This window comes from Pelobates fuscus, chromosome 6 (assembly GCF_036172605.1).
Source record: "Pelobates fuscus isolate aPelFus1 chromosome 6, aPelFus1.pri, whole genome shotgun sequence".
NCBI lineage: Eukaryota > Metazoa > Chordata > Amphibia > Anura > Pelobatidae > Pelobates > Pelobates fuscus.
The window spans coordinates 157416802-157488890 of record NC_086322.1 but is presented as its reverse complement, the minus strand read 5'-3'; positions in this window follow the sequence as shown (position 1 = coordinate 157488890).

The window sequence follows — 72089 nt, the reverse complement described above, 5'->3', positions numbered from 1 at the left end:
AAGAATTTATCTTACATAGGAGAGGCCAAGAGAGTATCCGCCAGACAGGCTCGTTGGTCCTTGTTTCTTACCCATTTTAATTACGTACTTACCTACAGACAAGGTTCCAAGAATACTAAAGCAGATGCTCTGTCACACCAACATGAACCTGTTCCATCGTTCCCAAGCAGAATATTATAGCCAACACAAGTGTGAAAGTCCACTCACCTTTGCTCTCCAATATTGAAAGAATAATGCCTAGCTCCAGAGCAAACACCAGAGGGAAAGTATTATGTTCCTCCCAATCTCCAAGGAGAATTACTTTTATGCTTTCATAACAGTAAGGTTGCCGGACTTCCCGGCATACACAAGATTTATTCTCTGATTTTCCCAAAACTTCTGGTGGTCTACCTTACGCAGGGATATAAGAGACTATGTCATGGCATGTGAAATATGTGCCAAAAATAAACAACCACATACTCTTTATTTACTTCAACCTTTAGACATACCAAAGAAACCATGGTCCCATTTAGCTATGGACTTTATTGTTAATTTACCAGTATCCAATAAACAAACAGTTATCCTCACAGTTATTGACAGATTTACCAAAACGGCTCATTTTATCCCCTTGCCTAAACTACCTTCTGCACCCGAATTGGCTGAAATATTTTCAAAGGACATTTTTCACTTACACGGGATTCCTACGGATATTGTCTCAGACAGAGGTTCCCAATTTGTATCTCGTTTTTGGAAAGCTTTCTGTTCCCAGTTGGGTATCACAGCTGAATCACTAGCAGACAGACAGACACAGACAGTCCATACACACTGCTGAGTCCATACACACATACACACAGCTGAGTCCATACACACTGCTGAGTCCATACACACATACAGACTGCTGAGTTCATACATACATACAGACTGTTGAGTCCATACACACACACACACTGCTGAGTCCATACACACACACAGACTGCCGAGTCCATACACACACACAGACTGCCGAGTCCATACACACACACAGACTGCCGAGTCCATACACACACACAGACTGCCGAGTCCATACACACACACAGACTGCTGAGTCCAACACACATACAGACTGCTGAGTCCATACACACACACTGCTGAGTCCATACACACACAAAGACTGCTGAATCCATACACACACACAAGCTTCCTCACTAGCAGACAGACAGACACACACACAAGCACATTAAGCCTACCTGTCACTGGAGCCTGTTGCCTGGAGCATGGGCTGCTGCTTAATGGCTGGGTGGGGCATACACACATACAGACTGCTGAGTTCATACACACATACAGACTGCTGAGTCCATACACACACAGAGACACAGGCTGCTGACCCTACACCAGGGCCGTCTTTAACGCGGGGCAAACGGGGCAGCTGCCCCGGGCCCAGTTACTCAGGGGGGCCCGAAGCAGCTGCCCCGTGGGCCCTGCTGCCCTCTACTATTTTTCTTCCTCCCCCAGTACACTAAGAAGGCTCACCGGGTGGCCCATGCACTGACGGACACCCAGTGGGGCTTTGTAAGCAGGAGTCCGGTCGCACGCTGTGTCCATTTAACAGCGCGACCTGCCCCATGCTTTTCGGCAGCACTAGAAGGAAGTGACGGTCGTGCGTCACTTCCTCCCAGTGAAAACATAGAGCCGCGCGGGAGAGATCAAGGAGGCAGTGAGGAGGAGGGTGGCTGGGCTGGGAAAGCCAGCCCCTAACTCACAACAGCTTCAGCCACCACTCTGGACACCATGGAAGGCACCATTCAAGGTTGGAAACAGAAGGTAGGTTAAAAGTGTATTTTGTGCATGTTTGATTGTATGTGAATGTGTGTCTGTATGTCTGTCAGTGTGTGTGTGTGTTAGTATTTGTCAGTGTGTGTGTGTTAGTATTTGTCAATGTGTGTGTGTTAGTATTTGTCAATGTGTGTGTGTTAGTATTTGTCAGTGTATCTGTGTATGTCAGTGTGTCTGTCAGTGTGTGTGTGTGTATTAGTATTTGTCAGTGTGTGTGTGTCAGTATGCCTGTCAGTGTGTGTATTAGTGTTTGTCAGTGTGTGTGTCAGTATGTCTGTCAGTGTTTCTGTGTTAGTATTTGTCAGTGTGTGTGTGTGTCAGTATGTCTGTCAGTGTGTGTTAGTATTTGTCAGTGTGTGTGTGTGTGTGTGTGATATTATTTGTCAGTGTGTGCGTGTGTCAGTATGTCTGTCAGTGTGTGTGTGTTAGTATTTGTCAGTGTGTACATGTCAGTATGTCTGTCAGTGTGTGTGTGTGTGTTAGTATTTGTCAGCGTGTGTCAGTATGTCTGTCAGTTTGTGTGTATGTCCATCACTAACACAGTCAGTGGATGTTACTGTGTGTGTCAGCATGTCTGTCAGTATGTGTGTGTGTGTGTCAGTATGTCTGTCTGTGTCAGTATGTGTGTGTCAATATATCTGTCAGTGAATATATGTATGTTTGTGTGTATGTATCAGTATGTCTGTCAGTGTATATGTTTGTGTAAGTATGTCTTGTACCTCTCTACTTTAGTTCCCCTATTGTGTCATGGTAAAATGTGTGATTGCCCGCCAGGGAGTGGGGGGGGAAGGGGTGTAGGGTACAGGGGGTCCAAGAAAATTATTTGCCCAGGGTGCAATTAATATTATAGACGGCTCTGCCCTACACACACACACACACACAGACACACAGACTGCTGAGTCCATACACACACACACACACACATGCAGACTGCTGAGTCCATACACACACACACACAGACTGCTGAGTCCATACACACACACACACACACACATACTGCTGAGTCCATACACACACACAAACACAGACTGCTGAGTCCATACACACAAACACAGACTGCTCAGTCCATACACACATACAGACTGCTGAGTCCATACACACACACACACACACACACTGCTGAGTCCATACACACACACACACACACACTGCTGAGTCCATACACACACACTGCTGAGTCCATACACACACACTGCTGAGTCCATACACACACACAGACTGCTGAGTTCATACACACACACAGACTGCCGAGTCCATACACACACACACAGACTGCCAAGTCCATACACACTGCTGAGTTCATACACACACAGCTGAATCACTAGCAGACAGACAGACACAGACAGTCCATACACACATACACACAGCTGAGTCCATGCACACTGCTGAGTCCATACACACATACAGACTGCTAAGTTCATACATGCATACAGACTGTTGAGTCCATACACACACACACTGCTGAGTCCATACACACACACAGACTGCCGAGTCCATACACACACACAGACTGCCGAGTCCATACACACACACAGACTGCCGTGTCCATACACACATGCAGACTGCCGAGTCCATACACACATACAGACTGCTGAGTCCATACACACATACAGACTGCTGAGTCCATACACACACACTGCTGAGTCCATACACACACAAAGACTGCTGAGTCCATACATACACACTGCTGTGTATGGAACACACATACAGACTGCTGAGTCCATACACACACACTGCTGAATCCATACACACACACAAGCTTCCTCACTAGCAGACAGACAGACACACACACAAGCACATTAAGCCTACCTGTCACTGGAGCCTGTTGCCTGGAGCATGGGCTGCTGCTTAATGGCTGGGTGGGGCATACACACATACAGACTGCTGAGTTCATACACACATACAGACTGCTGAGTCCATACACACAAACTGCTGAGTCCATACACACACACACACACACACACACACTGCTGAGTCCATACACACATACAGACTGCTGAGTCCATACACACACAGGCTGCTGAGTCCATACACACACACACAGACTGCTGAGTCCATACTCACTGCTGAGTCCATACACACATACAGACTTCTGAGTCCATACAAACACACTGCTGAGTCCATACACACATACAGACTGCTGAGTCCATACATACACACACACACACACACAGAGACTGCTGAGTCCATACACACATACATACTGCTGAGTCCATACACACTGCTGAGTCCATACACACTGCTGAGTCCATGCACACACACTGCTGAGTCCATACACACATACAGACTTCTGAGTCCATACATACACACACACACACACACAGACTGCTGAGTCCATACACACACACAGACTGCCGAGTCCATATACACTGCTGAGTCCATACACACACAGAGACTGCTGAGTACATACACACACACTGCTGAGTCCATACACACACACTGCTGAATCCATACACACACAGAGACTGCTGAATCCATACACACAGCAGACAGACAGACACACACACAGACACACACACACACAAGCACATCAAGTCTTTCTGTCACTGGAGCCTGTTGCTGGGGGTCAGGCAGCCATCTTCCATCCTTTCCAGAAGCAGCATGGGCTGCTGCTTAACGGAGGGGTGGGGCTTATGTGCGGAGGCGGGGCTTCATTTGGGGGCGGGGCCTGTGCCGGGGAAGCTGCTGGATGCTGAAAACACCCAGCATTGTTCCAGCTGTTCTGCCCTGCATTCCCTCGGGCTAACACACTGTTACAGCCCGAGGGAACAGAATTTAAACACATGGCCAGCAAGTAGCTGGCCTTTGGGGGGGCCAAAGGGGGGGCACAGCCCCCTCTGCCCCCCCCCCCCCCTTAGTGACGCCACTGGTTAGCGGTAATCATGGCTTTGAAGGAATGGAGGCATCTGTTAGAGCGGACTTTACAACCAATTACTATTTTGACAGACCATAAGAATTTATCTTACATAGGAGAGGCCAAGAGAGTATCCGCCAGACAGGCTCGTTGGTCCTTGTTTCTTACCCATTTTAATTACGTACTTACCTACAGACAAGGTTCCAAGAATACTAAAGCAGATGCTCTGTCACACCAACATGAACCTGTTACATTCACTGAAACTCCTATGTCTTCCATCGTTCCCAAGCAGAATATTATAGCCAACACAAGTGTGAAAGTCCACTCACCTTTGCTCTCCAATATTGAAAGAATAATGCCTAGCTCCAGAGCAAACACCAGAGGGAAAGTATTATGTTCCTCCCAATCTCCAAGGAGAATTACTTTTATGCTTTCATAACAGTAAGGTTGCCGGACTTCCCGGCATACACAAGATTTATTCTCTGATTTTCCCAAAACTTCTGGTGGTCTACCTTACGCAGGGATATAAGAGACTATGTCATGGCATGTGAAATATGTGCCAAAAATAAACAACCACATACTCTTTATTTACTTCAACTTTTAGACATACCAAAGAAACCATGGTCCCATTTAGCTATGGACTTTATTGTTAATTTACCAGTATCCAATAAACAAACAGTTATCCTCACAGTTATTGACAGATTTACCAAAACGGCTCATTTTATCCCCTTGCCTAAACTACCTTCTGCACCCGAATTGGCTGAAATATTTTCAAAGGACATTTTTCACTTACACGGGATTCCTACGGATATTGTCTCAGACAGAGGTTCCCAATTTGTATCTCGTTTTTGGAAAGCTTTCTGTTCCCAGTTGGGTATCAAGTAAAAATTTCTCATCAGCCTACCATCCCCAATCTAACGGGGCAGCCAAGCGTACTAACCAAAAGATTGAACAATATTTACGATATTTTATTTCTGAACACCAAGATTTAATGGGTTGGTCTGATTCCTTGGGCGGAGTTTGCACACAACAATCTTGTTTGTGATTCTACTCGTAATAGCCCATTCTTCATGAATTATGGCTTTCATCCTACCATTCTTCCATCTGTATCACCCTCACAGGGTATACCGATGGTTGATGAGCATGTCCCCAATCTGAGGAAGTTGTGGGATCAGATTCATCAAGTTCTTATTCAAAATTCCACTTCATTTAAATGGCAAGCAGGTAAACGCAGAAGGCCTGCTCCTGTTTTTCACCCGGGTGAAAAGGTATGGTTGAGTACCAGACACATCTGCTTAAGGGTTCCATCCATGAAGTTCACACCTCGTTACATAGGACCTTACAAGGTCTTACTGAGGATCAACCTGGTTGCTTATCAACTTGCTCTTCCTCCTGCTCTACGCATTCCTAATTATTTTCCTGTTTCACTGTTGAAACCTCTAATTTCAGGTTAAAGTCAGGAAGAATATGAAGTCAAATGTGTTCTCGATTCTCGTATTTCTCGGTAGAAATTACAGTATCTTGTTGACTGGAAAGGTTCTGGTCCTAAAGAAAGGTCCTGCATGGCTCATGAGGATATCCATGCCCCTCGTCTTCTCCGGGCATTTGATGCTCGCTTCCCTTCTCTTCCTGGCCCCTTCCGCCCGGTGAGCGTTCCCAAGAGGGGGGGTACTGTCCTGATACCTGTTGTATCTGCATTAGAAGAGGTCGGGCATCTGGACATCTATTCCCAGGAAGGGACACGTGCACCCATCTCTTTCAGCCATTTTGTCCGTTTAGACGGCGGCCGCGATAGCCCCGGCCCCTTTTATGACGCAGCGTAACTTCGCAGACGTCATGACGTCACGGCCCGCCAAAAAGTTCGAATCAGGACGTTTTGGTGGCGTGGACATCATTTAAAGATCCAAGGTATAAAAGGTATTGTCGTGGTTCCAGCTTGTCTGTTCCCTCAGTGCTATTTCTGTTGTTGATTTTTGGTTCTTGACTTGGCTTTGTATCTTGACTTTGCTTCATTCTCCTTCCATTGTACTCGGCTTGGCTTTTGCTTACCTGTCTTCTCGTTCCCTCAACCTCGGCTTCTTCCTGACCATTCTTTATCCATGTGACGTTAGTCTGGCCACTCTAAGGTCCGGTATACGCCTTTCTAGTTGTTAGTACTCTGCGTGTTGGATCCCTGTCTCGATCCTGCCAAATGATGCCTGGTGCTGAACTGCTTGCTGCTGCTGGGGAGAGAGGGTGATGTGCTACTCTCCCTGTAATACAATCTGCCGCTGGAGAGGGAGACCGACCGTCTCCACTCCTAATAACTTGTCCTGCCACTGGGGAGGGAGACCGACTGTCTCAACTCCCAGTAAAGTTGTCTGGTGCTTAACTGCTTGCGAGAAACTGACAATATCATCTCCCTGTAATACTGTCTGCCGCTGGGGAGAGAGACCAACTGTCTCTTCTCCCAATAACGCACTCTGCCGCTGGGGAGAGAGACCGGTTGTCTCCACTCCCTGGAAGGTAAGCTGCCATTGGGGAGTAAGACCAACTGTCTCCAGTCCCTGTAACTCACCCTGCCACTGAGGAGAGAGACCAGTTGTCTCCTCTCCTTGTGAGATGAAGTGCCGCAGGGGAGAGAGACTGACCATCTTCTCTCCCGGTAGCTCCAGCTTTAGCTGGGGATCTGGGCGAGCTGCTCAGCATCCCTGTAGGGCCGATGGAGAGACCTCGATCTCATCCCACCTGCCGTCTGGAGATTTTCCCAGCTGAAGGGTAGTAGATCTGGTTCTGCCTGTCAGGTAGATTGGAGCCAAATTGAGATGAGCAGGTGTTGGTAGTTCTGCTCCCGCTTCCACTCCATTGTTACCAGGTGAGTCATGTCTCGTCTCACCTTGCTGGCAGCCCAAATATGCATGCCCATCCTGTAGTCATAGATGTTTCAGAATCTAGACTCCTCCGTGCTGCCGAAATCAATGTCTTCCTCCAGGGCATCCCAAAGTAGACCAGGGCCATCGAAATTGTCACCTTTGGGCCAGTCGTGCTCAGCCATCCAGGGGGTCTGCTGAACCATATACCACCATAGGGCTTGGTAGGCACCATCTAGCCAAAGCTCCTGCCATACCCGGTGCTCAAGCTCCTTCACCCACTCCTCCCGGGGCTGCTCTCCCAAGAGACACATTCGCATCGCCACACGCTTCTGTAGCCACTGCTCATCACTGGGGAGACTCTTACCGCTCCTCTTATATGTCCTCCAGGGCCTCTTACCACATTTCCTTTCGAGTGGCATCTCTCCAGTCCAGTATGCCCTCCTCTGATACAGGCCCATCCTGTTGGGTCAAGTGTTGCTGCAACCTCCCGAGAAACTCCTCCGCACATGGGGATGCTGCACAGGATGCTCGCTCCATTCTCCCGAGTTCCTCCTCCTCCTCCTCATCATGGAACGCTGTCCGGAAACTTGCCAATTCCATACTGCTGTAGCCAGGGGTGCTGTATGGATACTTGCGTTGCCCTCATTTAGAGTTTATACGATACCAGTGTCTCCGAGCACAAGGACGCCATCCCACTTCTGCCACCACTGTGACGGATCACATGGCACCCCGACTGGGTACCTCCGTTGACGGATGCTCCTAGTACTTTCCGAGGGCTCCAAGCACTCCACTAGACACCATAACCACCGCCGACCCCCCTTGGTTGGGGCCTCACCGTCTTCCACCCACTCTGGACCCAAGACCAGGATCCAGCTACCAGTAGGTAGACCTCTCTTAATCCAGAGAGCAGGAACATGAACAAGCTCTTGCAAGAGCTTAGTGATTATACTCTGGGGAGTATAATGATTATAGCAAACCCCAGAGTGGAGGTAGTTCTCCAATCCCCCAAACATGAGCCGAAACTTCATGAAGGGTAGAACAAGTCTGAAGCTTTATTGGTACAGGTTGGCTTATATACAATGAAACAGAAAAGTGGGAACCACATACAGTAAGCATACAACATTAAGATACAACCTAGAGAATAAAAAACAGAGCTGAAGTATTATATACAAGAATAATATTGAATCTAGAATATTAAGAAAATACAAATCATAGAAATCATAGAAATCAGGCCTCTCACCCCCTTGGGGTATATGTAATAATGTGAACTCAATCAGTATGGATGTCTTCAAAGGAATGGGTAAAAAGAACCATACATGGTGAAGTATGTAGAAAAAATACAAAATATATTTATTTGATTGCACTTACAAACATATAGATGTTTACAGGCATATCTCCACTCCAATTGGAACTAAACAGCAGCGTGGTGGAAACTGATCAACTGGAGAGAATTCCAACTTAAAATAATGTGAAACACAAAAGAAAATGGTATGTCTACATCTCCTTAGGATCTCTTTAGGGTGATCCAAAACCTCTTTGGTGGCTTCCTCAGTTGGCGTGGATAATCATTATCCACGCCAACTGAGGAAGCCACCAAAGAGGTTTTGGATCACCCTAAAGAGATCCTAAGGAGATTCATACCAGAGCCAGGTCTAGTATATGGCTCTTTCCTTGTGTGTTTGAAAGAGATTATATTTTACATATTATGTATAGAGATATCTGCACTATTATTTCTAATGTCCAAAATTTTGCCAAAACGTGTTTCGCCGATTGTGGCTTCCTCAGTTGGCGTGGATAATCATTATCCACGCCAACTGAGGAAGCCACATATCGGCGAAACGCGTTTTGGCAACATTTTGGACATTAGAAATTTTATTTATATTATTTTTATCCAGTATTATATTTTATTCAATAAATGTACCTTTGGAATTAACCCTATCTCTGCTGCCTATCCTTGGGAAAGGAGTACCAATCATCTTACAAACATCACCAAAGAGGTTTTGGATCACCCTAAAGAGATCCTAAGGAGATTAATACCAGAATTCCAACTTAGGCCGCAGAAAAAAAGAAATACATAAAATAGAAAAAAAAATAAAAATAAAGAGTCCATTTGTTTTATTTATTTTTTATTTATGTTTTATTTATTTTTTAATATTTTATGTATTTCTTTTTTTCTGCAGCCTAAGTTGGAATTCTCTCCAGTTGATCAGTTTCCACCACAATGCTGTTTAGTTCCACTTGGAGTGGAGCTATGCCTGTTAACATCTCTATGTTTGTAAGTGCAATCAAATAAATATATTTTGTATTTTTCCTACATACTTCACCATGTATGGTTCTTTTTACCCATTCCTTTGAAGACATCCATACTGCTTGAATCTACTATCAAGTTTACATTATTACATATACCCCAGGGGGATGAGAGGCCTGATTTCTACTTTTGTTTGTGAGTTTGCTACTAGCACCACATTTCTCACTATTATCATACTGTGTTATTATTCTAGATTCTCTGGTTTTTATTCTCCAGGTTGTATCCTAATGTTGTATGCTTACTGGATGTGGTTCCCACTTTTCTGTTTCACTGTTTACTATTTTGGGTGTTAGTTAGGTACAACTGGGACCCTTTCAATCTAGCAGATTTATTATTCTGGTTTTAGTGTGTATACTACTGTTTTATCACTTTGGCTTATATACAATTCCTCAGGCCAGAGGCACACCCTCTGGACCTGATGAAGCACCACATTACAAACTGTAAAGACCAATAAGAATAGTATAGCAATGCCCGACACTCCCACATACATTAAACAATCCCTCCCCTCTGCCTGTGATATAATTAAGGTAGTTAATGCATAAACCTAATTATCCACAGGCAGAAAAAATACACATTTATACAAAGTCTAGAAAACACCCAAAAACACCACATATCCCCATAATTCTTACATCCCCTGATCAGGGTGAACAACATATCCAAACATCACCCACATCAGATCTGGGGTTCAGAAATTTTATGGAAGTCATATTTTTGCCCAAGCGAACCCAGGATTTCATGCCCAAAACAGTTCCATAGATTTGTGGCCAAGTGCCGCTGGAGGACCAACCGGGAACCGCAAGGTTTTCATGCCGAAAATAGTTCCAGGGCATTCACAGCTATGTCCCCCTTGAGTCTATTCGTGGTTTTAGTCCATGCGAACAAGATGGCCACCACGTGTTCGAATGTCGAATGGCGGCCACTTCGACTGTTCGGGAGGTCGAATAACCAATGTTTAAAGTGCCAATAGGCACAATTAGGTTCACTCAGCTAAAATAAATTAAAGAGGCCATAGTCACAAAGTAAAAGGCTGGCCAGTAGTCTCCTCCAAGACACAGTGGCGAAGTTGCTTTCGTCACAACACACATGATACAATAATTGCACCTTCCATTTCCAAATATGGTCTACCCTGGATGTGGTCCGCCAACCCCAATATGGCGGCACATGCGGTATAGATGGAGTATCCCTCATAGTTCCCTTACAGTCACAAGATGTCTGACGATCTTCTTATTGTTCCTCCTAAACTTGTTTAAAAGAGACGGCCAATATGTCATATCTTGTAGCGTTTGTGACTTGCGCCGTCATGTGGTCATCTTCTTAGTGATTGGGCGGTGCATCACTTCCTCTGATGTATTTCCGGCTTGGCGAACAGTCACATGATCGGCATTAAGAGGAATAGTCGGTCTTAGGAAATCTCCGGCTCCATTTCAAAACAGGGCAAGAGCCCATAGCTTGCATTTAAATAAAGGGATATAGTAAAATACAAAAATGGAGATTAAAGATGAAGAAGAAAAAGCATTGTTATAATGTTTGAAATAGTAAATAACAAAGATAAAGTATAACATTAAGATAATCATATAAAATTGATTGTAAAATTGCATAAAAATGTAATAAAAATGTAAATTAATCAAAACACTTGGTTCCTTATCAATATTTAGACTATTTGGGGACAATGTATCCAAGTCAAAAATCTATTTAATCTCGCTTTTGCTGAGATTGGATAATACACTACTCCCCCCCGCCCCTTTCAAAACCTCTTTAACTCTATATTGCCTATAACACTATGTGAGATTATTGGTTTACATAGTTTTTATTTAGTTGGTAACAGTCTAACTAGCATATATCAAGGGTGCAAGTTGTTGCACTGTAGCCTACGCAGAGGCTTATCACTGCAATTTTATGGTGAGCTTGCATGTGCCTTTGCAGAGGCCAGGTATTGCATCTCCATATAGCAGTAATCATCAATACAACATATGCATATAGGTACAGATATACGTATGTATAGTATACGTTTTCTTTTTCTTTTTTAGTATGACTTTCCTAAATTGTTTGTTACACGAGGTACAGGCTTCTGGCTCATTGGTGTGTGTAGTGTGTGGTCATCGCTGGTGCGGCATAGGTTGTGTATAGGGTTATTATGGTATATAGCGCGAGACGTGCCGTTGTCTAAATAGCAACCTGGTGTGAGCTTTTCATAACGTGGCCATCGTCTGCACATGTGTATGTGGCCGTGCCTGTGAATCGTTAACATAATTGCTTACTGCTATGTGGGTGGCTCTGCTTTATATTATTGGGTCATGTCAGATGTGATTATCGTTTTCTTGCCGTCTTTAGGTTACGCGTGATAAAGTAGTCAGAGGGCTACTTGTCTATGTGGTCTGCTCACGTGTCGTATTGTGCACCCACCATCTGGTGGGTCATGGGTGAAGCCGTCTGAGATGTCTGTCTCGGGGCCTTGTGTTGTGGTGTGTAGGTGTGAGTGCTTGTCACATTTGTGTGGTCAGTAATTGCCAGGGATCCCTTTCCATATTTGTATGTCTGGGTGTCTATGTGGGTCCCTTGTGAGGTATACAGTAAAGAAAAAAAGGTTGCGCCACAAATAAAATGGATAAAAATAAAAGTAAAAACAACAATACAATTTGAAAATGAATAAAAATATAAATAGGTATAGTCCAGAATGGTTGGTCAGTTCCAATAGATGTCTTGAGGTAAAGTAGGTATAGTCACTAATTCCGCTGTGGGGGTAGGTTCTCTTGTTGTAGTATTTTCTACCGTCTTGTAGTATGGAAGACACAAGGTGAAAAGGACTAATCGTGCGGAGTGTATACACTTAGTGTGATAGTAAAAAAATGATATATGTTACACTCACATTTAGTTGAGCTATAGCCAGCTCAGGGTTTGTAGGCATACAGCGGTATAATCCCCGCTTATGGGATATATTGTTGCTTGTCCTCCAAGGGGTACGTCCAACTCTCAGGAGAAGAGGGAAAATAAAAACAGCAGATAGTGCTCTCCGATTAATTAAAAGGTGGTGAGTAAAATAAGATAAAATATACTCACAGGTAAAGTGCAGATCACACTGCACTTTAGTAATAGCGTTAGTGGTATAATCCCCACTTCAGGATATGTAGAATAAAAATGCCAGGAAAAAATAAAATAATAGTAATAATTGTGTATATAAAATGATAGTGGTACACTAATTTGACCAAAAAATCATTTATTATAAAATAACACAATATAAATAACCATTTAACGCGTTTCACCACTGGGGCTTTATCAAAAATGGAATAACATATTACCTGGCACATAAAGAATTTATATAGGTACTGGTACTTTAAAAAATGGCGCCAAGATGACATCATTGTTCGGCAGCCAGTTAAAATCATGCAATTTACATTTCACATAAAATAAATAAAAGCTTTAAATAAGAATATGCATCATATTCCTTAGTGAACCTTATCTTTGTGGGTTAAATTCTATTCAAAAACGAGGTCTTAAAACAAAGATTTGAGTCACATTTAAAAATTGCGCGTCACGTGACTCGCACAGCATCTTGGGAAATGTAGTGTGCGAGTCACGTGATCGGCGGTTGAGATAGTGCAGCCGTCCTATTGGTGGGCGGCATGCACTCCTCTGAAGGTGGGGCAAAGATCGTCACGTGACCCGCGGCCAATGGGAAAGTAGTGTGCGGGTCACGTGGTCGGCAAATCGGCGAAAGGGCGCTTGGGAAATGTAGTTTAAAGCGCCCTTTCGTCTAAAAATCGGGTTGAATGAAAAGGATTCTTTACTTCTATATATATAAATAGATTTAAGAATAGACATGATATTTATATTATTTGGAACACTCTGGTTGGACATAATTTGTATTCATGTAAAAGTTAAATTGATTGTGTTGGTATAAATTGGGGGGGGAATTAATTAGAGGCATGTGTATGGGAAATATATAACAAATATTAATAATATAGTTATTAAAATACATAAAACAATTTTAAATCTGATAACACATTATATGAACCATTTTAAAAGAAGTATTTTAAATAAATATTTTTTTTAAATTAACTTTGGTATAATAAAACATATTGAGAACCATTATAAAATAAAATGGGGATAGGTAAAAACATAGGAATGCCACATAAAAAAGTGATTATAGTGGGGATCATATGTACATACTGCAACTGTAATGCATACATTGAATGTGTTTTGACATATATATATATATGCTGCAAATAGCAGTGAGGAATGCTGTCAGGCTGGGGGTATCCTAGACCATAATGCCGTAGTTGACAACTATGAATAGGATAGCCCCAAACTGACAGCAAAGACATAAAAATGATAATATAATTTAATAACATCATAAAAAATTAAATAAATCAAAATCAACATTTAAACCTTGGGGGGTTAAGGTTTGTAAATTGAACACCCACTCCATTTCTGATCTCCCTAGAATATTTTTCATATTTCCACCTCTCCATGGCATTTTGCATTTCTTGATTCCTATACATTTGAGGAATTTAGGATCTCGGTTATGTTTGACAAAATGCTTTGATACAGAGTGGTTGGGATATCCGTTCTTTATATTTCTGCAATGTTCTGCTAATCTAACCTTAAGACATCTGGTGGTCATGCCCACATATTGGAGGCCACAAGGGCACTCCAATAAATAGATGACGTTGGTGGTATTGCAGCCTATAAAGTCTTTTATAGTATAGTTCTTCTTAGTATTGTTAGATCTGAAGCTAGTAATTTTGGACTGTGTGGAGGGGTCGGTACTCTTACATACAATGCATCTTTTGCACTTGTAAAAACCTTTAGCTCCATTTAAAAAGGTGTGTTGGATATTTTTAATTTCTTTAGTGTAATTATTAGTCAGAATGGATCTAAAATTGGGAGCACCTCTAAAAACAATTTTCGGTTGTGTTGGTAAAATGTCTTTCAAGATATCGTCTTGTTTTAGGAGATGCCAATGCTTTTTGATTGTTTTCTTAATAAAACCACTTTTGTTGTTATAGTTAAAAATAATCGGGAGGGTGGGGGCTTCTGTGTTATTCTTATCCTTATAGGTAAGAAGACTCTCTCTTGATTTCTCTTTCACTGTTTGTATAGTGTTATCCAATTTTGTGGGGGAATAGTTTTTTTCTTTAAATTGTTTCTTTAAAAACTGTGATTGTTCACTGAAATCATCGATATGGGAACAATTACGTCGTATTCGTAAAAACTGACTTTTCGGTGCACTTTCAAGCCATGGTTTATAATGGCAGCTGGTGTGGTCAATTGCAGTGCTGGTGCATACTTTTTTAAAATGTGTTTTAGTGTGAATTGTACCTTCTTTGATAAAAATACATAAATCTAAAAAATTAATTGTTTCTTTACTATATTCACATGTTAAAACGATCCCTCTATTATTAGAGTTAAGATGGGATATAAAAGAATTAAGTGAGTCCTCTGAGCCTTTCCATATAAAAAACAAATCATCAATATACCTAAAATAGGAGACCAGGTTTTGCTCCCAGGCATGTCGTCCCCAAATGGCGCTGGATTCCCAGTCTGCCATAAAGAGATTGGCATAGCTGGGAGCAAACCTGGTCCCCATAGCTGTCCCCCTCTTTTGGAGATAAAAAGAATCATAAAACCAGAAATAATTATTGGTTAAAATGATATTAATACCTTCTACAATAAAATCAATCTGAGTATCCGGAATTCTTTTTTCATTGGATAATATAGTTTTGACAGCATCGCATCCAAGTTGGTGAGGGATAATGGTATATAATGAAGTAACATCACATGTGACAAGTATAAGATCTGGTTCCCAATTAAAACTGTTTAAAAATCTCAGCAGTGACATTGAATCTTTCAAATAAGATTTTGTAAGTTTTACTGCTGGTTGTAGCAAGATATCAATATACTGAGATAGATTACACAGTGGAGAGTTAATCCCGGATACAATTGGTCTGCCTGGGGGATTTTTAGCATCTTTATGTATTTTTGGTAAAAAATAAATTACCGGAATCCGAGGGTACTTTAAAAGCAAATAATCAAATTCTTTTTTGTTTATGATATTGTTATCTAGTCCTTTTTGTAAAAAGGTGATTGCTTTTTGCTGTATAGAAGATGTAGGGTCACTAGATAGTTTTTCATATACAGCAACATCATTTAGTTGTTTGTAAGCTTCTTTTATATACATTGTGCTGGATTGGATAACTAGGCCTCCACCTTTGTCGGCAGGTTTGATCACAATGTCTTTATCTTCTTGTAATTGTTTAGTTGCTTGTTTTTCTAGTGTATTTAGATTTTGGGCGTCATATTTATTGTATTTAATTTTGTTAAAATCTCTTAGTACAGACTTCTCAAACATCACAAGTGGGGCTGTTTTAAAATGATAGGGATAAAAGGTGGATCATGCATCCACAACCTCATACCACCGACCAACCACATTTAAACCACGGAGAGTTCCCTACCACACCTCTATGCACCAAGAATCCCGTTCTAATTACTACAATGCACGTAGCCCTGAAACCCAAAGACCTAGCCACTACTACAAAAATCACAGTGAAACCCCCATTTCACCAAATATTCAAAGACCTAGCCACTACTACAAAAATCACAGTGAAACCCCCATTGCACATACCAACAGGTACCAACTATTATCTGTAGACTCCGAAATCGAAAATGAAGATCATTTTTTAGAGATTCAGACACACCCCAACACCTTCATAAATACACCATACCCAACAAGAGCAAAGAAAAGAACTCTAAGCCCAGAGGCAAACGGAGCGGCAGAAGAGAGCAAAAAAGAGAGATTAGAAAGACAATGATTGCACCAAACGAGTCCAATGCCGGTATTTTTAACTTATCACAGAAAGTTTTAAATGCAGCACAGATTTCAGTTTTAAGTAAAGGACTAAAATATGCTCCAACCAACTCTTTTAAACCCTTTGAAGCATTTTTAGATGTAAATAAATTTGTACGTAAAGCCACACTCAAAAGATTTTTTAATGCACATAACTCAGAGGCCAATCCCCCCAACCCCTCATCCCCACCCCCCTTGACCTCCACTGTCAACCCTTTTCATATCAACACTGACCTCAAACCAAAATCCACCTTTTATCCCTATCATTTTAAAACAGCCCCACTTGTGATGTTTGAGAAGTCTGTACTAAGAGATTTTAACAAAATTAAATACAATAAATATGACGCCCAAAATCTAAATACACTAGAAAAACAAGCAATTAAACAATTACAAGAAGATAAAGACATTGTGATCAAACCTGCCGACAAAGGTGGAGGCCTAGTTATCCAATCCAGCACAATGTATATAAAAGAAGCTTACAAACAACTAAATGATGTTGCTGTATATGAAAAACTATCTAGTGACCCTACATCTTCTATACAGCAAAAAGCAATCACCTTTTTACAAAAAGGACTAGATAACAATATCATAAACAGAAAAGAATTTGATTATTTGCTTTTAAAGTACCCTCGGATTCCGGTAATTTATTTTTTACCAAAAATACATAAAGATGCTAAAAATCCCCCAGGCAGACCAATTGTATCCGGGATTAACTCTCCACTGTGTAATCTATCTCAGTATATTGATATCTTGCTACAACCAGCAGTAAAACTTACAAAATCTTATTTGAAAGATTCAATGTCACTGCTGAGATTTTTAAACAGTTTTAATTGGGAACCAGATCTTATACTTGTCACATGTGATGTTACTTCATTATATACCATTATCCCTCACCAACTTGGATGCGATGCTGTCAAAACTATATTATCCAATGAAAAAAGAATTCCGGATACTCAGATTGATTTTATTGTAGAAGGTATTAATATCATTTTAACCAATAATTATTTCTGGTTTTATGATTCTTTTTATCTCCAAAAGAGGGGGACAGCTATGGGGACCAGGTTTGCTCCCAGCTATGCCAATCTCTTTATGGCAGACTGGGAATCCAGCGCCATTTGGGGACGACATGCCTGGGAGCAAAACCTGGTCTCCTATTTTAGGTATATTGATGATTTGTTTTTTATATGGAAAGGCTCAGAGGACTCACTTAATTCTTTTATATCCCATCTTAACTCTAATAATAGAGGGATCGTTTTAACATGTGAATATAGTAAAGAAACAATTAATTTTTTAGATTTATGTATTTTTATCAAAGAAGGTACAATTCACACTAAAACACATTTTAAAAAAGTATGCACCAACACTGCAATTGACCACACCAGCTGCCATTATAAACCATGGCTTGAAAGTGCACCGAAAAGTCAGTTTTTACGAATACGACGTAATTGTTCCCATATCGATGATTTCAGTGAACAATCACAGTTTTTAAAGAAACAATTTAAAGAAAAAAACTATTCCCCCACAAAATTGGATAACACTATACAAACAGTGAAAGAGAAATCAAGAGAGAGTCTTCTTACCTATAAGGATAAGAATAACACAGAAGCCCCCACCCTCCCGATTATTTTTAACTATAACAACAAAAGTGGTTTTATTAAGAAAACAATCAAAAAGCATTGGCATCTCCTAAAACAAGACGATATCTTGAAAGACATTTTACCAACACAACCGAAAATTGTTTTTAGAGGTGCTCCCAATTTTAGATCCATTCTGACTAATAATTACACTAAAGAAATTAAAAATATCCAACACACCTTTTTAAATGGAGCTAAAGGTTTTTACAAGTGCAAAAGATGCATTGTATGTAAGAGTACCGACCCCTCCACACAGTCCAAAATTACTAGCTTCAGATCTAACAATACTAAGAAGAACTATACTATAAAAGACTTTATAGGCTGCAATACCACCAACGTCATCTATTTATTGGAGTGCCCTTGTGGCCTCCAATATGTGGGCATGACCACCAGATGTCTTAAGGTTAGATTAGCAGAACATTGCAGAAATATAAAGAACGGATATCCCAACCACTCTGTATCAAAGCATTTTGTCAAACATAACCGAGATCCTAAATTCCTCAAATGTATAGGAATCAAGAAATGCAAAATGCCATGGAGAGGTGGAAATATGAAAAATATTCTAGGGAGATCAGAAATGGAGTGGGTGTTCAATTTACAAACCTTAACCCCCCAAGGTTTAAATGTTGATTTTGATTTATTTAATTTTTTATGATGTTATTAAATTATATTATCATTTTTATGTCTTTGCTGTCAGTTTGGGGCTATCCTATTCATAGTTGTCAACTACGGCATTATGGTCTAGGATACCCCCAGCCTGACAGCATTCCTCACTGCTATTTGCAGCATATATATATATATATGTCAAAACACATTCAATGTATGCATTACAGTTGCAGTATGTACATATGATCCCCACTATAATCACTTTTTTATGTGGCATTCATATGTTTTTACCTATCCCCATTTTATTTTATAATGGTTCTCAATATGTTTTATTATACCAAAGTTAATTTAAAAAAAATATTTATTTAAAATACTTCTTTTAAAATGGTTCATATAATGTGTTATCAGATTTAAAATTGTTTTATGTATTTTAATAACTATATTATTAATATTTGTTATATATTTCCCATACACATGCCTCTAATTAATTCCCCCCCCCCAATTTATACCAACACAATCAATTTAACTTTTACATGAATACAAATTATGTCCAACCAGAGTGTTCCAAATAATATAAATATCATGTCTATTCTTAAATCTATTTATATATATAGAAGTAAAGAATCCTTTTCATTCAACCCGATTTTTAGACGAAAGGGCGCTTTAAACTACATTTCCCAAGCGCCCTTTCGCCGATTTGCCGACCACGTGACCCGCACACTACTTTCCCATTGGCCGCGGGTCACGTGACGATCTTTGCCCCACCTTCAGAGGAGTGCATGCCGCCCACCAATAGGACGGCTGCACTATCTCAACCGCCGATCACGTGACTCGCACACTACATTTCCCAAGATGCTGTGCGAGTCACGTGACGCGCAATTTTTAAATGTGACTCAAATCTTTGTTTTAAGACCTCGTTTTTGAATAGAATTTAACCCACAAAGATAAGGTTCACTAAGGAATATGATGCATATTCTTATTTAAAGCTTTTATTTATTTTATGTGAAATGTAAATTGCATGATTTTAACTGGCTGCCGAACAATGATGTCATCTTGGCGCCATTTTTTAAAGTACCAGTACCTATATAAATTCTTTATGTGCCAGGTAATATGTTATTCCATTTTTGATAAAGCCCCAGCGGTGAAACGCGTTAAATGGTTATTTATATTGTGTTATTTTATAATAAATGATTTTTTGGTCAAATTAGTGTACCACTATCATTTTATATACACAATTATTACTATTATTTTATTTTTTCCTGGCATTTTTATTCTACATATCCTGAAGTGGGGATTATACCACTAACGCTATTACTAAAGTGCAGTGTGATCTGCACTTTACCTGTGAGTATATTTTATCTTATTTTACTCACCACCTTTTAATTAATCGGAGAGCACTATCTGCTGTTTTTATTTTCCCTCTTCTCCTGAGAGTTGGACGTACCCCTTGGAGGACAAGCAACAATATATCCCATAAGCGGGGATTATACCGCTGTATGCCTACAAACCCTGAGCTGGCTATAGCTCAACTAAATGTGAGTGTAACATATATCATTTTTTTACTATCACACTAAGTGTATACACTCCGCACGATTAGTCCTTTTCACCTTGTGTCTTCCATACTACAAGACGGTAGAAAATACTACAACAAGAGAACCTACCCCCACAGCGGAATTAGTGACTATACCTACTTTACCTCAAGACATCTATTGGAACTGACCAACCATTCTGGACTATACCTATTTATATTTTTATTCATTTTCAAATTGTATTGTTGTTTTTACTTTTATTTTTATCCATTTTATTTGTGGCGCAACCTTTTTTTCTTTACTGTATATTTCTTATATAGAGGGTTAGAGGGTTACCCTCTAAAGGTCGCTGCCTGTTTTATATATTATTAGCGCTAACCTCACCCCCCCTTTTTTTTACCCTTGTGAGGTATGTTCATGTGGGGTAAGAGAGGTGAGGAGAGGGGGGGTAGGAGTGGAGGGGGGAGGTAGTTGGAGAGAGAAAGGAATGCGGGTGGATATCTCCGCTATATGAAATTATTGAAAGAAAAAGGAAAAGGAAGATGGAAGATTATGATAATGACAGAGTTTTCAATTGGCACCCATACTCTGCTAGATCAAAAGTTAAGAAGAAAGAAAAAAAAAAAAGAACTAGATCCATTTTGAAGAAAGCAGAACAGAACATCAAATGGAAAGTTTCCTTCTCTACTACTGAGACTCTGGATGATCCTATTATGAATTTTGACTCCTCAGTCACTTCAATAACCACAGGAGCTTCCAGTAATTCAGTTGAATTCAGAAGAAGCAGAACAATGTCATCTCATTATAAGAACAATGATAGTGATGAAGAGTACAAAAGTGACAGTTAAAAAATGAAAGAAGAAAAAACAAGGAGAGGAAGGAGGCACCAGAGATTACAACCTCACATGGGAGAAGTTAAGAAGAACATATCCCTCCAGGGGAACTTGGATAATGGTATAAATATTTCATCTAGAGACTTAATTGAAACTGAGACAACCGTCCTTTCATGAGGTCTATCGTTTCTTCCAAGAACTAATTTGGATCTAGTTAAAAAGTTTTTTTGAAAAATCGTCTAGGAAAGGGGAGAATATAAGTCAAAATCAAGAAGAAGAAGGAGTCAATAATGAGAAATCAGTGATTGGAGAAGTGTTGTTGGTTTATACTGAGGAGTGTAATTTAGATTTTAAGGATCTATGTCTCATCACAGATCTAGAGGATTTACAAAGGGAAAGCGACTTAGAGTTCCTTTTTGAAGTAAATCAAGGAGGATGCTGCCTTAAACCACAATCTAACTTTAGCCCCATTTCAAGTAGGTTTATAGAGAAAGTAGAGAATGATTTTATGGATCTTAGTCAGGAAAATTTAAATCTATAAGAGAGAATCGCCTTGGAATATCTGAAAAAGGACAAGGCAGTGGCCATTAAGCAGTCTTACAAAGGTGGTGATGGATGCTGACGCTGTAAAATATAAGGTGGAGGTCTTGATCCTCTCACATATGTCAGGCTGTTTGGTGACCCCATTGCTCAATTCAAGGAAAGTTTGACACAGCTAATCCTTTATATGGAGAATCGAAGGGTATAATTTTGAGATCTAAAAAAGAATATATACTGACACAGCTCAAGGTCTGGGCCCCCCTTCAAGCCCGCCCACAGGGCCTGCCTCCAAATCCCGCCCACAGGAATACACACACACTAACAGATACAAATACTGAAACAGACATACACACATGCATAGGGAGATTCTGATACACACACACACACACACACACAAACACATATACATGCAGACATACATACTGACAAACATATATATATACATACACATACTGCATACTGATATATACATACATACATACATACACTGGCATACATACATACAGACACACACTGGCATACATACATACAGACACACACTGGCATACATACATACATACATACAGACACACACTGGCATACATACATACAGACACACACTGGTATACATACATACATACAGACACACACTGGCATACACTGGCATACATACATACACTGGCATACACTGGCATGCATACATATATACACTGGCATACATACACTGGCATACACACATACACTGGCATACATACACTGGCATACATACATTCATACACTGGCATACATACATATATACACTTGCATACATACACTGGCACACATAACATAAAATATCTAAAAATTAAAAAAAAATGAAACAGCTGAGCCATAAAATAGCACTAGGTGGAATCTTTAATTTTAGCTTTGGAAGAACATAAATCAAAATCTAAAGCATGGCTGTCAGGAGGATCACCAGAATTATCCATTTGAGAGAGGGTTGGAGTGCAGGGTATTCTCTAGGCATGTGAATGGGGAAAATTTTCGGTTAGGTTCGGCAATCCGAAATTCTGGATTCTCGCAATTCGGGACTTCGGCAATTCGGCACTTCAACACTTCGGAACTTCAGCAACTTCGGCACTTCAGCATTTCAGAACTTCGGCACTTCGGCACTTCGACACTTCGGAAATTCGGCAACTTCGGCACTTCAGCAACTTCGGCAACTTCAGAACTTCGGAATTTCGGGACTTCGGCAGTTCGGGACTTCTATTGCAGCCACTTAGTAGATAACTTCCTAATTCCCCCGGTATTAGGGAGTTATCTACCGAAAGGCTAAATTGGTCTTTCAGACCCTGAGCGGCGGGTGGGGGCCTTAAATACTAAAAAGGGGGGGACTAAGGTCCTCCCTCTGGCCCCCACCCCTGAGCGGCGGGTGGGGGCCCTAAATACTAAAAAGGGGGGGACCTAAGGTCCTCCCCCCTAGCCCCCACCCCTGAGCAGCAGGTGGGGGCCATAAATACTAATAAAAGGGGGGGACCTAATGTCCTCCCCACTGCCCCCCCCCCGAGTGGCGGGTGGGGGCCCGAAATACCAATGGGGGGACCTATTGTCCTCCCCCCCCGGCCCCCACCCCTGAGCGGCAGGTGGGGGCCCTAAAAAAATGTTGTCCCCCCCAGGTGACAAGGGGTCCTCAAACCCCTAGTCACCCCCTCCCCCCAAAAAAAATTATCCCCCTACTTACCCCCCTCACCCTAAAAATAATGAGGGGGGACCTTTAACTAAGAACCTGTAAGAAAAAAAAAATATAAACTTACCATTCGATGTTTTCTTTCTTCTAAAATCTTCTTTTTTCAGCCCCAAAAAAGGCCAAATAAAAAAACCAGAATAACCAACGCAATAAAAAAATAAATAAAACTAAAAAATTAAATTAAAAAAATAATCCTTCTTCACCCATGGAGGGCTCCGCGCAGACTGAGCTCTGTAGGGCGGGGGAAGGCTTATAAAGCCGTGCCCTGCCCTGCAGTTAGGCGCAGAGCACTCTGATTGGTGGGTTTAAGCCATCCAATCAGAGTGCTCTGACAGGTAAATGAAGAGACTGACAGGTAAGTCTCTACATTTGCCTGTCACCGCACTCTGATTGGTTGGTTTGTAATCCACCAATCAGAGTGCTCTGTGTCATTTTACACAGCGTGGGAAAGTTCTTTGGAATTTTACCACGCTGTGTAATTTGACTCATAACTCTCTGATTGGTGGATTAAGTAACCAATCAGAGAGTTATGACTTGAGTCAAATTACACAGCGTGGGGAAAAAGTGCGTCGGTTATTATGGCTTTTTATTTGGCCTTTTTTAGGGCTGAAAAAAGAAGATTTTAGAAGAAAGAAAACATTGAATGGTAAGTTTTATTTATTTTTTTACAGGTACTTAGTTAAAGGTCCCCCCTCATTATTTTTAGGGTGAGGGGAGTAGGTAGTGGGTTAATTTTTTTTGGGGAGGGAGGCGGTGACTAGGGGTTTGGAGACCCCTAGTCACCTGGGAGGGGGGGTAACATTTTTTTATGCCCCCCCACCCGCTGCTCAGGGGTGGGGGCCGGGGGTAGGACAATAGGTCCCCCCTCTTGGTATTTAGGGCCCCCACCCACCGCTCAGGGGTGGGGGCCAGGGGGGAGGACATTAGATCCTCTCCATTAGTATTGAGGGCCCCCACCCACCGCTCAGGGTTGGGGGTCAGGGGGAGGACATTAGGTCTCCCCCCTTATTTTACTGTAGGGCCCCCACTCACTGCTCAGGGGTGGGGGCCAGGGGGGAGGACATTAGGTCCCCCCCCCCCCTTATTATTATTTAGGGCCCCCACCCACCGCTAAGGGGTGGGGGCCAGGAGGGAGGACATTAGGTCCCCCCCCTTATTATAATTTAGGGCCCCTACCCACCGCTCAGGGGTGGGGGCCAGGGTGGAGGACATTAGGTCCCCCCTATTCTGATTTAGGGCCCCCACCCACCGCTGGGCCGGTGGGGGCAATTGGTCCCCCCTTTAGTTTAAAAGCATGGGTGGGGGCTCGGGAAGGGGACCTTTGGGGGGTTTTTTTTGTTTTTTTTAACAGTGAGCAGCCACAGGCTGCTCACTGTTTAATAGACATGCCCCTATTCGCGGTATAGCGAGTAGGGGCATAATTTACTAATACTAAGTCATCTTTATTTAGTATTAGTAAATTTTAGCTGAAAGACCAATTTAGGTCTTTCAGACTTTTAGTAGATAGCTCCCTAATACCGTGGGAATTAGGGAGTTATCTACTTTTTCATTCCTGTCATTACACTGATGCCTGGTCATGCAGGTTGTGCTCAGGTTTAGCACGTTTATGCCTCGCTTCAGGCTCTGATTGCACAGCGTGCAAACCACTATTGTCATGTCGTCAGCACATTATTATTATTATTATTATTATTATTATTGCAATTTATATAGCGCCAACAGATTCCGTAGCGCTTGTCTGAAGAACTGCTCCTTGGAGCTGGCTTTGGTGTGCTCGGTCCCTGGGTGCGGTGGGCAGTAGCAGGTGCACTGTCTATGTGATGGACACTCCGCTTTTGCACCCTGCTCCCTCTTATGCTGTGCTGTGCCTCTTCCTCCAAACTGAACATGTCACTCACGTGACCTTGATTCCATGTGGGGTCTAGGACCTCATCATCTTCCACATCATCTTCCACCCACTCCTCAACCCTGCCCTCCTTGCCGTTCTGCACACTGCAGGAAGCCACAGCAGTTGGCACCTGTGTTTCGTCATCATCAAAAACATGCTGCGGTGGTTCTCTCATGTCCACATCCTGACACATAAGTGGTTGTGCATCAGTACACTCAATCACTTCCACTTCTGGGGCAGGGCTAGGTGGATGGCCCACAGAAACCCCGCCAGCAGAGTCATCAAAAAGCATAAGAGACTGCTGCATGACTTGTGGCTCAGAGGGTAGTGGAGGGTAGTGGATGCATGGAATAGCCTGCCAGCTGAAGTGGTAGAGGATAACACAGTAAAGGAGTTTAAGCATGCGTGGCATAGGCATAAGGCTATCCTAACTATAAGATAAGACTAGGGACTAATGAAAGTATTTAGAAAATTGGGCAGACTAGATGGGCCGAATGGTTCTTATCTGCCGTCACATTCTATGTTTCTGTGGGCTGCAGGTGCCAACTCTGAGCTTCTAGCAGGGGACTGGGTGGGAGACAATGTGAAGGAACTGGAGACACTGTCAGCCATCCAATTTACTATCGCCTGTACTTGTTCTGGCCTCACCATTCGTAGAGCAGCATTCTGGCCTACCAAATAACGCTGAAGGTTCTGTTGCGTGCTCGCACCCAGGAAGGTGTTTCACTTGTGCGTGTAGCTGGCACAGATCGACCACGTCCTCTCCCTGCAACAGGAGCTCCACCAACACCAGCAGCACCACGACCAGGGCCACGTCCCTTATTTGACGCTCTCCTCATTCTTTGCGTTCACCCACCAAACTAACAGATGGTTTATGTCAGGCGACAATGTAACCGCCAATAGTCAACAATTTTATTTTTTTTAAGTTATTGGACTGCAAGAAATGCACCGCAGGCCGCATATGTACTATTTAGCACCAAAGAAATGTGAATTAGTCAAACAGCAATGTCACAGCAGTATTCAACGGTTTTATTTGACTCTCGGCTATGAAGTGCACAAACCAAATGTACTATTTAGCACCTAAAAAATTGGAATTTTTAAAACTGTGCTGTAACCACAGTATTTGACATTTCTATTTGACTCTCAGATATGAAGTGCACGCCATTAATGTACTTTTTAGCACCCAAAAAATGTGACTTAGTCAAACTGCAATGTCACAGCACTATTTGACGGTTCTATTTGACTCTCAGATATGAAGTGCACGCCACAAATGTACTATTTAGCACAAAAAAGTGTGATGTTTTAAACCAACAATGTAACAGTAGTATTTAAGGGTTTTATTAGACTGCAAGAAATGCAGTACGCAAATGTACTATTGAGCACCAAATAAAAATTGCAGTATTTAAAAAAATGCTTAGATGTTGCCCACTGAGCTACCAGAACAGGATTAAAGTAATGCGCCTGGCACACATGCAGTTGCAAGTGCACTGCACTCTCTGTGGCACTGATCCCAGGGCAGGGTACATAAATGTAGTATAGCACCCACAAAAATAATCACTGTAGTTTGCAGATTCAACACCAGAATTCTTTCCTAATCTGTCCCTCACAGATGCAGCATCCTCTCTCTACACTAATAAGAGCTCATGTGACATGCGTCACTACGTGACTCCAGCTTATATATAGAGGCTGGGTCACATGCTGCACTGGCCAATCACAGCCATGCCATTAGTAGGCATGGCTGTGATGGCTTCTAAGAGCACACGAGTCAAGCACTTGTTGATTGGCTGCCCTGCAGCCTTTCAAAATGCGCCATTAAATCGCCGAACACCGAACTCCAACCCGAACATACAGTGAAATGTCCGTGTTCGGGTCCGGGGTCCAAAAACCGTAATGTTCGGTACGAACCCGAACTTTCCAGTTCGGGTTTGCTCAACTCTACACAGAAGGTCACTAGCATACAAGCTCACACTGTCACTCACCCTTTGCTGTGAATAGAGAGGCTGGAACCCAAGCTGTTTCTTACAGCATGGGCTGCTTGATGAAACTGGGGGCAGGGTTTAGTAGCTGCTGGCCCCTGCAGCTTGTGCTGCACTTGGGAGAAGCTCACAGGGACCTGTGGAAGTTTAAATTTAACCCCACAAAGGAGTGGGGCTGGAGGAGAAGGAAATTATCCCTCCTCTTCTCCTAACACAGAGCGCTTCTGCCAGGGAACTTAATAAGACACCAGGCAAGGAGAACTTCCTGCTGGCCTCACAGATTGCTAACTTAGCTGTCTTGCATGACACTGGGCTAATTGAGGAGATCATCTGATCTCCCTAGCCTGGTCACAGCAACTCCGGGCTCCTGACTGCCATGGGACCTCTGTGGTCAGTCCATCCCTGCATATTGTTGAAATAACAATTAATATGTACAGCATCACAAGGTAAGGTCTATTCAACAAAAGAGAACTAATCTCATGCTCATAGTAATGGAATTCCTCATAATAAAGCATTGGTTTGTCATGGTACTGTCTTATACATAATCCTATTTAGGTTTTGGTCTTATTACATACACCCTATTTTTTGCACGGTTATTTATGTTGGGACTTTATTGTTTAATTCTATTTATTTTATTTTCTATACTGCTCTATTTATAGGTGTTACTCCAATACTCTGGTTCCTTTTTGGAACATAAATTTTGATCAGTAACCAACCTCATGCTGATGAGTTGCATTAACAACGAAACAGCTGTACATGAGTTGTTCACTGGCTTTGCTCCTCTTTCTGAGTTGTGTTTCAAAGCTGCTGTATACAGCGGAAACATACTCCAGGGAATCCATATATAAACTGGAATTGAGGCAAAAATAAACTCTTTAAACTCTTTAAACACACACACATATATATACATACATATACAGGGAGTGCAGAATTATTAGGCAAGTTGTATTTTTGAGGATTCATTTTATTATTGAACAACAACCATGTTCTTAATGAACCCAAAAAACTCATTAATATCAAAGCTGAATATTTTTGGAAGTAGTTTTTAGTTTGTTTTTAGTTATAGCTATTTTAGGGGGATATCTGTGTGTGCAGGTGACTATTACTGTGCATAATTATTAGGCAACTTAACAAAAAACAAATATATACCCATTTCAATTATTTATTTTTACCAGTGAAACCAATATAACATCTCAACATTCACAAATATACATTTCTGACATTCAAAAACATAACAAAAACAAATCAGTGACCAATATAGCCACCTTTCTTTGCAAGGACACTCAAAAGCCTGCCATCCATGGATTCTGTCAGTGTTTTGATCTGTTCACCATCAACATTGCGTGCAGCAGCAACCACAGCCTCCCAGACACTGTTCAGAGAGGTGTACTGTTTTCCATCCTTGTAAATCTCACATTTGATGATGGACCACAGGTTCTCAATGGGGTTCAGATCAGGTGAACAAGGAGGCCATGTCATTAGATTTTCTTCTTTTATACCCTTTCTTGCCAGCCACGCTGTGGAGTACTTGGACGCGTGTGATGGAGCATTGTCCTGCATGAAAATCATGTTTCCTGAAGGATGCAGACTTCTTCCTGTACCACTGCTTGAAGAAGGTGTCTTCCAGAAACTGGCAGTAGGACTGGGAGTTGAGCTTGACTCCATCCTCAACCCGAAAAGGCCCCACAAGCTCATCTTTGAGGATACCAGCCGAAACCAGTACTCCACCTCCACCTTGCTGGCGTCTGAGTAGGACTGGAGCTCTCTGCCCTTTACCAATCCATCCATCTGGCCCATCAAGACTCACTCTCATTTCATCAGTCCATAAAACCTTAGAAAAATCAGTCTTGAGATATTTCTTGGCCCAGTCTTGACGTTTCAGCTTGTGTGTCTTGTTCAGTGGTGGTCGTCTTTCAGCCTTTCTTACCTTGGCCATGTCTCTGAGTATTGCACACCTTGTGCTTTTGGGCACTCCAGTGATGTTGCAGCTCTGAAATATGGCCAAACTGGTGGCAAGTGACATCTTGGCAGCTGCACGCTTGACTTTTCTCAGTTCATGGGCAGTTATTTTGCGCCTTGGTTTCTCCATACGCTTCATGCGACCCTGTTGACTATTTTCAATGAAACGCTTGATTGTTCGATGATCACGCTTAAGAAGCTTTGCAATTTTAAGAGTGCTGCATCCCTCTGCAAGATATCTCACTATTTTTGACTTTTCTGAGCCTGTCAAGTCCTTCTTTTGACCCATTTTGCCAAAGGAAAGGAAGTTGCCTAATAATTATGCACACCTGATATAGGATGTTGATTTCATTAGACCACACCCCTTCTCATTACAGAGATGCACATCACCTAATATGCTTAATTGGTACGAAAAGTATATAAACGTAAAAAAATATATCACCACAATAAATAATGTGTATAAGTGACAAAGTATATACTTATCTCAGTATTCAAATGAAACAGCCTCCCAGGTCATCACCCAGATCGGATGACCTTTACACAGCAAAATACAAGACAACAGGAATATTTGGGATACGGCTGAGAAATCTATAATTGAAACACAAAAGTGTACATAGTGTAAATCTACATTAAATCATTAGTAAGTGATCATGAAATGCACTCACGAGATGTAGATGAAAAGACAGCGTTGCTAAGGTGCCTCCCCCGATTGTGATGGGGGGCTGATGCCTTTCTCCACTTGCTCCAAACGATAAGTGAAAAAAACAGGACTTCCAAGGTGGTGGAAAAAATAAAACAATTTATTCAGGATGAAAAATCACCCAACGATAAAAGTAGAAATACAGGCTTAAAAAAGAGGTCCTACGCGTTTCGTTCACAAACTGGAACTTCCTCAGGGACCAAATGAATAAAATTACATACAAAAATGACAGAATGAAAAAATGCAGCCTACTCCCACCCTCCCACCAGTCCTGTTTTATAGGGCTAGCCCCTGAGTTAATTTGTGTCATCTGGTCGTCTGGGCGTCCTCCTTTGTTTCCTCCCTCATTGGTGGAACAGTAGGTCATATCCAGCTGATTTCTTTCAGTGTTAGTTGAAATTCCCGCGTTCTGTATCGGCCGAAAACCGTAACCGGAAGTGGACCTTCACTTCCGCGTTCCACTGAATCATGCGTTCCAACAGTGAAATCCAAAGAGGTTGGGAAGTGTAATGATGTGGCCATCTAGTGGTCGCCAGGAGAACAGTCCCAGAGAATAGGAATTTTAAACAGATATGAATCTATCAAGAGAAAGCATAATAATATCGGCAGCAAAAATGGAGAAATGGGTTTATGCAACATACATCGCTTGTGCCCCATAGAAATCAATACAAAATGCAATTTATTTATAATTTTATGTTAGAATAACTATAATATGTGAATTTGAAAAAATATATAAATTTGAAACAATAGTACTTACATCTATATAGATAATATTTACTAAAGTGCCTTGTTTATATTCAAATATATTTAATTTCATTTGAAATTATTTAAAATTATGAAATATACAATTTAAATAATAATATATGTGAATTTAAAAAATAATCATAATAATATACATATCTACCTTCAGAACACTCTTCATAAATGTGTATTTATCCCAGTGAAACACCCTTAATTGGGTAATGGAGAATAATAGTAATGACGGCTATCTTCTTTTTAAGGAAATAAGTAGACAGTTGTAATGTGGGGGCTTCAATCAAATGCCCCATAAATCTCAATACAAATTTAATTAGAATAGCCCAAAAATATGTTATATATGAGTGAGAAGTATATTGAATACATCCACCTTCAGTGTATTGTTATATATATGTGTACATTCCACACAATGATACATCCTTAACTGGAAAGTAGGTCCAATTGAGGACAACCTGATTCCATTTCCACAGTGTATACAGAGTATGGTATAAGAACATAAGTACATACCACTACCTCTAGAGATGGGAAAAGAAGGAGAGATAAACAAATATTGATCTATCAACAAATTAAAATACAAGCGGACCAGAAAACCACTATTCTTTATAGGAAACAGATCAGATCGATATCTACGTTTAATCCCATAGGCTCCAAAGTTTGTAATTGGTGAATCCAAAAGGTTTCCCTTTGGGATAAGTTCTTAATCCTATCGCCCCCACGCCAATGGGGTACGACTCTCTCAATACCTATACATCTGAACTGTTTCCATGAAAAGAGAGGGCATGTGCTGCAATGAGCAGAAACCGAATGGGTAGTTAACCCCTTCCTGATGTTATTCAGGTGTTCAAGAATACGAACTTTCAAAATTCTCGTAGTACGACCCACATACTGTCTGCCACACGGACACTGCAGTAGGTATACTACAAAGTCCGTGTGGCAGCTAATATCTGATTAACCAAGCTTAATTGGTAGTAGGCTTTCGAGCCTATACAGCTTGGAGTAAGACAACATGCATAAAGAGGATGATGTGGTCAAAATACTCATTTGCCTAATAATTCTGCACTCCCTGTATATATATATATATATATATATATATATATATATATATATATATATATATATATATATATATATATATATATAAAATATTTACACATATATTAAACAACATGTAATAACAACATAAAATAACATATTCAAAGGGAGAGCACACTCAAGGGACTCTACTGTTGGATGAAGAGGCCATGGAGACTTCAAAAATTCTCTAATGAAGAAATGAAAGGCTGAGACAAAATGGCACCAGTACAATGCAGACAGAACATCTTAACACGAGATTGGATCAGGAATAGTACAGAGAACAGAGAGTGCAGGTTATTAATCATCAAAGTGCATCAAAGGAGACTATTTTTATGCGTGCCACAAAATAATGTGCAGTGAGGCAAATTAAACGTGTTTTTACTGTACTTATCACCCTAAATGCAGTCATTTGATTGATACATCTGCTATCCACAGAGACACAATAGACATTTATTAAAATTACTTTATTTAAAACTGATATTAAATTAGTTTGCTAGTTTATATATAGCATATTTCAAAACCATTTGTTACAATACACGATGGTTTCACATAAAAAGCAATAAAAAGTGAATTTGCCTTTTTTTTGCAATGATAATAAAACCCTTTATATTAGAAAATGATTTTCTTCATCTCAGTATTTCCCTTCAACCACAGTTCTTTTAATCACTATATTCTGGTGTAGTGCATGAACAAAAGGTCATAGTTTGACATTAACATTTAGAACACCTAGAAAGAGCTAGAAAGGTAAAATGTAAGATAACAGTAAAATCTATTCAGGGAATATCTGAAAAATAATAAATCATATTAAATTTCTATATATATTTATATTTGTCTGTCTGTCTATATATGCCTTTTCACAAGTACCCTTAGCAATGGACTCTGTGTTAATGGACTGTACATGAACTGTACATTTTTGACCTTGGAGGCCTCATTGACAGGTGCTAGTATTGGTCTAGAAGTTAAATTATCTGAGAGCATATAGCTAGGTGCAAAGAAAATTGTAATGAGGCCAAACCTGATAAAACAATCCACAGTGCAAATAAAAAAATACTATTGTGCAGAGCTACAGAACTTTTGGTGATGCAGCCAGTGTGGCACTGAGGCCTGCGTGCTGAAGGGGCCCATCGGTGACCCATGCACTTAGGGTTACCCAATGGAACGGTATCATCAGGGCCTGTTCGTGCACTATGGTGCTTTAACAGGATGACTGGTTCCATGTGTTCCTAATATTGGTAGCACTGGGAGTAAGTGAGTGCCTGTTACCCAGTTAACAGAGACCAAGACATGTGGGAGGAGAAGAGACAAAGATGGAGGAGAGGAGGGGGGAGAGAACTGAGAGTGACGACCAGGCTCTCACTCCCAACAGCTCCAGTCAGCAGACTGGACTTTAGAGAAGCCACCCTCCTGCAACCAAAAGACAGGAAAGTGAACAGTGGTTAAACAAAATATGCATGTGTATCAGTGTGCATATCTGCCTGTGTAGCTGCTTATGTGTCAGTGTGTGGTTCTGTGTATCTGCATGTATGTCAGTGTATTTGCGTGTGTGTCTGTGTGTCTGTATATCTGCATATATCTGCAGTGCATGTGTATATGTGTCACATTCACCAAAGGTGCTCACCTGTCCCAGGGTATCCACAATGCCCTGGAGGTCAGTCTGCAGAAGTTATAGTGCCTGTGGCAGCTGCACGTAAGTCTGCAAGATGGGGCTGCATGGGGCTGCATCCCACACTCAGTCACATTGACCTGAGGTAACCCCTCCTACAGTTGAGACCAGGTTATGTGATTGAGACACTCCTTTATAAGCATAGCAGGTTTCCTGACTTTGCCTTCTCTCTGGATTTTGCTGATTGCCGCCCGCCCTTACCTCTGAGCCATCTGGCTCTGATTTCTGACTGACCCTTCTTCAGATACCTTGCCTTGGATTTTTCTGTTATTTTATTAAAGCCACCATGCCATCACTGAACCAACAGAATTATGTTCTCAACTTTAGGATCTCTGTGGATCGTGCTTGTAAGGGAGAGCTGTTACTTCACCTGAGTTCCAGGACGGAACACGACCCTAGTGTTTTTTTTACAATATGTGCACACATTTCACAATCCAAACACCAACACTGCACACAAATACAACCTTGCATTCAATTGTCAACACTGCATACAAACACCACTGCATTCAAACGTCAACACAATATTAAAACACACCCCTATATTCACATACTCCATTCAAAAACATGCTTACATTTCAGTACTAACTGCAACCCTGCAAGGATGGACAAATGGTAGATCCCCAGATGACTATGCATTGTGAAATTTGTACGACAGATGGAGATCTATCGTTTGGCCACCCTTGCGATAGGGGGCACAAACTAATTCTTGCACCAGAACCCTCTCTATGTTATTTCTGCCACTGATTGTGCATCACCTGCATATTTCAAATTGAATTTTGAAAAGGCCCCCTTGGAAACACAAATTAAGAAATATGTTTCCACAACTATCACAGAATTTCTAACTTAACAAGCAACTAAGCACAGACAGGCACTGTGTTTCACACTTCGCCCTGCATCTGCATGCACACTTAGCAATGGATGCTGTTTTCAACGCAGCTTTTCTTATATCAATATATGGGTTATGATCCAAAAAGATCAGCAAATTGGTGATCAGAACACAGCCAATGCCTTAAAAGTTTCGACCTTGTGGGATATGTGAGCATGATGCCGGTTCTGGTCTTGAAGTTGAAATCTCTCTGTGAGCATACACTGATCAGCCACAACATTAAACCATCCTGCCTAATATCATGTAGGTTCCCCCATGCTGCCAAAACAGCACTGATGCGTTGAGACTCCAAAATTCAATCCAAGTGTCAATCCGACTAAGCATCTCCAGGATGTATTGGAACAACAATACATAGAGGCCCCACCTTTCAACTTGCAGGACTTAAGGGATCTGCTGCTCATGTTTTGGTGCCAGATAACAAAGGACACATTCAGAGGTCTTGTTGACTCCATGCCTTGATGCATCAGAGCTGTTTTGGCAGCACAAAGAGGACCTACACAGTATTAGACAGGTGATTTTAATGTTGTGGCTGATCAGTGCATACCATACAGTTCTGTAGTACTATAATTTTCCATCACCTTCTTCACCACAGCACAATATGACTCACTGGTAATGAATGTTGGCTATCTGGATAAGCTGTTGAGAGCACTGGATAGTTGTAAATATTCAGTGTTCAGTGTCATCATAATTGAAAGTCTTCACAAGAAGTGGCTCTAAAGGCTGCCTGACAGCTATACTGATTAACTAAAGTAAACGTTTGTTAGACTGTTTGGAAAATGGCTTTAATCACTACATTTTGTTGCATAGAGGCACTTTTTCAAAAAAATATCTTTATATCAGCATAAGTTATATTTCTTAGCCCTTCTTCCACTGGTTGTTTGTATAGCTAGTAGGCAGATGTTGCAAAAAACAGGTTCCAAAAAAAAAAAAAAAAGAAATACAGGACTAATTTTTACCTGACATCTAATTACTTTAAATGTTGATTTAGGTTCAGCCTTTGAATTTTACTCTGCACTGCAATTACTAAATCCACAAATTACAATTTTGGGTCAATTACAGGGACTATGATTACAATGGGGTAGCACAATTCAAGACAAATGTCTGAAGTAGTATTCTAACATACCGAATCTCATAAGGTGATGTCATCTGTGCAATTACTGTTTATAGAACATGCAGATATTAAATGTTATTATTAACATAGAATACTTTACATAATGTATTCAACACTCAAGAAAATAATTTTAAATAGACTCAAACAAAAAGTTAATAATGCCAATTTTTAAGTTTTGATTATTGGCTGCAAATGTTGCCTATTTCTTCTCCTTTGAGTTTATGTCTAGTCAAGCTATTTATTGCTAGTGATTGAATTTCCAGTAGACAATAGTTGTTCTGTCAGGAACCCTACCCGTTCCCATTTAATAATTGGCTCACTGAACAGAATGATCTTTTATTTAGTTGACAGTGCCAGATGTAATTTGGACTCCTTAGGTCCAAAGGCTTATTGGCTTTGTTTACACATGTTTACTAAAAGTATAACATATAAAGTTAATTTTCATGTAATATAGCAATGGTTGATGGAGAAAAGTTACAATTTCATTACATTCTACAAGAAACTGAAATTTCTATGTCCCTTGCAAACAATTAAATGTGGATACATGAAAATAGTTTTTTATCTATTTGTAATCAGGGTAGACTTATGTGGATTCTACTCTATAAAGAAAGAGTGTTCCTAGTTGTAGCTTCATTGAAATCCTTATTTTGCAATATCTAAGTGAAATTGCACAATAAATCAATTTAATTTGCTATAAGCCACTTTGAGGTTAAGGGTGGATAGGTCAAGGTTAGTCTATTTATTTTAACAGCATGGCTTTTTATAAGGTTTTTCACTCAGCATGTTTTGTTTTATACTGTATTGAGACTACTTTTACATTTATATATACAAAATATATTTAGTTTTAAGGCTCTACTAAGTTATAGCAATGTTTTCTACTATAATATTGCTAGGATATTTTTTTAATTCTTAATAAATGCAGCACTGTTTTTTGTACACACAATGGAACTAATTCACATAACTCTGGGTTTTACTACCGAATTTTGGTAATAAATACAGTGGGACCTCAGTTTACGAATTTAATGCGTTCTCCGGGATGTTTCTTATTGTGACAAATTTGTAAACCGAAACGCGGTTTCCCATAGGTATGCATTGAAAACCAATTAATCCGTTCTGGAGGTCAGAAAAAAAGTCAAAATGAGCTGGCATGGAAACCAACCCACCATGCAGAACACACAATAAAAGGCATGTAAGCGACAAAGCTCGGCTCCCTACCTTTCCACAGCTTGAGAAATGCACCAAAAAGTCCCAAAACAACTGCAAATAATTTCCAGAATGGCTCTAAAACTCGATGCAAAAGCAAAATGCAAAAGCAAATGCAAAAGCCGCTCCAACACCTCCACACTCGATACCACATGCTACCCACAGGCTCCAGCATGCAGGGGGCGGTGCTATAAACCTCCCAGGTTCAATGCATCGTGGGGAAACTTGCTTTGTATTGTGAAAACAAACTGTAAACAGAGGCATTATTTTCAATGGATTTTCATTTGTAAACCGAAAATTATGTTATCCGAGGCGTTTGTAAACAGAGGTCCCACTGTATTTCAATGTATCTAGTGCAACTGTGTATATTTGGCTTCCATTTGTGTGAAATACTAAACTGACTAATTACTGTGAAACTTTAAAAGTATAAGACAAAACTGAATTGCTACTAATTTGGCTATGTTACTCGCTGACAATTACACAATCTGTGGTGGTCACATGCAAAGTATCCATTGAAAAACCCCTAGATTGCACGTTTTAGAAAGAGAGAGAAAGAGAGAGAGAGAGAGAGAGAGAGAAAGAAAAGAAAAGAAGGAAGGAAAGAAGGAAGGAAGGAAAGAAAAGAAGGAAGGAAAGAAAGAAAAGAAGGAAGGAAAGAAAAGAAAAGAAAAGAAAGAAGGAAAGAAAAGAAGGAAAGAAAAGAAAGAAAGAAAGAAAGAGAAAAAGAAAGAAAGAAAGAAAGAAAGAGAGAAAGAGAGAGAGAGAGAGAGAGAGAGAGAGAGAGAAATTGTATTTGATGAGCCATGGTCTCCTGGTTATGATGGGGTAATATTTTGGAATAATTGAAGAAGACCATTATTTGAGTAATCAATGAAGACTGTATCACTTTTGGAATATATTGGGAAATTTGAGTGAATACATTATTGAGTAAGCTGGAATAAAATGTAATGCACAGGAATATTGTAGAAAAGTTGTTAGAATAGATATGTTAGAATAGATATGTTAATATGTAATATTTACAAGTAATAACCCTTTATAAACACTATGAAAGCATTGCTTAACTCTATTTAACAGACTCACCATTTAGTTGTACTAAGCAGGGGAACAACTGTAAGATGTGTGGGTTATATCAAAGGGTCAGTATCCAACTTGCAGTTCTAGTTGTAATACAAGAAATCCATTAATTTTTCTTAACTAACAATCAATACAAAATCACTAGTTTGAAAAAAAAAAAATGGTAGGATCAACAATTATACATGATTGTGTAAAATGTCTTGTATAGCAATGTGACCACATTATAGTTAATAGGAAGCAGATTTCACCTCAAATGTATCTTACATAATAAAGCAGTTCCTTATAATTAATAAAACTTAATTACTAATTTTCATGTGTAATTCTCAAAATTAATTTTTAACAGTTTTATAATCTCAATAACAAAATGAAGCAATCATGCAAAGTACTAGATTATATGTCAGTACAGCAGATTGCCAAATTTGTAATATAATATTTGGATAGATGATTCAAATACAGTTCACCTTAATGTCAATGCATGCATATAAGTGATAACACAGATCAGAGAAGTGTTAACTTTTCTGATTAAAATGGTACAAGAGGTCAACAAGGGTCATTGAAGGCTTCTAATTAATCTGAAGTGGTACTTGTAAGAATCAGTGTGTTTGTTGCATGTACTTGTAAGCACTTGGATTTCACAGATTCAATCAGTACAGTATGTATAATTAATGTGTCTACCCCATCTATGAATATCCTTTAGAATTGTAAATTGATTACATACATTCCGTAAAACTTGATAAGTTCAAATATGGTAAAGATAATATTATTATACCAAGTGTTTTATATATTTGCTTTAAAGGGTAACTGTCATAACAATACAACTTAACCTTAAATGATATTGAATCAAATTTAAACTATATTCAGAATTGCTAGCAAATATCTGGATCTCCCTTAAATCAGAGTTTCAAAAAGCTCTGGCACTATAGCCTAAAGCCAATACAGACTTTTAACCAGCTATGAGTAGCATGTCTGTGTTTCCCAAACAGGGTTATGCAGCAGAGGTGTGTCAAACAGCAAGTGTAACACCCACTGAAAACATGATGAATGCTTTCAGCAAGAGAAGGGGTAATGGAAATAAACTAAATTATGAGCTCTTAACAATATTAAAGGAAGAAACACGTAATTGTACAGTATAGGTCAAGCCAGATGGTTAGAAAACTGCAGACATATATGTCATGACAGGTTCACTTTAAATTGTAATGGTGTGTAAGCAAAATTGATTGTGTGAGGAAATGCATCACACTAGAGAGCAGTAGAAGCATAATTCAGTTATATAAGTTAGGCTGAAAACAACTCAGGATACCTGAACCCAGGTAACTGCCATTGACTTTTGCACCAACAAAGAAGATGTTTATGCTTGCCATTATCTCTCCAGCTGCTGGGAATACTTAAAGAATTACACCACACAAATGTAGTATCAATAAACATTCAAAACTGTATTGCATGGTAAATTATAGATATAGGGTACAGTTGTCTAGGGCAGTGTTTCCCAACCCAGTCCTCAAGGCACACCTACCAGTCCAGGATTTAAGGATTACCCAGTATTGTGTATTTTTTTTTCTAAAAACACCTTAGACAAAACTGGGTAATCCTTAAATCCTGGACTGGTAGGTGTGCCTTGAGGACTGGGTTGGGAAACACTGGTCTAGAGGTGTATACATTAACAGCATTATCAGCCAATGGCAATTAGTACACATGAATACAATAAAAAATAACGGAACTATTTCTGTAGAAGAAGTGAAATAAAGAAGTTGGCAGTATAAAAATAAACAGAAACATGAGGCTGTGGTTAAACTGTAAGTTACAACTTAAGAAGGTCAAAAGGACACATCAACCCGAGTGAAATAGTTCAACAGTTGCATATCAATTTTATTCAGGCCTATCAACCTTAATGCATTCAACACCCTCTTTGTTCGCAATAGTGAACACAAAAGTAAGCAAATATGGATTATGGGTAGGTGAGTGGGAATAAGGTCATCGGGATACAACAGAGAAGACCAAATGCACCTAGGATATCAGCATCAGGATATCAACGTTCATATAAATTTAAAGAGTTGCATTTAACTACTAAAGATCACATATACCATGAATACAGAGTGAAAATCAACAGGTGTGCAACATTTTTTCTGTCAATATTGCCTAGCCAAATATCAATATCATTTCTTGCATGATTTCATTAGTTGTACAAAGGAACAAAATGGCAACAAGTAGAACAATAATAAGAATTTCCCATAGTACCTTCTTTGCTATTCTTCCCAACTTAACTAACTAACTAACTAACTAACTAATCAAATTAGCATAAAGATACAACCCAATGGGAGGTAGAGCAAAATCGAGACTAGATATTAAATGTTTTCTTTGTACACTTAGGGGAGTTAAAATATAATCCACATCTTCATGCAAATGGGTTCTTGCAAGTTTAAAAACAGTGGAATCTATCCTTGACACATTCATATGCTAGTATAGTTCAGAAAAAGGAAAAACAAGTCTTTCAAAAATTATAAGAAAATCAGTTTGTGTACCATAGGTTATGTTCCATAAATGTCTAGTAGTAGTAAGATGGCTGACAACAACAAAAATAAGGTGATAATGGCTCTGATTCAGAGGTCAGGTGAGGTGGCCAATGAATCAGTGCCAGGGTGCCTTCTGAATTACTCTCCCAGCGAAGGGAATAACCCTCAGATTATAGTGAGAAAAAAGGGAAGGAGGAAGGGCCAAAAGGAAGCCCAAATGGAGAGTAATGAGGGAAGGGAGGTCCCTACCTTTTAATAATCCTAAGGGAAACACAAGTAAATAAAATAGATGGGCAGGGAAAGTACTAGACCAATCCTGGGGGAGTGTTGAGACAGCTGTCCACTAAACAAGGAGACAGACTGATCTTAGTCCTAATTAGAGAGAATCCCCCATACGGATAGAAAGTCTCACGGTATCTTAATACAGAGTGATAGAGAGGACTTGGAAAGGTAGGGCTAGAGGAAAAACAGCCTTATAAGAGAATCCCTACTAAACCCCAAGGTTGCTGAGTCCAAAGCAGAGACTCCTGTAGTAGGTAGACTGTCCCTAAATACCTCAGCACAGTGGATAATCCACTCGTGCCTACCAGGATCCAAGTCCCTACCAAATCCCTGCCTGTCTAAATAACTTAAGTTAAATTAAACCAAAATCATAAGTGCTACCTATAAAGTGCAAAATAAATAAATAAATAAGGAGGCTAGCTCGACGCACGTTTCGGCGTTACAGCACGCCGTCGTCAGGAGCAGTGAGCTAGTGATAGCCCTTGTAGCCGTTTAAATACCTTTACAGATCATGTTAGTTGGTGCCGGCTGTGTGCGGTCACGTGTGCTCGTACATCATACGTCACTCGCTGGGCGCCGCCTCCCCCCTGGTCGCGTCATATGACGCAGACCGGGAGGCGGCGTCCGAGGTGGGGAGTGTGTGTGAGCGTGTCTCTGACCACGCCCCTGGCCAGGCACGTCACTAGTAGTGTTAGCTGATGTGGGCGGAGAGGCACGTCCACACACAGTTGCGGAATGGTATCCGCCCCCATGAGGGAGGACGGGAACGAGCACGGTCCCCTGAAGTTGCAGGCAAAGACTTGCATGAATTGATGTGTAATGTCCCTGTGTCATAAAGGGACATAGCATCAATATTAATAGGTCCGCTTCTGGTACTCATTATTGTGATGGATGTAAAAATCCTGCATAACAAAGAAGCAGGACTTAGTCCATTATAGTGGCAAAAAAGAGGAGAAGATAAAGGACCTATGATTACTGTATACAGCCCCAATGTCATTAGGGGACATAAATCATCAGTATTAATAGGTGCTTATGGTGCCAGTTGGTCCATATATGACCAAAGAAACAGGACCACATATGCCTATAGTGAATGTATCTTGCCCCAGTGCCGTTATAGGACATGTGTCCCGATGTCATGAGGGGACATATTCATCAATATTAATGGATGTACTTAAGGTACCAGTGGATTCAAGGGATATGAGAGCATGCGGCCCATATGTAAAAGAAAAAGTAAAAGTAAAAGAAGGGGAAGCTGGTTCACATTAATGGCATACAGAGACCTAAGATTAATCTATAGTGCCCTAATGTCGCTAAAAGACATGGGCATCAATAGTACTAAGTATACTCATGGTGCCAGTTGGTCTGAAGGACACAAGAACATGCAGCCCCTATATAGAATTCTAATAATGTCGTATAAGTCGCATAGTACCTGATTAAAGGTAAAAACTTGCGAACGGACATTACAGAACCTAAGATAAATATATACATATAAATGCAGAAAGTAGTGTATTTACAGTGTGATGTATTCAAATTGTAGGACTAGTAAGGACGTCCCTCTAATTTATTAACATCCTAAGTGAGTGTAGAAAAATTAAATTAAGGCACTTTTTAAAGAAAGGCTGAAAAGGAGAAGCCCTCATTAAGGCCTGCAGGAGATAAGGTTTTAAGTTTGTAAATCCAATACGATTCACGTTGTCTCAATTTTTTGTCCCAATCTCCCCTCCGTATGGTTTGTGGGATATATTCGATCCCTATGAATTTCAATTTATCCGCAGAATTTTGGTGATGAATTTTGAGATGGCGCGAGATCGGAGTCTCTAAAGGTCTCCTGACCGAGTTGACATGTTCTCTTATTCGTAATTTAAAAGGTCTAAAGGTCTTGCCAACATATTTTTGGCCGCATGAACAGGTGAGTAGGTATATTACGCCCTCTGTCCTACAGTTAAAGAAGGAGCGTATCGGGAAGGATTCCCTATTCTCACTGTCAGTGAATTCCTTCGTTTTTTGGTCTATGAACTCGCATGCACTACAGTGTCCACACTTATATGTTCCCTTTGGTAAATAATCTTTGCCTCCTCTTTTGAGGGGGGCTAGATGACTGTGTACCAAAGTGTCCCGCAGGTTCTTACCTCTCCGTGCGGTCACGGAGGGGAATGTAGTGACTACTTGTTTGACATCTGGGTCCGATGTCAAGATCGGCCAGTAGCGTTTAAGGGTTCCCATCATAAAGTCCCAACCTGCATCAAAGGTGGCAATACACCAAATTAATTTCTCATCTTGTTTCTTTGTTGTATCGTCAGTGAGGAGACATTCGCGCTCAGTACTGATAGCCCTGGTATAGGCTCTCCGTAAGACCCTATTTGGGTAGCCCTTATCCTTAAAGGCGCGTCTGAGTTCCCATGCTTTAATTTTAAAATCCTCTAGGGAAGAACAGTTGCGTCTTAATCTCAGATACTGTCCTATTGGTATGCCAGCTTTTAAGGGGTGAGGATGGTGACTCTGCCAATTCAAAAGGCTATTCGTAGCCGTTTTTTTCTTGAAGAGGGTTGTGGAGACACCTCCTCCCGGCTGGATGGTTATTGATATATCCAAAAAATTGAGTTTTCTGCCACCCATCTCGCTAGTGAATCTTAGATTCAGGTCATTTATATTGAGAAGGTTTACAAAAGACTCAAAATCTTTTTCATTGCCGGTCCAGATGATCAGTACATCATCTATGTACCGTTTCCAACAAAAAATCATCCCCATATAGTGACTCAAATGGGGGGCTGATCTGATATATTTTTCCCAGGTACCCAGATACAGGTTTGCGTAGGATGGGGCACACGAAGTCCCCATCGCAGTCCCCCTGATTTGCTGGTATAAAATGCCATTAAAGAGAAAGATGTTTTTGGTGAGGACAGTTCTAAGAACGTTGGAGACAAATTCCATATATGCAGTTGGGGACTGTAATTCTTGTTCCAGTATAGTCTTGATGTTATTAATTCCCTGTGTGTGGGGTATAGAACTATAGAGGGACTCCACATCTAAACTGCATAGTGATGCCTGATCTGGTGTGGAAATGTCCTTCAAGAAATTGAGCATTTGTTTCGTATCTCTTATATACGATGGTAACTTAGAGACAATAGGTGACAGGATCTTATCCAGAAAAATACTCAAGTTCTGGGTCAGGTTTCCACATCCTGATACAATCGGTCTACCTGATGGTTGGTCAAGAGACTTGTGAACTTTCGGTAGACTATAAAAGGTGGAAAGTATAGGCTGTCTTACCAGCATAAAGTCAAATTCATTCTTGGTAATCAGGTTATCAGATAGAGCCTGACTCAACATAGCTTTTATTTCAGTGAAGAATTGCATGGTAGGGTCATGTTTGAGTACTCGATAGGTTTCTCTATCATTTAGTAAATTCTGTACCATCTGGATGTAATTAAGATGATCCATAAGGACCACATTGCCGCCTTTATCTGAAGGTTTGATCACTAATTGATCATTCACTTTCAATTCTTCTAGTGCTAATTTTTCTGTTCTCGTGAGATTGCCATTGGATACTATATTTATAGTCCCTGGTTCTACTTTGTCGATTTCCTTACAGACCATTTCCAGAAAGACCACAATATTCTTGTAGTCTTAACCCCAGACTAGATGCTTTTTGTGCTTTCTTATGCATGTGGTATTTGTGTAGGGCTAGCTTGCGGGCGAACAAGTGCAAGTCCTTAGTCCAGAGGAATTTGTTAAAGGGAGGCGTGGGTACAAAGGATAAACCTTTAGAGAGTGTTGTAAGTTGTGTTGTGGACAGCACAGTTGAGGATAAATTAATTATCCTAAGATCTTGACTATTTAACGTCGTGACCTTCTCTGACCCCTGCCTCTCAGTGCTTGTCTTGTTCTGGGACGTTGTAGTTCGTCTGCCTGGCGTAGCCCTAAAAAATCGACACCTTTCCTTAGTATGCTTTTAGGTTCAGTTTGTATTGGATTTGTCACTAAAGGTTCCCCCTCATTATCAGTGGATTCGTATTCTGAAGTGCTAAAGTGATCAGAGTCAACTCTTATTCTCCTTTTAGTCTGACGGTACACTCTCCCTGTCTCAAAATCCGTGGTGTCTCTTATAAATTTATGGCTGACAACAAGACAATGTCAGTTTCCACATAGTTCTTAGAACTTCCTTTAGTTGCTGGATGTTCACCACAATGATCTGTGCAACACCCCAATTGTTGAAAGGGTTATTATAGAAGTCATAAGTAATCTCTGTTTTCTTCAGCCTGCATGGATTTTGGCCAAACAGACGCAATTGCAAAATAGTTAGTAGAGGGTTAGCCAACAAGATTGGTGAGCAGTCCCCATAAATCTGGTGGCACAAACACTCCAGGATGGTCTCTACAATCATACAAACACAAGAATCAATACGACATGAACAATTCCTAAAATGATACATTTGTCATCATCAATTAATCAATTACCTATGCTAAAAGTCAAATCAAAGCCTAAAGTTAAACCCTTAACTGGTGTATTGGGTACTTCTCTCAGCTTTGCTTGTATTTCATGCACTCTTCTATTACAAATGTTTACATAATTTCCCTTTGGAATGCTTTTGTACAAATGAGATCAGCATTCACTCTACATACATTCTTGATTAGACAGTAGGAGTACTAAAACACTTTCTCAAGCAAGTGACTTACAGACTATGTTTTATGTATAACCACAAAATCTACAGATGAATACAATCCCTGTACAATCTGTGTAATTTTTATTCATAGATCTAGTCAAATACAATACTACTTTGTGGTTTATCATTGGTTGCTATGTCTGTAGTTTGTCATTGAATGCTTTTATTGGGAAGTTCCTGCTAATTTAACTTTATGTAGACAGTGAACACAAGCTTTTGCATGGGTATTCTATGTTTATCTTTAGACTTGAAGGGAACATATTATGGCTGCATTTACTTTCTAGACATGTGCAATTCGCTTCGGTCCGAATAATGAATTCGGATGAATTTCAGGCAATTCGGACATTTGGATACTTCCGAATGTCCAAATTGCTGAAGTGCCGAATTGCCGAGGTCCCGAAGTTCAGAAATTACAGAATTTCCAAAGTGTCGAAGTGCTGAAGTGCCGAAGTTGCCAAAGTTCCGAAGTGTCGAAGTGCCAAAGTTCCGAAGCACAGTATTGCCTAAGTACTAATATACTTACCCAGTGAAAGAAGAAGAATGTTACATTGTATACAATTTTAAATAAAAAGTATACAAACATAGCCAGGATTCAGCTGTAGGCATTTGCAACACTTACAACAATCAAGTTACTTGGTCAGTCAATGTAATGACAGGAATGAATAAGTAGATAACTCCCTAATTCCCATGGTATTAGGGAGCTATCTACTAAAAGGCTGAAAGACCTAAATTGGTCTTTCAGCCAAATGTACTAATACTAAGTAAAGATTACTTAGTATTAGTAAATTATGCCCCTACTCTCTATATCGTGAGTAGGGAAATGTCTATTAAACAGTGAGGAGCCTGTTGTTGCTCACTGTAAAAAAAAAAAAAAAGGTCCCCCTCCCGAGCCCCCACCCGTGACGCGTGAGTGGGGGCTTTTAAACTAAAGGGGGGAGGGGGTACCTATTGCCCCCCGGCCCCCACCTCTGAGCTGCGGGTTGGGGCCCTAATAATAAAATAATGGAGGGGGACCTATTGTCCTCCCCCGGTCCCCCACCCCTGAGTGGCGGAGGGGGGCCCTAAATCAGAATAAGGGGGGGACCTAATGTCCTTCCCTCTGGCCCCCAGCCCTGAGCGGTGGGTGGGGGCCCTAAATACTAATAAGGGGGGACCTAATGTGGGGGCAATGGAGGAGCTAATGTGGGGGCAATGTCCTCCCCCATTGCCCCCACATTAGGTCCCCCCCTTATTCTAATTTAGGGCCCCCACTCACCGCTCACTGGTGGGGGCCAAGGGGGAAGACATTAGGTGGGGGCTCGGGAGGGGACCCTATTTTTTATTTTTTATTTTTTAACAGTGAGCAGTCACTAAAGCTACTAAGCGATTGCAAGAGAAGTCCCGAAGTGCCGAAGTCCCGAAATTTCGAAGTGTCGAAGTGCCGAAGTTGCCGAATCTCTGAAGTGTCGAAGTGCCAAAGTGCCGAAGTTGCCAAAGTTCTGAAGTGTTGAAGTGCCGAATTGCAAAAGTCCCGAATTTTGGAATGCCGAACCGACCCGAAATTTTTCCCAATGCACATGCCCACTACTTTCCTGTAGTTCTTTCATAATTTGACATGCTCATATGTTTTGACAGTCTATGTCATTCATAAAAGATTTTCATTCTGACTTTGGCGCTCAATTTAATATTTGTGGTTAAGTTTCTCAAATGATTTACTATTTTTAAATACATATTTAAATATAATTTGTTTTTAAAATATTAAAATATCCAAAGTATGTCATGGAAATATATATATTGAGCCTGTAGGCAGAGCCTGAAATTGTGGTAAGGGTTACCTGGACTCTGAGCTAATACTGCCTGGTTCAGCCCACCCACTCCTCCCTTTATCATACCATTCAATTTTGGTTGACCCTCTTTTGACAGGCCTACCAGAAAGTCAGTTTGTATGTATATAAAAAAGCACCTAGGAAAAAAATATAGGAGCACTTGGGACTGTAATCCCCAAATTGGGAAAATTGATTCAGTGAAGAACATCTGAGATCTCTATCCAGAAGATTGCAGTTTTAGGAACAGACTACAGACTACCTTATAAGGAACCTAAGAATTAGGAAAATTTATATTTTCAAAACATTAACTTATTTGAAAAGTTTAACTGAAAATATTATGTAGTAAAAACACAAAAACAAACCGAGGATACTGTACTCACACTTATGAACTTGGGTGCTTATCACGGCCAGGGTTGGCAAAAACAAGTTTAGAAAATAAAATAAATTAGGTCCAGGCACCGAGGATTGATACAGGAAGACAGGTTTATTGTAAAAAGAAGCTTTATAAAAGCCTCTGCGTAGGTTGAATAAAAAATAAATCAAATTTTCTTACAAAACAAACAAATACTAATAACATGAACCTGTCACAGATCCTTAAACTTAGGCTAAAGCCTACCCCCAAATGCATTGAATTAAACATGTACATGATTTATTCAAAGTGTAAGATCAAAATATCAATCACAATACTTCGGATACAGCATTGCCATTTCCTCGTCCTTGTGTTTGTTACTCTTTTGTTAACACTCACCTCTTGTCTGATCTAGCTCTTCATGCTTTCTTTACTTTCTTCCCAAAGCAGGGCAAGCCTCTTTGCCACCATGCCAACATCTGAATGAATCATTTGTTCCGATACACCCTAGCCAGTGATAGCAGTTCTAGTTAGTGAGTTTCCCTAACAACCATAGTGCATATGCTGCGGTTGCTATGCTGTCAGTCAACTCATTGGCATTGTCTATGCTGACAATTTGACTTTTAAAAAGTTTTTTTTCCCCAAACTATACATTTACTGACAACAACACTTGCAAAATGTATAGACAGAATTTCATTCTCTTTAACCCCTTAAGGACACATGACATGTATGACATGTCATGATTCCCTTTTATTCCAGAAGTTTGGTCCTTAAGGGGTTAAAGAGAGCACAAGTTATACCTGGTATGACACGTACCCTTTAAGTTACTATTGCACATATTTTTACCATTATCGCCAGAGCCAACACAGCACAACCATCCTTTTACCATTTCACACCCATCCAAAAACAGGAATAAAATGACAAAAGTGTTTTAACATAGGAAAAATCTAAATGACTAAAACTATTAATTATAAAGAGATGTGTGCACATATATTAAATATGAACAAAACACTTCCATTGTCTACATCTCCTCACTCTCATCTTTTTATATTATTGCTTTTTTTTCTAAAATCCATACACAATTGAAGTCTAATAAGACAAATATAATATGTGTATAATTTTGTTACAAATTTAAAACTAAAAATCTTAGAGCACATTCAATTTTGCTTTAGTATGATTCAATATTGTTTTTTTTTTATATCTTACATCAAATCCTATGGATATATCCCCTTTCTTTCCAAGTGCCTTTCAATCAAATTATTGTCTTTCAAGGTTTACAATGACATATGGGTTAGAGGAGTGCATTTCATTTTATAGAAATTACTTTGGAATCAACTTTTCTCCATTCCTAATGACTTAGCAAATCCAATAGAAAACAATTTGTACAGTTACCTGAAATAGCTTTCTACATATAGTCTTTCACCTCTAGAATTTAATGAGCTGTCCAGACAGCAATGTGTTATTTACCCTTGACATAAATTCTAAGTCTCTTTATGACTTTAATGAGATGCACTGTAAAAGCATCATCAATTTATATTAGATATTCCCCAGCTCTCTTTACACACTGATTCCCCAACTAAGTAGCATCAGCCTCCATGAGCCTTAATGCTAATTTTTATTGATGGGCTGCATCATTAAATTAGCAAACAATGCACATAAGGTACTCATGATGGAAAACATAGACAATAAAATAATGAGCAATTTGTTTTTTCGTGCTCCAAAGAATGGATCATATTGCCATGTTTTGTAATGATTAAAATGAAAACAGAAAAGAGAAAAAATTTCTTCTCTCTTTTTTTTTAATTGCTTACTTTCCACAACTGAGAACAGTCAGTTAATTTGAAAAATGTCTATTATTTTCCAGCAGTATTATTGATGATATGTACTCTACTGTAAACTGGGTAACACTTTAGACATTTTTTTTTTCCAAATATTACATGATACAATTATTAACAATAAGTAAATTGCTAACATATACAGCTGTAATCAAAATTATTCAACCCTCATTGAAAATTAGATTTATTGTCAAATTTTACAGACGTTTGGCTGTTTGCAATGAACAAATCAAACAAAACCAATTGAAATAGCTCAACACAACAAATGCTTCAAGTTGTTTCCCCAAATTCAACTGAAAATGAAACTTATAATTACTGCTCCAGTCCCAAAATGATTCAACTCTTCATAGCAAGCATCTTTAGTACTTAGTAGTGCACCCTTTTGATGTGATGACCTGCTGCAAACAAGATGCATAGCCAAACACCGGGGTCTGGCAGTGTTCCTGAGGAATCTTAACCCATTGTTCATGAGCAATGGCCTCCAGTTTAGTAATATTCTTTGGTTTACATGCTGTAACCAACTTCTTCAAATCACACCAGAGATTTTCTATGGGGTTCAAGTCTGGTGACTGCGATGGCCACTGTAGAGTTTTCCTGGACTTCTTCTGCAACTAAGCCTTGGTGGAATTTGAGGTATCCTTGGGATCATTGTCTTGTTGGAAGGTCCAATGATGCTCAAGCTCCAACTTCCTTACAGACGGCATAACATTTTCTAGGATTTCTTAATACTTCAATGAATCCATCTTTCCTTCCACATGCTTCAGTTTTCCAGTGCCAGAGAATGCAAAGCAGCCCCAGAGAATGACTGAGCCACCGTCATGCTTAACTGTAGGCAGTTGTTTTTAGCATATGCTTCATTCTCTTTCCTCCAGACATACTGCTGATCCATTGGGCCAAAAAAGTTCTGGTTTTGCTTCATCGCTCCACAGAACAGAATACCAAAACTTATTTATATGATTTTAAGCATATTGGACATATTGGTGTCTGTTGCCACCTAGTCTTTCTGCAGGTATTTTGCAGTCACTCAAGGGTTTTTCAGAACCTGCCTTCTCAGAAAACTGGTTGCAGCCATTGATTTTTTTGCCGCAGCTTACTTTTTGTGCCTTGTCCAGGTAGTGTAACTACTGTTCCTTCAACTTTAAAATTGCAAATTATTCTACCAGTGATCTCTAGCAACATTCAGTGCATTTACTATGTTTTTTGTATCCTGTTCCTTGTTTGTGAATGGCAATGATCCCTTATCTTAACGTTGTGGACCATTTTTTTCATTTTTGAATATTGCTATATTTCAAACATTTATTCAAACATGACAATTCAGGTATCAGTTCAGGTATAAGTTCTAGCAAACCTATTGCAACTAATGAAGGTGTGCTTGAGACAACATATGTTTTGCATACTTGTGCTGTTGTAAGGGATTCTATTTGGGGGATTGAATACTTTTGAGACTGGAGTAGTCATTATAAGTTGCATTTTTAGTTGAATTTGAGGAAACCACCTGAAGCATTTGTAGTGTTGAGCCATTTCAGTTGCTTTTGTTTTATTTGTTTATTGCAAACAGTTGAAAGTCTGTAAATGTTGACAATAAACTAGAATTTAAATGTAGGTTGAATAATTTTGATTACAACTGTTTTACAATTGTATTTGTGTATGCATGTCTAAGTGTGTGAGAGTGTTCTTGAAAGAGATGGAAAGATCAGACTGACTGTTTACTGACTGGACTAGGACTATCCCTGATAGGGAAGTGTCAAATCTCTGTATATTCAGCTATGAAATGTAAATGAAGGAGGTACTCGGTGCAGCCATGCATTCACCACAATCATGAACAAAGGGACCAGACACATTCAAGCTTGGGGTGCTCTAATCAACCTACTAGTATTAGATGATTTGTTTGCCAGTCGCTTTGTTTCTGTATCTTATGCTGACTCTTCTGTAGACACAGACTGCAATGCTTACTCTGCTGCTTGTGCCTGCAATTCCAGAAAGCACAAAAACATGCATGAAAGCAGATATCGTCATATTTCCACTTTCCTGAGTCCTGCAGAGCACCAAGTCTCCTATCATGGCTGGCATAACAGAAGCCATAAGCTGATCCTTTCTGTCATTCATTGTCAATGAGCTTCAGCTCTCAGCCAATAAATTAACTTCTGTGCAAAAAAATATGTACAGATTTAATAAGAGCCAACTGGGAACTCTTGTTTTGGGATGGCTCCAGCAGGAGAGAACTTTAGCTCTCTGTATTTCGCATTTTAAACAGTAACTCTGCACCATGAGGACTTCATGAGGACTCTGTTTATGAAGCTTGGAGTAACTCTTTAAGGTGACTTTGCTTCTATGATTAAAATATGTTCAATAAAATAGAAAAAAAAAACATATGCAAAATATTCAAATCTTTTGACTTGTGTGGGGCAAAAAATTTCAGTTCCAAAATATTTCAGCAGAAATTTTTTTTACGGTAAGCAGAATGTATTGGATGTCACTTTTAATTTCAACCAAATTTTGGTACTGAAAAAAAAAATCAGGAAAGCCAGGTGAGCAGCAAGGGCAGCCAGAATAGCTGGGAAAAAATGAGACTATGACTTTTCTGGAATGTAAAAATGGCTACAATATTACCTGGACTAATGGCTACATAATATCATGCAATTCCAATTCTTAATTGACAAAATTAGATTATATATGTGGATGCAAAAAATAGGAAGCAAAATAATGTACTATTATTATGAGTAATTAGAATAGTTTTTCCTTTTTTATTTAAAAAAGCATAAGACATATAATTGGAAAAAAGCAAATTTTCCAAAAAATGAAGATGTGGGTAGGGTGAATGGGTCATCAATTGCCTTCGTATTGCTTCATTTCATGTTTTTTTAAATCCTGTTTTTAAATTAAATAACTCATTTAAATAAAGCATTTGTTCTTCTTTTTTTCAAATGTCTTTCATTATAGTGGTTTCTTTCTTCCTGGCTGAGTATTGCAAGGACTGCTACCATTGCAATAGCAGGTGGAGCTGATTATAGGGCACTGTTTTTCTCCCATACTGAAAGACAATCAATCTCATTGCATATGGGATGTGTGGGAAGCATTGTTCTACTCAGCGGGTGAAGAGTGAGTTAGTCATCAATTGCCCATGCTTACTTTTCTTAGAAAAAGAAGATACTGTCAATGTGGAAAAAACAGTGCCCTTTCAGTATAAGGCAAAAGCGTCAGTCAGGTAGGGAAAGGGCACAGTTGAAGGCACTGAAAAAGGGCAAGTAGCAGCAGGACTAATTTAATGTTATTATTTGTTTTAAAGTGGGCAAGTTGGGTTGATGACCATCAGTACCACTACCGCATATTACAGGGTAATTCACTAACATAGATATTGTCTGAACATCCAGTGAAAATTACCAAATTGCAATTTACTTTATAAGCATATTCTGGTCAGAATTTTGCCAATTCAACTGAATCTGTACCAGTCAATCAGATGCATTCTGTGTCTGGTTTGAAGTCAGTGCTTTTTTTACATACAAACCCTTTACATAGTATAGTATTCTGACTATTCACGAAGCACCGACTTAAAAATTTGGGCCCACATTCATTGAGAAGGATGCATGTTTTAGACATAATGGTTCACTTCTTTTTGCATGAGAATGATAAGTACAAATTACCCACTGGTAGCGCTAGCAGCCAATGGGCAAATTGGTAAAGAAAAAAAGAAAAACATTGCAATACAAGATGCAAGGTGTACAACAATGCTACAAAGATATATTGAAGGACATATAGTAGGTACAAACATTGCTGTCTATTGCAGCCACATGTGAGACATTACCAGTATGTTCATGGGATGAAACCCTGGATAAAGATCCCTGACCAGGCCACTGATCTGAAGCAAAGCTGTAAAAATGAAGAAGAAAAAATATTCTACAAGAGAAAGAGAAAGCGCACCTAAACTACATCAGTTAGGAAAAGGGTAGAAACTAATATCAGTAATGTCAGTTAGCACTGTTGGATCAATTTTCCAGAAATAGAGGCTGCATAACACTACTCAGACACTGCCTAGAAAAGGTCACTCTCAAATACTCAGTGATTAAGCAAGGATGAGAGCTAAGGAAGGGATGCTAAGAAAAGACCATTGGTAACTTTAACAAGTCAACAAATCTATCAATCAGGACATGAGATTGATTGTTACATATAGGCGAACTCCATATAGTCAGTATTGCCACTGACAGCACTCTTTTCTAGAGTGCTAAACCAGGGCCTATAAGACTTATCTAGCTGCTCACTAGTACTCATCTAAATTTGATTAATTTGTTATAAGGACTACCCATATTAAATATGATTAGCTATAATAACAGTTAACCACCATAATTATACTATTCAGTAATCTATACTACTAATGCAATTACCTTTGGCAGGAAAAACAAACTGAGCACCTGGGATACAGGCAAATTCACTGTTAAAGTCCTGTGTTCTCCTGGCTAATGGAGAGTTTTGAAAATCTGAAAACATAATCTGAAGAGATTTCAGGTCATAACCACAGTCACTAAAAGTGATATGCCCATGGAGACATCTTTAAAAGAGCTGTGCATAATTGGTCTCCTTACCTTCCCTGGCTGGGTCTTTTTGTAAAGCAGTCTAGTGAGAGTAAAATTTAAACATGTCCTGCTAGAGCAGGACAGACTCTTCTCTATTGGACAGGAAAATGACTTACTGTTAGGGAATGGATTGTCCAATTTATATTAACTTCAGAGTTCTATTTCATGTCCTTTCCTGCAGTGATATAGTGGAGCCAGTCAATTACCGGTAGTTGTTTATTTTTTGTTTGTTTTTTTGCAAATATTGTTTTTTATTTTTCTTATTTATAATTGAATTATTATAAAATTTTACTTTTTTACAAAAAATACTTTGTCATTATCTCCATCTTTATACAAAAATATAATCTATAATATATTGCACTATGCAAAGTTATGTTTACTAAATTACATGCTATTCATTTGATGCATCACATATGAGGAGGAAACAACCACAAAATAATAGCAAAATGTACAGTAACTTCTTGCATTTACAACATAGATATACAATGAATATGGCAAGATACTTTTTTGATACCCAAAAGCCATTCCTCCAAAGAAAATTGTGTAGAAAATTATGCACACAATTGTAGATTATGCTAGCTTTAGTGTACCTATAATCTTAATTTTATTAATGACAGGAGGCGAGTATTTGCTTAAGACTTTCTTTACTTAAGCTTCACAGCAGCACTTTTTTACTTAGTAACAAGGCAACCAATCAGAAAAAGGGATAACAAGGTATATAAGTCCCTCCCAATCATGTCATTTCCTCTTTCTGGCTGTGAACAAATTGGAACCGGAACTGAAGGAACCAGATGAGGAATTCAGGATGTCAAACGAGAAGAGAGATGCTTGAGAGGGAAACAGGAACGTAGACTTGCGTTCTTGAAGAGTAGAGGTGAAGCTTGTGAAGGAACAGCACCTAGACTTGACCTCTTAAGGGAGTTTTACGCTGAAACGAGAGAGCAGAGTCGAAACCAAGGATTAATCCGTGAATTGGACTTGGAAATCATGATAGCCGGTTGTTATGAAACATATGTTATAATCCACTAGAAAAGTTAATCTATACATCATAGAAAATAATAGCTAACCCCATGGTAGTAAGGCATAGTGTGTTCGTCCTTGTCTTAGAAACTTACCTACAGGGGCGACCCTAGGGTGGGAAAAAACGAAGGTAAAAGTGGTGGGAAATACTCGCCTCCTGTCATTAATAAAATTAAGATTATAGGTACACTAAAGCTAGCATAATCTACAATTTTATAACATGACAGGAGGCTTCATATTTGCTGTTTTAACGCTCCCCAAGGAGGGCCAAGGAAGCGTGCACAGCCGGACGAAAGTAGAAGTTGCGGAACGTCTGTTCTCGGGACCAGTCTGCGGATTGAAGAATGTCTCGAAGCGAGGCTCCCGCGTTGAATGCCCCCGATGCCGCCGCCCCTCTGATGGAGTGGGCTCCGAAGGAGGCTTCAATCCCGGCTAGGGAGAGCAACCACCTAACCCATCGGGCAAGAGTTGTGGATGACACTGGATTATGTGGCTGGACGTATGAGACCAATAGTTGGCTGGAGGACGTAGGACGAAGTGAGGAGGTAAGTAATAAATAATGAGAAAGAAGAGACACCACACACAGTTTTGGGTGGTTAGGAAAGTAAGGGTAAAATATAGAAGAGGAGTTCGATTTTGTCCGTCTGGACACGGAGAAGGTGACACCTTCTGGGGAAAAATTGATAGCGTCATGGTCAAATGCTCGAACATCCGACACTCGTCGGAAGGACACTAAGCAAAGTAATAGGGTGAATTTTGCCGAGAGTTGACGGAGGGATAGATCTTCGTTGTCCGGCCAAGCCTCAAGGAAACGAATCATGACATTAACGTCCCACAGATGGGAGTATTTCGGTTTAGGGGGCGAGCTAGTTTGATGCCCCGCAATAGTCTACAAACCAGCTGGTCCTGGCCCACTGGAACTCCGTCTAGAGGAACATGGGCTGCCGAGATGGCTGAACGAGAAACGTTGATGGATCTGTAGGAACGGCCTAGATCGAATAGATGAGAGAGGAAATTCAAAATGGACTGTCTAGGGGCCGTAAGGGGATCGGTATTCCGTTCCAGGCACCAATTGCACCAAGTGTTCCAGGAAGAAAGATAGCATCTTCTAGTTCCAGGGGCCCACGAATCCAAGAGGAGTTCCTTAGATCTCTGTGATAGTTCTCCGAAGTGCCAGGTACCCCTGAAAGAGTCCAGGCTACAAGGTGGAGGTGGCCTTGAGTTATCATTGGATGAGGGTTCCCTTGAGGGTCTTCTAGAGGCAGAAGGAGGGGATCTTGGCAGGAGAGGTCCAGAAGATCCGGAAACCATGCTTGGCCCCGCCAGAGCGGTGTGAGAAGTACAAGTGTGATCTGTTGTCTGTGAATCTGGAGGAGGATTCTGGGAATCATCGCAAATGGAGGGAAGGCATAGGCTCCCGTTGTCGGCCAACTCTGAAGGAAGGCATCTACAGCTAAACATTCTGGGTCTGGAAGCCAGCTGAAAACCGTGGGACTTGAAAATTCGTCCGGGAGGCGAATAGGTCTAGGGTAAACGGGCCCCTGAGTTTGGAGATGTGGAGGAAGATTGTTCTGTGTAGGCGCCAGTCGCTGGCGTCCCTACAATGTCGGGAGAACCAATCCGCGGTGATGTTCGATTCCCCTGGGAGATATTCTGCCCGAAGTGTGATGTTGGGTTGGAAGCAAAACTCGTAGATGTCTTTTGTCACTTCGGAGAGGATGCGGGATCTGGCCCCGCCCAATTTGTTGATGTATTGGACAGCTGAGACATTGTCCATCCGAAGGAGAATACAGCAATTCGAGAGGTGATTGGTCAAACTGCCAATTGCGAACAAGCCTGCGATTAACTCCAGACAATTGATGTGGCGAAAGTGTTCTGAGGTGGTCCATGGTCCTCCGGTGGAGGTCGTATGACAGGTTGCACCCCAACCCTGGAGGCTCGCATCTGATTCCACTACATAGTCCGGGGTGGGACCGAAAATTGCCTTGCCATTCCAGGCCGACATGTGACGGAGCCACCAAAAGAGTTCCTTCCTCACATCTGTAGTAATCGGGACCCTCTGGTCGTATGATGGATGAGACCGGAGGAATTGAGCTTTCAAGCGTTGCATGGCCCGGTAGTGAAGGGGGGCTGGGTAAATTGCCTGAATAGAGGCAGAAAGCAGGCCTACAATCTGAGCTAAACCTCGAAGAGGTAAATCCTCTTGACGAAGCACTTTGCGTAGTTCCTTCCTGATCGCAGTCAACTTGGACTGGGGTAGGCGAAGAACACAGGTTGAAGAGTTGATCTCGAAGCCGAGAAATTGGATGACTCTGGACGGGGACAGTGACAATTTCTCTTGGTTTATGACAAACCCCAAGGATTCGATTAATCCGGATGTATAGTTCGTCTGTGAACGTAGCCTGGATGCGTCTTCGCAGAGAAGTAAGAGGTCGTCGAGGTAGATCAAACAACGGATGCCCCTTTCTCGAAGATGTGCGGTGACTGGTTTGAGCAGTTTGGTGAAGCACCACGGGGCGGAACTCAGGCCGAATGGAAGGCAGGTGAATTGGAAAATCCGGTGGTGCCAATGAAAGCGGAGAAAACGCTGACTGGATGGGTGTACTGGTAGCGAGAGGTTAGCGTCCTTGAGGTCGAGACGAGTGAACCAATCGCCTGGTCGTAGAATGTCTCTGAGGAGGTGAATCCCTTCCATTTTGAAATGTCTGTAGACAACGAAAGAGTTCAGTTGACGGAGATTGATTACTGGGCGAAAGTCCCCTGATTTCTTCTGGACTAAGAAGATGGAGCTGAGGAAACCTTTGTCTCGAGGAGCGAGTTGAATCGCTCCTTTTGTTTGAAGAGAACGTAGTTCTGAATCTAGAAGAAGGCTCTGAGACTTTGACATTTTTGGATATTGAGGATAACCTATTTGAGAAGGGAGAGAGTGAAACTCTATGAAATAACCCTGAACTGTGTTCAGGACCCAGGTATCTGAAGACAGAGTCTTCCACATGTCTACACAGTGTGACAACCTGCCCGCATGATAAACAGTAAAAAGGTGAAGGGTAGGAAATCTCACCTGTTGGGTATCTGTTGTGTCCGCGGGATCTGTATCCTCTTCCTCTATCTGCCCTTTGGGTGTAAGAGCCTCTTGTTTGATAGTTGGGGAAAAATGATGAAGTTGGGGTTCTCTGGCGTTGGTTTGTGGTCCAGAAACGGCTGACTGTACGACCCCTTGTACGGCCAGCCCTGCCAAAAACCCGTGAGGGTTGATGATGAAATACCCTTTTCATGGATGACTGCGCCTTGTTTAGTGTGGCGTATAGGTTTACATGCTTATGTAGTTCTTTAATATATGGTTCTCCAAACAATAGACCCTTTGCTTTGGGGCCCAATTCTTTGGTTCCCAAGTCAGCCAACTTGGCATCCATATGCAGCAGCACTGCTTTTCTACGCTCAGTACTGAGAGATGTATTAGCATTGCCCAGCAGGCAAATAGAGCGTAGTGCCCATTCTCTAATCACAGATGGGTCTAGAGGGCCTTCATTAGATAGGGCTTCATCAGCCAGTAGAAGAATTTTAGCTAGTGGTCCAAGGATATCCAGCATTTTGTCTTGGGTCAGGCGTAGGCTGCGCTCGATGCCCTTCTTTGGGTCACAGCCCGATCTGGCCATGTATGTATAGAGCAGCGTATCAAACTCCGGGGTCACCGCGACTCTATCCGGCAGAGTGGGTCTAGGGCATTCTGCTCGTAGTTTTTTACGGATCTCCCGCTCTAGGGGTCTTCTGATCCAAAAATGAATGTACTGGGCAAGATGGTCTGGTAGTGACCATTCAGATGATCGGGGATATCTAATTTGCCTCGGGTCAAACAGAGGCTGGCCAAGTGCATCCAGAAAAGATTCAGCGTCCCCAGATGGGTTCGATCCGGGTATCGTAATTTCGGTTGGGAGATCTCCCATGATAGATTGAGCGAGAGGTGCTCCTTTAAAGGATGTCTCGGGCCAGTCTTCCTCCTCTTCTGAGGAGTGGTCAGCCTGCCATTCATCCAGGATGGCTAAGGGGTGTAAGTCGAAAGAGTCTTCCTCCTCTTCCGACAGAGTAGGCTGGATGGAGTGTTTCTCTCTAACATCCGCCTGTTTAGGGCGTTTCGCCGGGTCTTTCCCCTTACGTTTGAGTGGTTCAGGCCCATTCCCTTTCCAATAACGTTTACTGGGTTTGGAAGGATTTCTTTTAATGGAGTCGGAATCCTCCGCATCTTCATCAGAATGCGGGGTTTCTGAAATTTTTGGCTCTTTTGATTCCACGGGCAGCACCCGAGCCAGGGCCTTTTCTAGTGAAACAGCCACTGCTGCATTAATAATTGCTTGCAAATTTTGGTGTTGATTTGAAGCCTCCATAGCAACAGTGTTGAAACCTATGGGGCAGAATAGGCCAGTGTTAGAATGTATTTAAAGGCCGTCACGGAATATCACAGTTTGTTATAATTCCACATTGCAAGCTGTAATTGGGGGCACCCAGTATAAATCACCTCAGGGAATACTTTTTCACACCCGTATGGAGGTATAGTGGCACAGACAAAGCGGGCCAATCATGGGCTGTATAAAATGACAGCAATCATATTTAATTGGTTCATTAACCTTAACTTTGAGATGTATCGATCATAAAATGTATATGTGGAATTATTCAAAATAAATATTTAGAGAAATGTGACTCCAGTTATAGATATGAATATAATGGGTGTAACTCCACGTAAAACAATATGGTGTTGAGAATAAATGTGCAAGGTAGTTTGTATGCAGTATAAATTTCTCCCCTAGGGGGAGGTAGACAAAGATGCACTATTATTAGTGGTGACGAAACTCTCCTCTTTAGTGAGGGGAATATACAGGAAGAATATGTATAACTTTAATTATATATATTAATTTAGACTTGTATAATTCTATAAGACCGCTGTGTAAAGCGTTATAATGGCCGCCGCACGGCCGGAGGAAAAAGCAGATCGCGGCTCCAAGAAAATGGCCGCCGCAATCTTGCGCGTGCGCACTAGAGAGGAAGCCGTTTGGATCCCGCGGGGGAGCGCGAGATCCAAGATGGCCGCCGTGCGCACTGAGGACCGTTGGAGGCGTTCTCCACAGTCCGAAAAGCCCGGGAAAACGGGGCAAAAATGCCGCCGAAGAAAACCGGGCTGGAGACAAGGTGAAAAGTAAATAAAACGGTTTAACAGTGATAAATAAACAGGATAAATAAAGAAATATATAAATAAACATGAGTTTTAGGAAAGTAAGGTAAATGAGTAAGCTCAAAGTATAAGTAGAAAATGTAAATATATATATAACAGAAAAATATGAATAAAGCAGATGACAGATAAATAATAGATAAATAATAGATAAACCACAGAAACCCACAGAAGTAGGAGACAGTGGCACTCTGACCTGTACTGGTGTGAAGCAGCAAAGAAAGAGGAAATGACATCACTGGGAGGGACTTATATACCTTGTTATCCCTTTTTTCTGATTGGTTACCTTGTTACTAAGTAAAAAAGTGCTGCTGTGAAGCTTAAGTAAAGAAAGTCTTAAGCAAATACGAAGCCTCCTGTCATGTTATAAAATTCCAATTCCCATTTACATAAAGGAGAGGGTTTGTTTCTTTCATCTGCATCCGAATGATCAATATTAGAGAAAAGTTTCTATATTTTAGACAGTATTTTTTTATTTTGAGAAAAGGCATATTTAAATAAATCATCAATCCAATGACCTGATATATACTCTTTAATTAACATGTAACTTTTGATTCGCAGATATGAAAACATTTCTTTGTTCAGTAATATAAATTTATAGTGGAGTTGTTGAAAAGGCATAATTTCCACATTATTTACAATATCTTTAATTTTTAAGATGCCTCTTAATATCCATGATCCAATATCTTGTAATCCACTCTTAAGGGGATGGTTCTAAATAAATATGTAATCTTTAATAAAACACATGCACTGTTAACATTAATACGGCCTAGCAACGATATCTTCAATCTTTTTCGGGATGAAAGATATGATGAAATATTCTTCAGCAAATGTGTATAATTAAGTTCCAGCATATCCATCAAATGTAGTAATATCTGAATTCCTAAATAATCTGTATGTTTTTAAGCCAATTTAGTTTTTATAAGGGCCAAGTCTTCTCTAGAAAGAAACCCCGTTAAAATGTGAGACTTTTGCATATTAATTTTATAATTGAAGAACTTACCAAATGTTTTAATTAAATTAAGTAATTCTCCTACTGAGTCTTTTGGATTTGACATGGACATGAAAACATCATCTGCATATAAAGTTATTTTGCAGATCTGATTACCAATTTGAATTCCTTTAATTTTCTCTTTTTGTCTCATCATAGCAGCTAATGGTTCGATATGACGAGTGCCGTTAGAGATGGCAAACCAATTTGACTGAAACATTGAACCTACTACTTTTGTCGTCGGGTCAGAGTATAAGGATATAATGTTGTTTTTAATAGAACCAACTAGAACAATTTTTTCTCAGACCAGATCTAAGTATTTCCAACTAACTCTATTAAATGCCTTTTCCGCATCAAGATAAAAATGTGAATTGTTTTCTTTATACTTGAATTGTGTGTTATTGTTGTATACTTTATTCAAATTATATCGTTTTTAATAGTAATTAGCAAATGTTTTGGACATATCTTTCGGTCATGGCTGTCTAAAATGCATCCAAACATTCAGTATCTCCTCCCTCTGCATGTAGACACTGAACTTTCCTCATAGAGATTCATTGATTCAATTAATCTTTATGAGGAGATGCTGATTGGCCAGGGCTGTGTTTTAATCATGCTGGCTCTGCCCCTGATCTGCCTCCTTGTCAGTCTCAGCCAATCCTATGGGGAAGCATTGTGATTGGATCAGGTTACCACTTCTGATGATGTTAGCAGACTGCTTGTTTTTCTGAGGTAAACAGCATGCAGAGTTACAGATTCAGGCTTGAATACAGTAAGATGTTTCTATATCTATGGAGGCATGAGGGGCCTAGGGGGCTAGATGGTGTTTTAACACTATAGGGTCAGGAATACATGTTTGTGTTCCTGACCATATATTGATCCTTTTATTTCTGTGCATAAATAGTCTATATCTACCTTGGATGTCAAAAGACTTTCATTGAGTCTCCATCTGATTCTTTGCTTATATTCTCTGTTATTTAAGATTTATAGAAAGACTGGTGCATGATTTAATATATTCTAGACAATTTGAAGTAATTAAAAAAACATATCTATACGAGAATAGGATTCATGAATCGAGAATGGCAAGGTGGGGAGAATTATTTCCTTAGCTGTTCAATCTTGTTGTTAAAGTAGCATGCAAAGCTATCGGCTGTAAGATTAGTTTGTGTGGTGTTAAAGAGACGCCTGGGATTGTGGGCGCATAAACTAATGAGAGAGGAAAAGTATGATTGTTTGGCAAGGGCACGGGTTGTGTTGTATGAACACAATATGAATCTATAATGGAGAAAGTCTGGCTGGGTGCGAGACTTCCTCCTGGAGCCTTCAGCACAACGGGAGCATCTTTGCAGGTAGCGTGTTGATATGGTATGCCACGGTTTGGGGCGTGTCCTCCTTGAGGTGCATGTTTGGAGCCGGACTACAGCATTCATGGCAGAGGTGAGGGTAGTGTTATATGTGGAGATGGCCAGTGAGTACACAGGAGGGAGAAGGGATGGATAGCAGTTGTGAATCAATATCAGCTGACAGCTGCTGGATGTCAATAGAATTAAGGTCCCTCCTGAGTTGGCTATCTTCACTCTTCTAGGCCTCTCATTACTAGACCTCTGGGTTAATCTTTTAGTGTCCAGGACTGTTCTATTCAGGGGCTCCACATCTGCGAGGGCATTTATCTTACATGTTAGGCTAGTCCTACAATTCTGTCAGGGCGTCATCTCCTGGGGGTGTTTCACCAATGAAAGTGGGGGGGAGACATGGGCAGGGTGGAGGGATAGAGAATGGAAATCAAAGGGACAAGCATGGGTATGGATGCCGACCTCTAGTCCTCGTCATCCCGGTCCACCCCTCATGGGTCCTCGGTTATCTCTAGTCTGCCTTCAAAGTCTGAACTAGAAGTGGTGAACAACCAGTTGACCAGATCTCAGAATAGGACTGTATAGTGTCCACTGCACTATACTGTAGCTGCTCAATAGCTCTGAGCTATCCAATTAGTTAATGCTTTTATGGTGGTTGATCAGGAATATTTAATATTGACTTTAACCCCTTCTGGAATAAAAGGGAATCATGACATGTCACACATGTCATGTGTCCTTAAGGGGTTAAAGATATCATATAAACTTTGAGAAACCAAAATGCAGATTTTATCATCAAAACTGCTTTTTATAATTGTATTTTTATTTGCTTTTGAAAATATACCATTTTGGAAATCCAGAATATTATAGGTGACCGCTTTAAATGCTTTTTCCAAATGGATTTTTGCATTACTATTGTCATAAGTAATATAGGTACAGCATTTTTCTTAAGAATATCATATCTGAATTTTGTTTCATGCTTCAAAATTCTGCTTCAGAATACTACTGTTATCATTTTGACGAGCATGTTTTGGAAATAGTTAAAACATTCAAAATTGAATATGTATTTATAAAATATACCTTTTATGAATTCCTATTTTATAGCTAGCAAAATTTAAGTGTATGTTATTTATTCTTTTTATGTATGTTTTATTTACATTAAAACAGATGTTTTATACAGAAAAAGGAAAGGAAAAATAACTTCCATATGGTGAACAAACTTGTAAAAGAATGGAAATAACTATGCATAAAAATAAGATAAGATTAGGCAGCCACTGGCATTGCAGCTGGTTCCCATTGCAAATCTCATCACGTTCATTTGTCAACCTGATACCGTAGCTTGTCTATCTCTGCACTAAACCTTTATTATACGCATGAGAAAATAATGCCGGCACACACAAAAAGTGCACTTGCAGATAATGTAAAATAGATATAAAACTAGGTCATTCACCACCCCCGATTACTTTTGAGATTATTTACTACAATATTCTATTTTATATATAGATATATAAAAATCACAGTTTTGTAAATATACCCTAAATGAAAACTTGCATGCATTTAATTATGCTTTTTTTTTTGTTCGTATATACAAAAACAGCTTGCAAAACCGGAAAATCTCTTTCCTGCTGCCTTGGCAAACCCTCCTCTTCTAACCCCACCCAGACTTCATGTGGCTTTCCAATCGCAGTCTTTCCAATAAATTTCAAGTAGAAATATTTGCAAGGCAGGCACTCAGAGCAATTGCTGCCTCATGAGGTTAGCTCTTTAGCTCAAAGCTAACCAAACCAGGAAGTAACATAACTTGTTTTCTGCTTGAATGCTGAGTGGGTGCCATCAGGTTAATTTATAAAAGAACACAAAATTATATCTACAAAAGCATAAAACAAAAAGCCAAATAGTGCAATATGTCCAATAGTCTTGGTAAGGATACATTCAAGGTTCCACTCACAAATATAACTAAAGATGAAGACTCATCAACCGATGGTTTCCTATGGACCGTATGGTTCACTAAATGCTCATGTTTGCAAAGAAAAGCAGCCACAGTGCAACACTATAAATTCACAAATGAATCTGTGGCTGCTAGTCCTCCTGCCAGAAGCAGAGGTGCTGCTCCAGCTGGCAGTTATCCTGAGGAGTGGGTATTGCCTCATTGCCAGAGGGCAGATATCCCACACTTCATGGCAAATGATGTATTGGGGAACATTGTCACCCAAACTAATTTATATGCCCATCAGTTCCATGCTTCTAAGCCTCAGTCTTTTTTTGGCAAAGCTGCAATGGGCCCCCATCGATGTGCCAGAATAAAAAAACTTCTAAGCATTGACTAGGCTGATGGGCATCATAAAGAAGTCCTCTATCTGCTCCTACTGGAGCAGTAGCCCCATCTGCTCTACCCCCATTTACTCCCAGTGTATGTCGGGGAAGAGGTATGAAATTATTTTACATTTCATGCACTTCAGCAACAACAGCCTGTGCCCCCCAGTGAGCATCCCAAGTTTGACAGGCTGAATAAAATCCGCCAATACAAAAGTACAAAAAGAAACAATGTGTGTGTACACCCACCACCGTGTAATAAGTGCTTAATTTATATCAGCAGAAAGAAACTTTCCTGTATAGGATAAGATTTCCAATAGTATCCCAAAAGACTTCCTCTTGTATAAGCAAAAAATGGGATGATCTGCTGAACCAATCACAAATAAAACAACATAGCGTATAACTGTGTATAAAGGCAAATTGTAAAGGTTGCATTCACAAATGGCCACTCACACTTTTACTGAAGTTTGCAAGCCTTGAATATTTTCCTTTTCAAAATGGAAATTCCAAATCTTCTGTCTGAGTTAAAATCTCCATAGATGTGTTGGCATATATGTGCTCAAGAAAAAAGTATATATATAAAAAATGAGATGCATATTCAGAGTGAAGTACAAAAAAATTATTTAATAACTTACATCAAGATATAAAATCATTAGTGTAGTCCCTCTATGTCCCCACCAGGGGTCCTACGCGTTTCATCCAACCAAATAGGACTTCCTCAGGGAATTGTGTGGTGTGTGATCAACAGGTACAGATGAACAAACAATAAACAATAAAATTCCCCTCCCTCCCCAGTCCTTATATATCCCTCAGTGTCCACTAGTGATGTCGCGAACATAAAATTTTCGATTCGTGAGCGGCGAACGCGAATTTCAGCAAAAGTTTTGCGAACCCGCGAACCGGGCGAACCGCCATAGACTTCAATAGGCAGGCGAATTTTAAAACCCACAAGTTGTTTCAAGTTGACTAACACCTGGACTGTGGCATGCAAACTCCGATCCGCGGCTGCATCTTGCAGCCGCTTAGTAGATAACTCCCTAATTCCCACGGTATTAGGGAGTTATCTACTAAAAGGCTGAAAGACCTAAATTGGTCTTTCAGCCACATTTACTAATACTAAGTAAAGATTACTTAGTATTATTAAATTCTGCCCCTACTCGCTATACCGCGGGTAGGGGCATGTCTAGTAAGCAGTGAGCAGCCAATGGGGACCCACTGTCCTCCCCCCGGCTCCCGCCCCTGGGCGGCAGGTGGGGGCAATAAAGATTATGAGGGGGGTACCTACTGTCCTCCCCCGCCCCCACCCCTGCACGGTGGGTGGGGGCCATAAAAATAATGAGGGGGGACCTACTGTGCTCCCCCTGCCCCCACCCCTATGCAGTGGGTGGGGGCCATAAAAATAATGAGGGGGGGACCTACTGTCCTCCCCCCGGCCCCCACTCTGTGCGGTGGGTGGGGGCCATACATAATAAAACGGGGGGGTCCTAATGTCCTCCCCCACGGCCCCCACCCGTGAGCGGTGGGTGGGGGCCATAAAAAATGTCCCCCCCAGGTGACTAGGGGTCCCCAAACCCCTAGTCACCTCCTCCACCCAAAAAAAAATTAACCCCCTGCCTACCCCCCTCACCCTAAAAATAATGAGGGGGGACCTTTAACTAAGTACCTGTAAAAAAAAACAAAAAAACTTACCAATCGATAAAAAAAACATAATAACCGACGCAATTAAAAAAAATAAACAAAAAAACGAGTGCAAAAAAAATAATCCATGCTAACCCGGCGAGGGCTCCGTGCAGACTGAGCTCTGCAGGGCGGGGGAAGGCTTATAAAGCCTTCCCCCGCCCTGCAATTAGGCTCAGAGCACTCTGATTGGTGGGTTTAAGCCATCCAATCAGAGTGCTCTGACAGGTAAATGAAGAGACTGACAGGTAAGTCTCTACATTTACCTGTCACAGAACTCTGATTGGTTCGTTTGAAATCCACCAATCAGAGTGCTCTGTGTCATTTTACACAGCGTGGTAAAGTTCTTTGAAATTTTCCCACGCTGTGTAATTTTACTCATAACACTCTGATTGGTGGATTAAGTAACCTGTCAGTCTCTTCATTTACCTGTCAGAGCACTCTGATTGGATGGCTTAAACCCACCAATCAGAGTGCTCTGAGCCTAGTAGTAGGGCGGGGCAAGGCTTTATAAGCCTTCCCCCGCCCTGCAGAGCTCAGTCTGCGTGGAGCCCTCGCCGGGTGAACATGGATTTTTTTTTTTTTTATTGCGTCGGTTATTATGGTTTTTTATTTGCCCTTTTTTGGGGCTGAAAAAAGAAGATTTAGAAGAAAGAAAACATCGAATGGTAAGTTTTTTTTTTTACAGGTACTTTGTTAAAGGTTCCCCCCTCATTAGTTTTTAGGGTGAGGGGGGTAGGTAGTGGGTTAATTTTTTTTAGGGGGGGAGGGGGTGACTAGGGGTTTGGGGACCCCTAGTCACCTGGGTGACACACATTTTTTTAGGGCCCCCACCCACCGCTCAAGGGTGGGGGCCAAGTGGGAGGACCTTAGGTCCCCCCTTTTTAGTATTTAGGGCCCCCACCCACCGCTCAGGGGTGGGGGTCAGGAGGGAGGACATTAGGTCCCCCCCTTATTAGTATTTAGGGCCGCCACCCGCCACTCAGGGGTGGGGGCCAGGAGGGAGGACCTTAGTCCCCCCCTTTTTAGTATTTATGGCCCCCACCCGCCGCTGAGGGGTGGAGGCCAGGGGGAGGACCTTAGGTCCCCCTTATTAGTATTTAGGGCCCCCACCCGCCGCTCAGGGGTGGGGCCGGGGGGAGGACATTAGGTCCCCCCCTCTTAGTATTTAGGGCCCCCACCCACCACTCAGGGGTGGGGCCGGGGTGTACAGAAGTTCATCCCTATTGTTTTTTTAGGGCCCCCACCCACCGCTCATGTTATGACGTCATCACGTCTGATGACACGTGCGTTCCAGCATGCGTTCCTTTGCTGAAAGCCGGAAGTTAGCCGAGAATTGCTGTCTTTCTGCTCCCTGCTCGGTCTCAGTCAGGCATATATTTATAGTTTAGTGGAAACAAGGAACAAGAGGAAGGGGTAGTAAATACTTCACTCTGTATCAAAGAGGTTCAATACTAAATATAATCAATTATCATTATTCTTCATACATCAATTGATACTACCTATATTATAAAAATACATACATATAAATAAAAACAAATAAAAAATATAAAATTTCTTTCAAGAGCACATGCTCAAGAAAAAAGTATATATATATAAAAAATGAGATGCACATTTAGAGTGAAGTACAAAAAAAAGTATTTAATAACTTACATCAAGATATAAAATCATCAGTGTAGTTAGTCTAAATGTTATTTCAAAAAAATCAGAAGGAAATAGCTATATACATAGGAAAAGCTGCCATCAGGAAAAATGGTTGGAGTCTATTCCAAAAGGACAACTTATGAGAGTAAGGCGAAATTGTTCGAAAGATCTAGATTACCAGGAACAGGCTAAACATCTAAAAAATACATTTATAACAAAAAAATATGAACCAACATTATTGGAAAAGGAAATTGGAGAAATTGGAAGGCAAGATAGGAAGAAGTTAATGACATCTAAACCAAAAAAGGCCATTAAAAATAATTACCAATTTTCATTTGTCACACAATATAACACTAATCATTGGAGAATAAAAAAGATTCTAAATAGACATTGGGATATTTTACGCAAAGACCCAATATTGGGAAAAGCACTACCAGAAAAGGCACCAATTATTTTTAGAAAAACAAAAAATCTAAAGAATGTATTGGCCCCAAGCTATGCGTTAAAGGTCCAGCGAAAAAAGAATGAAACAAATAGAAAGAGTTCCAATCCATGTAACTCATGTAAGGCCTGTAAGAATCAAAGATTTATACAGAAAAAAAGAATTTAACAGTACAATGACTAAAGAAAAATTTAAAATGAAATCCAACATACATTTTAATACCAAAAATGTAGTGTACATGTTACAATGCCCATACTGGAAACAATATGTAGGAAGAACTTGCAGGAAATTAAAAGAAAGAATATTAGAACATCAGAAAACAATCCGAAAAAAAATCAACTAAACATATTGTTCCAATTCATTGTAACAACTGCAGCAAGTTCAACTGGTCAGGTTTTTCCTTCATGGGCATTGAACATGTTGAACCCTATTGGAGAGGGGGCAATCTTGCCAAGAGACTCTCACAAAGAGAGACTTTTTGGATTAATAAATTAAAAACGTTGCAGCCCTATGGATTAAATTTGGACATAGATTTGTGGAGCTTTTTTGAAGATTAAAAAAACCTTTTTTTTGTGTACCTTCTTCTCTATACTTTCTTTGTAAATATTGCATTTGTTCTATGGCTAATAAGACTATAATAGGATCTTTTATGTAGATCCAGGCTACTATCTCTATCCATAAAAAATAAATAAAAATTAAAAATTAAAATTAACATATATTTTGAATTTGATAGATTCAAATTAATGACATTTTTGGGGCTTAATAAATTGAAAGAATGGAACTCACAAAAGGCAAATTGTATACATTTTTTTTGAATTTGTAAATGGCATTCCTTGAAGTTGGAAGAAATTGTGGAGGCAGGTTGTAAAAACCGCCCTCTTTCCCCCCTATATGAAAATTAAACAAATATAAATATAATTTTCCAATATAGACCTATAACATTACAACTATATAGAGTGGAGAAAGTATTTCTTTTGAAATGGATTCTGTAAAAAAAACATAAATGGTCTATATTTTGTAATAAAAAGCAATGGGTAGAATGCAATATACATTTGGGTATTGCACCTTTTGTTCACTATAAGAATGTTTGTGCTCTTGAAAGAAATTGTATATTTTGTATTTATTTTTATTTATATGTATGTATTTTTATAATATAGGTAGTATCAATTGATGTATGAAGAATAATGATAATTGATTATTTTTAAGTATTGAACCTCTTCGATGCAGAGTAATGTATTTACTACCCCTTCCTCTTGTTCCTTGTTTCCACTAAACTATAAATATATGCCTGACTGAGACCGAGCAGGGAGCAGAAAGACAGCAATTCTCGGCTAACTTCCGGGTTTCGGCAAAGGAACGCATGCTGGAACGCATGCGTCATCGGACGTCAGCCGTGATGACGTCATGTCACGCCACTCCTTAGCTGATTTGCCCTCGTGCAGTACTCATACTCACCACTGTTTCTGTTTTGCACTGTTCCTCATTTCTTATCATTTAGCACTTCACCTGGTCCTTGTTCAGCACCTATTTAGTTTGGGTTCTCCCCTCACTCCTGGCCAGATCATTGTTTCTTGCCTCCTGTTTCCCTGGTTCCTGGTTTCCCGTGATTCTGGCTCCTGCCTCCTGGCTCCTTGATCCTGCATACTGTTCTTTGTTCATGTGTTCTCCTGGTCTTCATCCTGTGTCCTCCTGGTCCTTTGTTGCTGTGCCCTCCGATCCTGTGTCCTGGTTCCGTGATCTCTGCTTTATTTCCAGTGATCCTGACCCTGCAGCCTGGTTCATTTATTTTGCCTCTGGTCTTGCTTCCTGGTATATCTGCCTTGTGATCTTTGGATCTGTGTTCTACCTATTACTAGTGGTGCCTGCACAATCCTGCCTTCATACCAAAGGACTATTTAAGTATTCACTGCCAGCACTATTCATGCTTATCCTATATTGTTATATACATTTTGTTCTGTGACTTTGTATATATTTATTATGTTGTTTTGTTATCTTTTTGTACTTTGATTCTCTTTAATATATATTTCTTTATTTGCACTATTCATTGTGTCTTTTGCATTTATTCTTTGCTAAATTGGTTCCTACATTTAAAGGGATAGTGCTGTCTCTGGGCAGCACCCCTTCATGTCCATGACACGTCATAACATTCGGCGCATGTGAGGAGATCGTGAAATCAGCCCGGATAATAGAGAAGAGACACCTGCAGGAGACTACTCATTATGTGGACACTGAGGGATATATAAAGACTGGGGAAGGAGGGGAATTTTATTGTTTATTGTTTGTTCATTTGTACCTGTTGATCACACACCACACAAGTCCCTGATGAAGTCCTATTTGGTTGGATGAAACGCGTAGGACCCCTGGTGGTGATATAGAGGGACTACACTGATGATTTTATATCTTGATGTAAGTTATTAAATACTTTTTTTGTACTTCACTCTGAATGTGCATCTCATTTTTTATATATATACTTTTTTTCTTGAGCACATATATGCCAACACATCTATGGAGATTTTAACTCAGACAGAAGATTTGGAATTTCCATTTTGAAAAGGAAAATATTCAAGGCTTGCAAACTTCAGTAAAAGTGTGAGTGGCCATTTGTGAATGCAACCTTTACAATTTGCCTTTATACACAGTTATACGCTATGTTGTTTTATTTGTGATTGGTTCAGCAGGTCATCCCCTTTTTTTGCGAATAAAATCCGCCCCATGATTACCCACTTCACTGCCAAGTTTGCAGATGCTTATACACCTGGAAGGAATATATGCGTGGATTAATCCCTGATGAAGTATAAGGGAAGGCTAGGATTCAAGCAGTATATTCCTTCCAAGCACTCCAGGTATGGTGTAACGGTGCATATGCTCTGTGATAGCGAGACTGGGTATACTCAGGCCTTCTGGGTGTACAAGGGAAAGGATACTCACCTTGACCCTTAAGGTTGACCAGAACATATGGGAACCAGTGGCAATATTGCCTGTGACCTGATATTCCCCCTGATGAACAAATGGTACCACTTGTATATAGACAATTTATACAAGTGTCCCTTTGTTCAAGCTACTGTATTGTTTTGATACAGTGGCTTGCAGTACAATAAAAAAAAAACACACAGATTTCCCAGGACAACTTGCACACACCCAGCTACAAAGGGGGGAGACCTCAGTTCTGTGACAAGAGGAGCTGTTAGTAGTTAATTACAGAGACAAGAAGGATGTGTACCTTCTTACCACCATCCACACTGAGAGGACTGTGGAGGTCTCTCTACGTGGCCGAGATAAGAGCACAAGGAAGCCAGTGTGCATCAAGGCCTATAACCGGCATATGGGTGGGGTTGATCTGGCAGATCAGCTGCTGCAGCCCTATCTAATTATACGGAAGACAAGGGCCTGGTACAAAAAAGGTTGCAATCTACTTAAAGCGGCACTGTCATGCCGAATCCCGTTTTTTTTAACCCCCCCTCCCACCTCCACTACATCCAATTGACCCCCTAGTCACCCCCAAATGCCCTTAAGCCCCCCACATTACCTATTTTTTATTCTTTATTTTCTGCCCCGATCTTTATTCAGGGCGCCGCCATCTTTGTGTGGGTAGATGAAGTCCCTGTGGGACACGTCATCTGCCCACACTAGATAGACTGTG